Source organism: Tetrahymena thermophila (assembly GCF_000189635.1).
Source record: "Tetrahymena thermophila SB210 genomic scaffold scf_8254371, whole genome shotgun sequence".
Taxonomy (NCBI): domain Eukaryota; phylum Ciliophora; class Oligohymenophorea; order Hymenostomatida; family Tetrahymenidae; genus Tetrahymena; species Tetrahymena thermophila.
Window position 1 is genome coordinate 1 of NW_002476155.1, and position 71,182 is coordinate 71,182.

The 71,182-nt window shown below is 22.4% G+C and overlaps 15 protein-coding genes across 15 annotated transcripts; 7 read left to right on the forward strand and 8 right to left on the reverse strand. All coding sequences in view use genetic code 6, as the record gives it.

Annotated features, from left to right (window-relative positions):
- Window positions 1-407: 407 nt before the first annotated feature.
- Window positions 408-3,713, reverse strand: TTHERM_00464920 (hypothetical protein; the record flags this gene model as incomplete). The annotated part of the gene is made up of 5 exons (XM_001024989.2): window positions 408-2,308; window positions 2,736-2,870; window positions 2,945-3,061; window positions 3,126-3,285; window positions 3,375-3,713. Coding segments are annotated over 5 exons (2,523 nt in total), but the record flags the coding sequence as incomplete, so codon positions are not given.
- Window positions 3,714-4,464: 751 nt separating this feature from the next.
- On the reverse strand, window positions 4,465-5,817 carry TTHERM_00464930 (hypothetical protein; the record flags this gene model as incomplete). Its single annotated transcript, XM_001024990.3, has 3 exons — window positions 4,465-4,693; window positions 5,209-5,357; window positions 5,479-5,817. 3 exons carry the CDS (start codon window positions 5,815-5,817, stop codon window positions 4,465-4,467), a joined length of 717 nt encoding a protein of 238 aa, XP_001024990.3.
- A 643-nt stretch (window positions 5,818-6,460) lies between these two features.
- Window positions 6,461-9,569, forward strand: TTHERM_00464950 (glycoside hydrolase family 31 protein; the record flags this gene model as incomplete). Its single annotated transcript, XM_001024992.2, has 9 exons — window positions 6,461-6,482; window positions 6,528-6,598; window positions 6,652-7,190; window positions 7,250-7,599; window positions 7,687-8,195; window positions 8,253-8,464; window positions 8,526-9,026; window positions 9,143-9,272; window positions 9,333-9,569. 9 exons carry the CDS (start codon window positions 6,461-6,463, stop codon window positions 9,567-9,569), a joined length of 2,571 nt encoding a protein of 856 aa, XP_001024992.2.
- A 342-nt stretch (window positions 9,570-9,911) lies between these two features.
- Window positions 9,912-12,320, forward strand: TTHERM_00464960 (hypothetical protein; the record flags this gene model as incomplete). The annotated part of the gene is made up of 1 exon (XM_001024993.4): window positions 9,912-12,320. Exon 1 carries the CDS (start codon window positions 9,951-9,953, stop codon window positions 12,318-12,320), a length of 2,370 nt encoding a protein of 789 aa, XP_001024993.4. The 5' UTR covers window positions 9,912-9,950.
- Window positions 12,321-13,393: 1,073 nt separating this feature from the next.
- TTHERM_00464970 (hypothetical protein) lies at window positions 13,394-18,264 on the reverse strand (the record flags this gene model as incomplete). The annotated part of the gene is made up of 11 exons (XM_001024994.3): window positions 13,394-13,666; window positions 13,730-14,547; window positions 14,601-14,943; window positions 15,008-15,163; window positions 15,215-15,321; window positions 15,383-15,463; window positions 15,521-15,791; window positions 15,843-16,374; window positions 16,711-17,311; window positions 17,851-18,035; window positions 18,137-18,264. The coding sequence occupies 11 exons, from the start codon at window positions 18,262-18,264 to the stop codon at window positions 13,394-13,396; spliced, it is 3,495 nt and encodes a 1,164-aa protein (XP_001024994.2).
- Window positions 18,265-19,918: 1,654 nt separating this feature from the next.
- On the forward strand, window positions 19,919-23,144 carry TTHERM_00464990 (DNA topoisomerase I; the record flags this gene model as incomplete). The annotated part of the gene is made up of 8 exons (XM_001024996.3): window positions 19,919-20,131; window positions 20,241-20,377; window positions 20,436-20,712; window positions 20,899-21,087; window positions 21,137-21,317; window positions 21,377-21,624; window positions 21,681-22,344; window positions 22,411-23,144. The coding sequence occupies exons 1-8, from the start codon at window positions 19,985-19,987 to the stop codon at window positions 23,142-23,144; spliced, it is 2,577 nt and encodes an 858-aa protein (XP_001024996.2). The 5' UTR covers window positions 19,919-19,984.
- Window positions 23,145-24,852: 1,708 nt separating this feature from the next.
- Window positions 24,853-25,938, reverse strand: TTHERM_00465000 (transmembrane protein, putative; the record flags this gene model as incomplete). The annotated part of the gene is made up of 1 exon (XM_001024997.1): window positions 24,853-25,938. The coding sequence occupies one exon, from the start codon at window positions 25,936-25,938 to the stop codon at window positions 24,853-24,855; it is 1,086 nt and encodes a 361-aa protein (XP_001024997.1).
- A 437-nt stretch (window positions 25,939-26,375) lies between these two features.
- On the reverse strand, window positions 26,376-27,389 carry TTHERM_00465010 (hypothetical protein; the record flags this gene model as incomplete). Its single annotated transcript, XM_001024998.1, has 1 exon — window positions 26,376-27,389. The coding sequence occupies one exon, from the start codon at window positions 27,387-27,389 to the stop codon at window positions 26,376-26,378; it is 1,014 nt and encodes a 337-aa protein (XP_001024998.1).
- Window positions 27,390-30,789: 3,400 nt separating this feature from the next.
- Window positions 30,790-35,562, forward strand: TTHERM_00465030 (DNA topoisomerase I; the record flags this gene model as incomplete). Its single annotated transcript, XM_001025000.2, has 11 exons — window positions 30,790-30,886; window positions 30,964-31,730; window positions 31,792-31,931; window positions 31,984-32,452; window positions 32,515-32,698; window positions 32,752-33,107; window positions 33,159-33,723; window positions 33,785-34,158; window positions 34,248-34,394; window positions 34,476-34,790; window positions 34,867-35,562. The coding sequence occupies 11 exons, from the start codon at window positions 30,790-30,792 to the stop codon at window positions 35,560-35,562; spliced, it is 4,110 nt and encodes a 1,369-aa protein (XP_001025000.2).
- A 1,092-nt stretch (window positions 35,563-36,654) lies between these two features.
- On the forward strand, window positions 36,655-41,733 carry TTHERM_00465040 (chromosome condensation regulator RCC1 repeat protein; the record flags this gene model as incomplete). Its single annotated transcript, XM_001025001.2, has 13 exons — window positions 36,655-36,760; window positions 36,824-36,841; window positions 36,901-37,032; window positions 37,106-37,337; window positions 37,403-37,718; window positions 37,776-37,956; window positions 38,020-38,259; window positions 38,310-39,241; window positions 39,301-39,802; window positions 39,871-40,400; window positions 40,454-41,007; window positions 41,071-41,523; window positions 41,568-41,733. 13 exons carry the CDS (start codon window positions 36,655-36,657, stop codon window positions 41,731-41,733), a joined length of 4,362 nt encoding a protein of 1,453 aa, XP_001025001.2.
- A 915-nt stretch (window positions 41,734-42,648) lies between these two features.
- On the forward strand, window positions 42,649-48,154 carry TTHERM_000465049 (cyclic nucleotide-binding domain protein; the record flags this gene model as incomplete). Its single annotated transcript, XM_012800246.1, has 6 exons — window positions 42,649-44,318; window positions 44,388-44,571; window positions 44,631-44,669; window positions 44,724-45,033; window positions 45,114-45,274; window positions 45,335-48,154. 6 exons carry the CDS (start codon window positions 42,649-42,651, stop codon window positions 48,152-48,154), a joined length of 5,184 nt encoding a protein of 1,727 aa, XP_012655700.1.
- Window positions 48,155-48,926: 772 nt separating this feature from the next.
- TTHERM_00465050 (cyclic nucleotide-binding domain protein) lies at window positions 48,927-53,616 on the forward strand (the record flags this gene model as incomplete). Its single annotated transcript, XM_001025002.2, has 7 exons — window positions 48,927-50,420; window positions 50,535-51,038; window positions 51,234-52,449; window positions 52,545-52,790; window positions 52,851-52,982; window positions 53,032-53,169; window positions 53,225-53,616. Exons 1-7 carry the CDS (start codon window positions 49,032-49,034, stop codon window positions 53,614-53,616), a joined length of 4,017 nt encoding a protein of 1,338 aa, XP_001025002.2. The 5' UTR covers window positions 48,927-49,031.
- A 731-nt stretch (window positions 53,617-54,347) lies between these two features.
- Window positions 54,348-56,722, reverse strand: TTHERM_00465060 (hypothetical protein; the record flags this gene model as incomplete). The annotated part of the gene is made up of 9 exons (XM_001025003.2): window positions 56,557-56,722; window positions 56,350-56,491; window positions 56,194-56,293; window positions 56,035-56,136; window positions 55,884-55,988; window positions 55,739-55,825; window positions 55,402-55,653; window positions 55,228-55,308; window positions 54,348-54,893 (listed from the first exon to the last, which is right to left on the reverse strand). Exons 1-9 carry the CDS (start codon window positions 56,609-56,611, stop codon window positions 54,348-54,350), a joined length of 1,470 nt encoding a protein of 489 aa, XP_001025003.2. The 5' UTR covers window positions 56,612-56,722.
- Window positions 56,723-57,632: 910 nt separating this feature from the next.
- Window positions 57,633-64,065, reverse strand: TTHERM_000465070 (cyclic nucleotide-binding domain protein; the record flags this gene model as incomplete). The annotated part of the gene is made up of 16 exons (XM_012800247.1): window positions 63,986-64,065; window positions 63,879-63,928; window positions 63,526-63,615; window positions 63,190-63,276; window positions 62,830-62,919; window positions 62,519-62,556; window positions 60,667-60,718; window positions 60,339-60,428; window positions 60,011-60,100; window positions 59,635-59,724; window positions 59,297-59,386; window positions 58,928-59,017; window positions 58,593-58,682; window positions 58,227-58,316; window positions 57,992-58,025; window positions 57,633-57,875 (listed from the first exon to the last, which is right to left on the reverse strand). Exons 1-16 carry the CDS (start codon window positions 64,022-64,024, stop codon window positions 57,633-57,635), a joined length of 1,353 nt encoding a protein of 450 aa, XP_012655701.1. The 5' UTR covers window positions 64,025-64,065.
- Window positions 64,066-64,734: 669 nt separating this feature from the next.
- Window positions 64,735-70,319, reverse strand: TTHERM_000465081 (cyclic nucleotide-binding domain protein; the record flags this gene model as incomplete). The annotated part of the gene is made up of 13 exons (XM_012800248.1): window positions 64,735-64,825; window positions 65,024-65,113; window positions 65,389-65,478; window positions 67,387-67,476; window positions 67,760-67,849; window positions 68,117-68,206; window positions 68,411-68,500; window positions 68,762-68,854; window positions 69,129-69,218; window positions 69,518-69,607; window positions 69,834-69,923; window positions 70,175-70,224; window positions 70,281-70,319. 13 exons carry the CDS (start codon window positions 70,317-70,319, stop codon window positions 64,735-64,737), a joined length of 1,083 nt encoding a protein of 360 aa, XP_012655702.1.
- Window positions 70,320-71,182: the final 863 nt, after the last annotated feature.

Sequence of the window (71,182 nt, forward strand, 5' to 3'; positions counted from 1 at the left end):
CAACCCCAACCCCAACCCCAACCCCAACCCCAACCCCAACCCCAACCCCAACCCCAACCCCAACCCCAACCCCAACCCCAAGAAACAAACTGAAAGATTAAAAAATTAATTTTTTTTAAATAAATCTTATCTTCATATACTTTATATTTAATGTCATAGAGTAATTCAAATAATATTTATTATAGATACTAAAAACTTAAATTCTTGAATATTTTCACATAAAATTTGAAATAAAAAAATAGTTAAATATTAAAATTTACTATTTTTCATTTTTTTATTTATTGAAAAGAATTTAAACTAATTTTTATTTATTTTGGAAAATAGTTATATATTTTTTATCAAAAAGACAACAAAATTTTTAATTTATAACAAATAAATCAGATTTATTTAAATTAAGAATTTATACTCTTTGCTTGTAAGTTCAAAAGTGAAATGAATTAGAAAAAAACTAATAAATAAATAAAATAAATTTAACTAAAAAATGTATGTTATTATTTGTTTATATCTTTTTTATATTAAATAGATTTAAATTTAATCAATTTTTATTTTCTTAGTTTTAACTTAAATCGGTCAGTTAAGCGCTTTATTGCTAATTGACCTTAGTTTTGTATTTAGATATAAATTATTCAAACTATTCTTTGGAGATTTGTTTATCTGGAGTAGTGCAACTTTAAATTTCTTTAATGCTGCTCATATCTTATTTAATATTTTAAACCTATTTGATCATGTATTCTTTGAATTCGTTTTTGGACATTGAGTTTTAATTATCATCATTTTCCAAATTTTCGTTATCTTTAATGTCTTTTTATTTTGGAGTATTTTCATTTTTATCTTACTGTTATTCTTATTCTTACTCCAACTATTCAGACTTTTATTAATTATTCTAAGTATTATGATTATTTAAATGTTCATTCTAATTTTCTTACTTTTTAGCTAATAACTTGTTTGGGGTTTGTGATGGCTCTCTTTTTGAAGGAGAAAAGGGAGTAACCCTACCTTTTGTATCTGAATAGTTAATTTAAATACTTTTCTTATTACTAATTTCAAATTAATTGGATTTGTTACTGCTTGCAGATGCAGAGGAGAATGTATTCCCTTTAACTTGATTAATTTCTTAATTTTTAGAATCATTTAGTTTATTATTTTTCTTCGTATTTTATAGAGAAGTTATTTTATTTTGATTAAACTTATTAAATGGTTGCTTAGCTTGAGAGAGAGAGTGGTTTTCTTTTGAATTTGATGATAAAGGAGTAGTTGATTTAAGGCTATTTTTGGTTTATAAATTTTAAATTTATATCATATTTTGATTTAACTTTTAAAGAATCGATTGATTATCAATATAACTATCATTTTAGTTGCTAATTTGATTTTAATGTGAAGCATTAGTGCTTGAATAATTGTTATGATTTGATTCTACACTCTGACATCTTTTTTATTAAAACAGTTGCTTATCATATTAAGTGTAAGTATCATTCACAGCATATACAGCTAGCTTAGGTCTTTTACCATTCTATAGTTTAGTTGGTATGATTGGTGATTTCAGAAGATAGTTGCTTATGCTCTAAGTGTGATTTGTAACACTCGAGTTTTAATAAGAAATATGAGAATTATTTAACATACTTTTAGGAGATTTTTCATTCTAATCATTTATTTTAGTCTAAGAAGCAGACATGAGTAATTTATATTGCTAAATTTATTATTCTTGCTTCTAGATTAGTAAAAGCTTTTACTATTAAAGTTCTTTTTATTTTGCCAGTTTCATTTACACTTCCTAAGCTTACTTTTTAGCTAATTCAAGTTATTATTTCTTAATTAATTACTTTCTTTATACCAGTTACTTTTTTCTCTCATCTAAACTTTTATTATTTTCTATTTATTGGGTTGAACTATTTTGTTTTAAATTTTTATCTTCTTAAAGCATATTTTATCTATCTATTTAATGACTGTTAGCTTAAATACCATCTTAATTTTTATTTATTTAGCTGCTAGTTTAATAAGCAGTTTTATTTTAAATAGGTCTATTTGAAGGTTTAAACTAATCGTTTTCAAAATTTTACTTTTAGTAGTAAGGATCTGGAGTTTTACATTTATTGTATTCATTTTTAACATAATATTATGGAAGTCCATTCTAGCCATTTTATGCACTTTTAACATATGTTCTATTGCTATTAGGTTGAAATCTATCAGATATTACTCCAGAAAGATAAGTTTGCTAGTAAATGCTTTGTTATACTAATTATTTTTAACTTGAATTAAACCTTTTAACCCTTCTTCTATCCCTAGGCGAGTCATAAGATTTTAGTAGATCCTAATAAAAAAATAATTTAAATTGAGTAAATTTGATTTTTTTATATAAACATTGTTAAGATCAACGATCTTTCAATTCCATTGTTATTAGCTTCATTATTGTGAATGAAATAGTAGAAATAAATAAAGAACAGATGATAAAATGCTAAAATAAAATTAACAAAAAAATCTCACAATAATTTTATTAATCAATGAAATTTATTTTATATTTTTACCCAAAATTTCAAAAGTTAAATTCTATCTATCAAGCATTTTGATACTTAAGTAAAAATAGAATAACAATGTAAAGATATAAATAAAAATTTAGTATTCAAAGAGTGGCATGAAAACTGAAAACAGATGGTAGAAGGTCTAAATAAATGTTCAACAGTTTAAATAATATCTGAATGAAAAATATTTGTGTTTAAATTTTATTTATATATTTTTACTTTCTTGATTTCTATGTCATCTTAGAGAGTTTCTATTTTTATATCTTAGTCATTATGATTTGTAAATTAGTAGTTCGAATGTTCATCTTTGTTAGAGTCAAAGAATCTATTTAGTTCATCTTTATACAGCTAATTCTGTAATAGTTAAATTTATAACAATAATTAATTAGAGTAATTTAAGTCAAATATTAAAGATTAGTATGTATTACATCTGATAAATTTAATTTAAAAGGTAGAGCAACGTTGTGAGTTGGATTATGCTGAGATTCTTTGCAGCTATTGAGCTTAACAAAATATTTATCAAGTATTCTGCCTTCCTTATCAACCTTATTAAAACAATATAAGTTTAATTTGTGTTGTTTACATTTTTAAAATGATTTATTTATTTACTAATTGATTTTATTTTATTTGTTTTCTCACATTCTTATTCAAGAAAAAGCCCTTTAAATGATCGTCTGTAAGAGGATTATATGATAATTTATTAGTTTTACCTACATTTGTATCAATAACGAAAGGTCTTTCTGTACCTATATTAATAGGAACCTTATTTCTATTAAATAAAATGATAAATAATTAGGTAAATCTACAAGTTTAATTGAAAAATGTGTTCAATAATTCAAACTAAAAATGTTGAATTACATTTTAAAGTTCTTTTGTTTTTTATTTTCTTTTTTGTTTTGAGGACCTTCTAACTAGCTTATTGAATACTTATTGTTTCCTTGATGATTTCTACCCATTTAGGATGCATATTTTCTTTAGCCATCTTCCTTGCTATTTTCGAGTAATTCAATGTATTACTCCTCATCTTAGTAATAATCTGATTATCCATACTTATCCCCAGCATGCTAATTATAGTTTGTCTCTTAAGTTGTAACAAATTCAGCCTAATTTGTAGGCGAAGTATCCATATTAAACATTTCTATTGCTTAAAAAACTATAATTCTAAGTTAGTTTTATGAATTTTTAAGTATAAGTTATTATTTACATATAAAAAATTAATGTAAAGCAAATTAAATGAAATTTCACTTATTAATTAAATAAATAATATAGTAATTAAATAAATTTATTCAACACTACAAACTATTGGTTTTTATTTGTTTTCATTAGTTTCTAATTTATTTATAATTCGATGGACTATAAATAAAGAATAAACAAGCAAACTATTCATTTAATAGTATTTGCAATCCTAATTTTATCAAAACAATCTTGCTTAATCATAGTAAAAAATTTATACTTTCAATCTGAAAATTAATTTTACAATCAATCAATCAACCATTTATTTATTTATTATTTTTTCATTTAATAATATAACAATTCTTGAAAATAAATAGTAGAATTGATTGATTGATTTTTTTGTTAATAATTAGTTGAGAAATAGATATTTTAAACCCCCTTTGAAATAAATAAAGTAATAAAATAAACAAATATTATTGATTGATTACAAAATAAATAAATGTTTTTTTTGAATTTAGTTTATTTGAAATGAAAGTGTGTTTTTATAGGTAGAATAATTGAGTAAAAAGTCGACAAACATCAAAGAGACATAATTATGCATAAATAACTGATAACCAAAGATTAACTTAATATATTTGTTTATATGAGATTGAAACCTATTAATTATATCAGTTAACTTTGATAAAATACAATAATCTCTTAAGAAAGTGTCAGAATTAAAACTCGTTTTTAGTTAAAATGAGCTACTTACTTATAATTTGCTAAGCTTAAGTAATCACAAATATTTATCACTATGACCTCTGTTTTTAACGAAATCGAACTTCTTAGATTTGAGTTATTCGGCAGTAGATGCTTCGAGGAACTCAGCGAAAGCAGCAGGGTTCTTTTAGCAGGTAACGTATTAATTAATCCATGTTTTACAGTTATACAAATTGCCATCAGACTTGAACATGCATTCACGAGAATCGTTGAAAGAACTCAAACAAATAGGATCCATCTTTTCACTTAATTTAAAATAATTTTATGGAGAGTGCAAACAAAATATTTTATTTAAATGATTTTAAATAATTGAAGTAAATGATCGAGCGAGTGATAAACCCACCCAATTCAAACAAACAAACCAACTATTCAAAGATCAAAAATTTATTAGATTTATTTCAAAGTGTATATATTTATTTATTTATTATGTTTTTGTATGTGTGTGAGATATACACACATTAAAACAGACAATTATATAAAGAGATAGCCTAGATGTATCTTTTGCATTTAAACGCAGTAAATAAAATCAATTAAATCCCCATTCTAAATATTGAAATTAGCACTTTATATTTACTTAAGTATCCTTATACAATATTTGATTTTTATTTTCTAATACATTGTTTTTAAGTTTATCATTCATTCAATCATTCATTCATTTATTATTGAAAATAAAGGCTATTCTTAAAATGTCGCTAACAAAACTAAGCTTAAAATCTAAATTTATTTGAAATTTAAGTTAATTCAGTGATATTTTAATTACGCTTCTTTGTAACATGAAAGGACTTCTTTGGCTTAAGCTTTACAATGAATGGGATCCTTGGGAAGAGGAGTATCAGTTTATCTACAATCCTCGAAATTGTAAACTTGCTCTCTGCAAACATCAAATGCATATTAAGAATGGATCAAAACCTTTTTATTTTTTGTAAAAATTTAACTTAATGCTCACGCAGTCTACTTTTATTGCTAAATAATGCCCATAAGCTTTTTATTTATATTTTAATAATTTAAAACTATTATTAGTATTTATTACTTCGAATGATTTTGTATTCATCTTACTTATCCTCTTTAAAATCTAATTAGCTTTTTTTAATAATCTTTATTTTTTTCTTTATTTATCTATCTATCTATCAAACTAATCTTTTTCCTTTTCTTTCTCCTTTCTAATTGCATTAAAAAATACTGAGACATATTCTTAACACTAAATAAAAATATTGCTTTCATTCATATATACATACAAACATTCATAAATATCATTCTAATAAATAAGCCCCACTTTATTATTGTATTTTAGCTACTTAAAATACTATACAAAGATATATATGTTTATTAGCATATTCAACACATTCTTTATCAAATTAAGTATGCTCATTAAATAATATTCATTTCATAATTGCTATCATTAAACTATTAAATATATATTCATTATTTCTTTAATAAATATTCAATAAAATATAATAAATCTTTGCATGAAATCTTTTCATTTTATTCATTTAAATATTTTTTATTGATTTAAGATAAGATATTCTTAAATAATCAGCAGCCAGTTTTAATTAAATTATTTTTTAATTAAAAAAAATATTATTAAAATTTAGAATCTTTTTTTATAATTTTATATTTTAGATTTATTTTTTATTTTTAAATTTTTAAATTAAATATTTTTTTTTTTTAAGCTTTTTGTTTTTGATTAAAATATTTAAAAAAATGATTTTATTTTTATAAAAACTCTTTATTTTTTTTAATGAGTTAATACTTTTGTTAATTTAGAAGCAAAAATACTTTAAAATTCAACTTGCAAATAAATTAACTTAAACAAAGTTGATGTAAAAAAATAAAAGTTGATTTTGATAATTATCATATTAACTTTTATATTAATTTTAAAACTTCAGATTGGGATCTGATTATTATTAATTAATTAGTTGTTAATAAGTATCTTCCGCTCAAAATATTTTCTGATATTAATTAAATTAAAAAATAAAATCAGATATTTTTTATCAGGTCTAGCAATAAAAAAAATGAGTACTGAAGAATAAGAAAGTAAATTTAATATTTCATTTTCTTTAGGTTAATTTTAAGATTTAGAAGTAATCTAGGAATAGCCTATACTTGCAGAGTAAGCTCCTAAAGAAAAAGTTGACAATTACAAAGTTTTGGTAAAATTTATTTAAATTTGGTAGAATTGAAACATATAAAATGAATGTTAAAGGACTGGGCTGTTGAACCACTCAAAGATCTACGCTAAGGAAAAGAACAAAGAAAATAAAGTGTTAAATAAGTAGAATTTGATAAAGGAAGACAACAAGTCTTAATCACCCTAGAGCAAGATGAAAACCATCCTAATGAGCTTTAGATATAACTTACTATTTTTGAAAATGGAATTCTTTACTTTAAAGCTAAAAATTAAAGTAATACTTGGGATTTCTAATTAGATGATGTTGTAGGTCCCTTACCATTACTAAATGAAAATATTGATAATATCGAATTAGTAGATAATGGATGCCATTATCATCTCCAAGTTTTAAATGCAAACTTAAATCTAAAAATAAATAAATCTCCATTCCAATTGTCATTTTCTTAGAATAACCATAACTTCCTTGAAATGAACTCACTTTTCTGTGATGGAGTAGTATCTTCTCACACTCATTTATTCTCTTCTAATCTCTATGGCATACCTGAGCATCCCGATCACTTTAATTTAGTTGATACTTCCAACGATAAGCCATACCGTCTTTATAATCTTGACAGGTTTTTCACTAAAAATTTATTAAAAGAATTATTCTTTATTATAAAAAATAATTAAAAAGATACTTATGGCCTATCCATTCTAAAGGAAGTTTATATGGAACTGCTCCTATCCTTATTAGTCATAACGAAAATATAACAACAGGATATTTCTGGAGGAACTGTACAGAAACATATGTTGATATTTAAAAGTTGGAGCAAACAAGCAACGTGAATTGGCTTAGTGAAAATGGTGAATTCGAGTTAGTTGTATTTGCAGATTAGTGTATTGAAAAATTCTACAAGAAGCTTGCTGACACTATAGGATATTCTGTTTTTCCTTAGTTATTTGCACTTGGATATTAACACTGCAGATATTCATTTAAGGATTAAAAAGATGTAGATTATGTTGATACAAACTTTGATGAGTTAGGTAATTAATTATGAGCAAAATATTAATAAAATCCAATTTTACTTAATAAGTAATATAAATAAATATATATATATATTTATATAAAAGGTATACCTTACGATGTAATTTATTTAGATATTGATCATTGTTACAAAAAGAGATACTTCTCTTTTGATAAAGAGCTATATCCTGATGTAGATTTGATGGTGAGAAAGTTAGAAGGTAAAGGAAGAAAAATAGTTACAATTGTTGATCCTCATGTCTTAATTGATGAGGAATACTATGTTTATACAGAAAGCAAAGGCTAATAAGACTTTTTTATAAAGAATCCAGATCAAACTGACTTTGTTGGTAAATGCTGGCCAGGTGACTGTAATTGGTTAGACTTTTTGAATGAAGATGTCAGAAAATATTGGGCAAGTTTATACTCATATTCCAAATATAAACACTCAACATCTAACTTTTATACATGGAACGATATGAATGAACCAGCTGTTTTCAAGGGTATTGAAGAAACTATGATTAAAGATAATATTCACACTGTTAAGAACAAAGTTAAAAACTACTAAGTCCCTCACACATTTGGCCATAACCTATATGGACTCACCTAAGCTATGGTAAAAAAGATTTTTTATAAGGAAATAACTTAATTTTAAATTCTTTGAATACAATAGGCTAGTTTCTAGGGTTTGGCGTAGAGAGAAAAAGAAAATGATTAAAAGAGACCATTGGTGCTCACTCGTTCATGGTGGGTTGGCTCTCAAAAATATGCTGCAATTTGGACAGCAGACAGTGAAGCAAAGTGGGAATACTTAACGATCCACACTCCTATGTTATTGACATTCAGCACAGTTGGTTTTCCTTATTGCGGAGCTGATGTAGGAGGGTAAAATATTGTTTTAATTTTTAACAATAAATAATTTTCAATAATAATTTTATTTTAAAAGTTTTGAAGGTAACCCTCCTGAAGATTTGCACATAAGATGGTATTAAGTTGGTGCCTTTTAGCCTTTCTTTAGAGGTCATAGCTCTACTTTTTGTGATAGAAGAGAACCTTGGTTGTATAGTAAGGAAACTTGTTAAAATATAAGAAAAGCCATCAGAACTAGATATGAATTCCTACCTGTTTGGTACAGTGAATTTTTCCGTCATTAAAGAACTGGTCTACCAGTGATGAGAGCTCTTTGGTAAAACTATCCTAGTCGTACAGATTTGTTTAATGAAGAGTAGGTTTATATGATTGGAAAAGATGTTTTAGTTGCTCCTATTGTAAGAAAGGAATAAACTTCAGTTAATTTAAAGGGACTTGAAGGTAGATGGTATGATTACAATAACAACTATGCTATTACTGATACTTCTAAAGATATCGAAAACATCCCTCTTGATATAATCCCTGTTTTCTTCAGAGGAGGTGCCATAGTATTGCTCTATTAGATCCTTCAAAATGAGTAACATTATAGCTTTTAAATATTTGTTCATTTAATTACTTTATAAGTTTTATTAAATTTATTTTCTATTAATAATTAATCAATTAATATTTATTTTTTATATATTAATTATATAGAACAACTTATAGATCTAGCGAAGACATTAGATAAAAATGCCCTCTTTAATTAATCATTTGCTTAAATGAGTAATAAGAGGCTCATGGTAACTTCTATATGGATGATGGTTAAACATTTAAATACTCAAAAGTAACAAAATATTTTTAACTAATTCAAGTTTTTATTTATTTATTTTATTATTTTTTAAAGAGCGGATAATTTTGCGTTAGCAATTTAAGCTACAAGGATAAGTAATTGCATTTAGATGTAGAATCTAAATTATAAGACTAATACTGGATGACTGAAGTCAACTAGGTAGTTTTATGCGGTTTAAATAATCTCAATGAGTTATAACTAAGCGAAAATATGACTATTGAAGGAGACACTTTAAAGATTACAGGATTATCAATTAACCTTAATAAATCCAACAGTTTCCATCTTTTCTGATGATTTATTCTGGTGAATTTTAAAATATATTTCTAGACATGAAAATTAACAGTTATTATTCGATACTTTTATGAAATAAGTTTATTTTTATGTTTTTAAAGTAATCAATTAAATAATAAAGAAATAAATAGATATAAAAATGATTAATCTTTTGGAAAATAATATAATTTTAAGCATACATTTATAAACGAATTTGTATTTTATTTAAATAATAATTCTAGTTGAGAGAATGAAGAGCATTTATTTAGTAAGCTCATAAACTTACTTTTAAATTTGCATTAAAATAATTAATATTTATTTCTATCAAGTATTAATTTAAGATTTATATATTATTATTTTTGTAAACAAAATCAATACATAAGTTAAGCTGCTAATAAATAAATGAGTGGGATATAGGATGATAAGAAAATAGAAGAAGAGGATGATTATGAAGATTAGGAATCAATAAAATTATTATCAAAAGCAAACAAAATACTTAGCGAAAAACAAGTTTCGGATGAGAGCTTCAAGTTTTTCACTTAGATAAGCACTGAAGTTTTGATGAAAATTGCAAATCAGCTATCTAAGGAGAAGGCAGAAAAATTAATGAATTACTTATCAAAGTAAAAAATTTCTAAAAAAGAGGAAAAATTATTAAAAGAATAAAGTAAAAATAATGGGAAATAATCTTTGAATTCTCAGCAAAATGAAAAAACATAATTTTTCAATCCTTCTGCACCTGTTTGGACTGAAGACAAATCATAAAATCAAGATTAAAATGATAACAATCCTATTATACTGAATTAGCTTTTAAGAGAACATGAAGATTAGCAGAATATAAAAAGTGGAAGAAAAGATAAAAAATTTAGGATGGATCCTTCTTAGTATAAATTTGAAGAATTGGCAAAGTATCATGAAAAATCTAACCCCTTTTTCCCTTTTTATAGCATTGTATCAAAGATTATGTATAGTTATGGTGATTTACTTTAGAATGATGAATCAGCTGTGCAAATGATGCACTCCTAAATTGAAGAAATTCTCAAAGCAATATTTGATAAGAAATTAATGCAGAAACTAGTTAAGTATAGCAAATAGAATTCATAAAATTTATATGATTTGGAAGATGAAAGTATTACTTCTAAAGATAAATTTGTATTTCCTAAGGCAACCAAAACTATAAAGCGATGTTTTAATTAGTATTTCTAGACTATTTTTGCTGAATAATTTAAAATTTATCAACGATTTAGAGAGACATATTAAGGAATTAAAGAAGAAGGAGGATTTTACAAAAATAATAAAAAGGGCAGTGGCTAGAATGATTCTGAAAGTAGTGGGGATAGCAGTGGAGACGAAAATGACTAAATGGAATATGAAGAAGATTAAGCTGAGGATCATTAATTAAGAGAAATGAAAGAACATTTCGATAGAGATGACGAAGAAGAAAATAACAATTAATCAAATTAAAATTCTCGTAAATTAGAAGAAAGTTCTTTATCAAGTAGTAAAATCAATAAGAAAACTGAAGTTACTTAGAAAAAAGATATTCTATTATTTGATGACAACTAAGAAGAAGATGATGAAGAGGAAGAAGCATAAGATGGACTTGAAGATAATTAAGAAGATATTTAAGACACTTTAGATACATTAAATTAGATTGAAAAAATTGCTAGCTTAGATGAGGAACATAAAAAAGACGAAGTTATTTTACCATAAAATAAGCCTTAAAATGTAGGTTAAACAGCTACAACAAGCAATTCTTTAAATAATAATGGCATTTTGAAAGAGTAAAATGGCGAAAATTCATTTTCTCACTTCGGAGATAAGTTATAAATAAATGAAGAAGATAGGATTAGATTTAATAAAGAAAGAACTGATGAGATGAGTAATGAGGAATGGAATTATTTTATGAATGTTAGATGTACAACATTTACTTCTAATGGAAACAGAAAGCTCTTTGTGGATTTTCTGAATATAAATAAATATAACAATTAGTTTTCTGAGTGCTTAAATGTTTTTGTCCCATTTTTGAGTTATTGTTTATGCAAAATTATTGGCTTAGTGGTTGAGTAAATTTTGAGATCAAGAGAGAATGGTTATTTAAAATAAGCAACTCATTTTGTCACTGAAAGAGAAGTTTAAGTCTTTGGTAATTCAATCATAGAAAGATACATAAATAGAGCTAAGAGATATATTTTGAGCAAAGAAAAATTGATCAAAGCAGCCTTTTAACAATTTACTGAGGAGTTTTTGAAATTTGGATATGACAAAATTCTCTGTTAAGAAAAACCAGTTGCTCCAAAAAATCAAAAGAAAGGTTCAGTTTAGAAAATTGAAGGCTCAAAAACAAATGAAAAGGAGGAGAAATAAATTTAGTAAGATGAACAAAATATCAGAGAGTAATGGAAAGGAATGAAAAATGCATACAAAAAGATGTGGGTTGAGAGAGTAATATCTGAAAAGCAAATAAAAAAAGTTATTGAAGAAAAGACATAAAACAAAGAGCAAAGATAAGCCTTACAAGATTTGCTAAGAATGGACTCATAATAAATTTAATTCATAAATAAATATGCTAGCTACTTATATGAAAGAGTGCTAGAGGATATGCAGAAGAATTGGCTGCAAATAAATTATGCATAACATTTTAAAAATTGGTTTTTAAACAATGATTGTCAACGCACAGGCCAAATTAAAAAGGCTGTAATTAACAACCTTCAGAATCAAACTAAAGACCAAAAAAGAAAAATGATGAAATTCGAAAGTATTTTGGATTGAAAAGCTTAAACTATGTTTTACCTAAATAAATGCGGTTCTTTTTTTTAAATTATTTCATATAAAATCTTAACATATTTATTAATTTATCTACTATTTTAACACAATTAAAATATCAAAAATAAATAAATTCTTAAAAATTTGAAATTTAATTAATTTTTATATTTATTTTAAAGAATTTAAATTTATATAATTAATATGTTTAATTGTTGTACTAATTAATTGTATTAACAATCAAATTTTGTGACTTAGAAAGAGAAATAAATGCATAAATTTAGATTTAGAATATAATAATTGAGTGAAATTTGAACTCTAAAATGATTAAATTACAATATTTTAAAAATAAAAGTAAACAATCTATCAATTTAATTTAATTTTTAGATGATATTTACTAAAAATCTTTTAGATGATGTATGGCTTTCATAGAGAAAATAATTAAATAGATATTTGAGAGGTAGAAATTCTATGAATTAGTTTGTTATTAATTAATTTGGTTATTTATATAAAGCTAAACTATAAAAATTAAATAAATCATTAAAAATTGAATAATTTACTTTAGTTGTTATTTTAAATATAGAATTAAAACCTAAAAAATTTATAAAACTCTTTAGAATTTAATTGTTTAATTGTTTTAATTATAAATAAAATTGATGAATTAAAAAGTGAGCCTAATATAGGCTTAAAAATAAAATAATTGAAATATGAACTCTAAAATTATTAAACTACAATATTTTAAAAATAAATATAAACACTCTATCTATCTATCTTTTTAATTATTTTTTTAGATAATATTTATTTATTTAAAGTGCATTTATATGCTTGCTGTTAATAGTTAAAATAATTAATTAATTAATTATGGATTATAAGTTTGAGGGTAAGAATTTAATTAATTTAGAATAACTCACTCAATTAATTGGTTTTTTGATTGGTTACTCTGGAAATATTAATTAATTATCTTATACTTTTATTATTAATTAGTTCTTATATTTTATAAATTTACTTGTTAGCTATTTATTTAACAAAGCTCTTTTTAGATGTAATTAATTGTTCTTCACAAAATATGTTTATTTTCATTTTCAAATTTTTTATTTCTTTTTAGGTGTTTATTCGAACTTAGAAATATTTTATTTAGTATTATTGCTATTATTTTTATTTTTATTATTAACTCCGTTAGTGATGTTATTATGATTATGTTAATTTGTTTCTATAGGATTTGTAGCTGACCTTAAGGCCTTCTCCCTCTTTGAAGATAATTATAAAATAGAAGGATCTTAGTTTCTCATTAAATTTTTTATTTCTTTACTAAATAATGAACTTAAGCCTCTTTTAGATTTCTTTGATTTAGGATCCTATTCATTTTTTAATATTGTTTATTCAATAAATTATTTAATAAATATAAAATATTCTTTTACCTTTTTATTGCTTTTCTTATCTTTTTCTGCTTTTATGTGCTCTTTTTTCTTTGTTGAGACCTACTTAATTTTCTTTTAATCTTTTTCTTTACTTTTAGATTTTTATTAAGCTTTAGTTTATGCTACTTTTCCATTCTTCGTAGGCTTTTATTTACTAGTTTTTTATTTATTTCTTTGGTTTTCTTCTATTGTACTTTCATCTGATTAAATAATTGATTCTACTTCTTCATTTTCACTTTCTTCATCATCAGCATCTTCAGTCTAATCTTCGTCATTTTCTTCTTCTTCTACATCTTTATCTCCTGATTCTTAATCTTAGCTATCTTGTTCCTCTTCTTAGCTTTCCTATTCATTCTCTTCTTAATTCTCCTCTTCTTCATCTTCACTTTCTTCTTCTTAGCTTTATTGTTACTCTTCTTCATTAGAATCGTCTGTAACTGCATTTTCAGATTCTTCTTACTCTATAACTGAGGAATCTGTTTGATCTACTTCATCTTCATCTTCGATTATTTATGATTTACTTGACTATTCTTGATCATTTTCATTTTCATCTTCTTCCTCTTCTTCTTGCCCACTAGATTCCTATTGTGAGCTGTTTTCTACATCACTTGTGACTTCTTCACTGTCCTGTTCAACGTCTGATTAGTTGCTTTATTCAATTTCAGAGGAATCACCTTACAAAGAAGAATTTTCTGATTCTTCTTAAATGTCTTCCGTTTCTTAATCTGAGTTTTTAGAGTTTCTATTTTTGCCCTTTGCGGATTTTTTGGGTGTTTCTTCTTTCTTTTTTTCATTCTTTTTTGTTGCTCCATTTTTAGCTATTTTGATTATGAAATATTTTAAAATAAAAATAATTTTAAATAAAAAATACCTTTTTCAGCTTTTTTCTTTTTTTCTTAATTTTAGGCTATTTCTTTATCTTGCTGCTTCTTCAATTTAGTTGAGGCTTTTTCAAGCTATATTTATATTTTTTGCTCCTTTTTTTTAAATGTTTCTTATTCTTCTAGTATTTAAAAGTGCTTAAGTTTTTCTCTTCTGCAAACTTAAGATATAACTAATCTTACTCGTTCCATATCTAATCTAACGTAGGTAAGATCGTCTAACTTAGTTTGTAGAGTTTTTTCTTCTTCCACTTCCTTTTCATAAGTCTGCTTTTAAACTTAAAATACTATCATGCTGCTATTCGTTGCCCTATTGTAAATATCGTCTCTTTCCTAATAAAATATTTTATTTTAATTTTTATTCCTAAATTTTAATGCTGATAAATAATATAAATACTTTTCTCTTTCTGTCTTCTTCTGAAAGAGGACGCAAGTACTTATTAAGCATAGATTCCTACTCCAAATATTATATATCGCCACCATATAGTAAATATATACCTTTAAGCTTGTTTATTTACTCATTTCTAAGACATCTTATGCAGTGGCAATAATTCTATTTTAAAAAGAAAAATTTTATTTTTGATTCAACATTAAATTTATTTACTTGGCAAAATGGACAGACCCAATCTGTCTTGCTTTGATCATGCTTGAAATCATAATTTTACTTTAAGCAGTGAATGCAAAATTTTCTCTTACAAACTAACTCACCATCTTTATTTAAAATAAATGAAAAAATAAAGCTTAGATTTTAAATAAAATTGAAATATTTTACTGCTTTTCTTAATATAAGAATTGTAATTGTTTCTCTTTCTATTTAAGAATGGTCTTCTTTGATTGCTATCATAATCAACAACTATTTTTTTAATTGAAATTATTTACTATTTGAGTCAAATTTTATTATAAAAGCTACTTTATGAAATAAATATTTGATCGTTAGTTGATTGGCTAGACTATGGCATTCCCATGACTGAGCTTCTATAATTGCACTTAACTAGATACCCTAATTCAAAAATTTATCTACAATGATGGCATATGTCAAAGTTTCTAGTCATATTAATGATTTTATGGTGGGTTTGGTCATGATGCTAGTTAGAATTTCTTTTAATAGTATCTAAGATATCTTGATCTTTATAAGGATTTGGTTTATTTCTGTTTGTGACATATTGTGTGAGTTGAACATACTATTTAAATTTAATTTTTTTAAAACATTTCTACTTTTTTAATTATTTTACATTGTGAGAAGTAGAGGAAAAGAGAGTTTTAATAGGTAAATTGTATTTCCTCAACATTGAATGTTCTCTGTATTCGTTGAATCTAAGTAAAGTTTTCTCATCTATGTAGATAGGTTGAGAGTTTAGAGCATCTTCAAACATTACTTCATAGTGAAACTCTTTTTTAGATTCTTTTTTACAGTTTGTTATCTTAGAAATGGAGTCAGCAACTTATTTTTCTTCTAAAGTAAATATCAACTGCTATAAATAGTTTAAGTGCAAATCGCTAATTTCTTTTTCAGACATCTTAGGACGAGGGTCCTTTCCTAGTTCTTTTTAAAATCCTCCAAATTTAGGTAGAGTATCTACAACTCCTGCATCTGTGTGGTCTGAGGAATACTCATTGTTCTTCTTGCTTTTTTTCTTTTGCTTGGTTTGCTGCTGTTTGCCTTGCGAGTGCTTATCGTGAACTACTAAACTGCTATTGTCATTTTGATTTTCAAAAAAGATCTATTTTCCTTCTTTAAGTTCAGCTTGTACTTTTTAATTTAGCCTATTTAAAAAAAAAAAATTAAATAAAAATTTTTAGAAAATTAGAAAAATTTGATTTCTTTAATGATTAATAAGTCATCAGAAATAATCAAATCTTATCAGGAATGCCTTAATTATATTGATACTGAATAATTTTTAAGAGTTATGCAATTTCTCCTAAAAATTTCATATTAATTTTACAAAAATAATGATTTTTGATAAGATCTAGTTGAAACTTTCTTGGTTAATTTTGAAATTTAATCAAATTTTGATAAGAACAAGATAGATTTAATTTCTCAATTTTTTTTATCGTTCAGAATTTAAAATTTTGTTTTAAAAATTAAGTTGAAATATTTACTTTTTTAGGTTTAATTTATTGATAGCATTGATTTCCTCTAATTGCCTGACTAGTCTTTCCTATTCAAAATCTAATTTTCTTGAACTATGCTTTGCATAATAACTTATTTCATCATTTGAAGCAGTAGATATGTTATCGTGATTGTTGCTATTATCATTATCTTCCTAATCTATTTCACTATTGTTGCTATCTTCATCAGAATAATTCTAAGCTTTTTTTTAATGTCCATTTTTCTTTTTGCTATGCTTTGAATCTTAATCTGAATTTTATTCTATTTGCTTTAAGAGCTTTTCTTCTATGGCTTTCAATTTTTATAATTCATTTTGCAAGTCGTTAATGCTTTTCTTTTTTGTACTCTTTTTAGGAGTAATTTAGTCTCTTTCTTTAATAATTTAATCTAAGAATTTCAAATTTGCTTTATCCTTAAAGTGACATTCATAAATCAAAGCCTAAATGTTGCAATTAACCTTAACTATTTTGAAAAGAATTTTTTGCACTTCTGGAGATTACTATTGATCACCCAAAAATTTTTCTTTATCTATAACATTTTAAATAGCAGTGTAAACCATGTGATTTGCATACTTCTGCCTTTGAAGAGAAGCTATTTGATTAAATAAATGTTTGTAAATACATTTGCAATTTGCATGAATTTTTTTGTGTTGGGAACAAAATCAAATTTAATTAAGCCCTGATGACTAAATGAAATTTTTTGATTATTTTTCTAAAAATTTGAAAAATAAAATTTTTAGAGTAATTAATTAGATAGAGAGACAGAAGGATTAATATTTTTTATATTTCTTATTGCCAATATTAATCAAAAAGGAAATATTATATTCATAAATGAATAGAAAAAAAATTTATGTAGAAAGAATCAGTTGGGCAATCAATATTCTATTGAAATGAATGCAGAATTGACAAACTGATATCAAAAATGAAGATTTAATCAATATAATAATATTAATTAAAAGAACACTAATTAAAACTTCTTTCTTTATTAGGCAATAAAAGAGCCTCTCTTGCTTTTTGTTAGTAAGGATATAAGAAAATAGAAAAAAGTGAAAGGCTTGCAGTGGGATGTGATATGAAGAAATCAATAAATGGAATGGAGGAAATCAAAGGAATAGTTTAATGCTAACATACTATCTTATTTTAAGGAGAATAATTGATCAAGATAGGACAATCTTTCCATTTCATTTGTATCTAATTTCCTAAAGTAGTATCTATTAATGTGACGCCAGAAACACCTCAAGGTATTTTCAGGTTGATTCTAGCCCAAAATGGAGCTTGATGTGCTGGAATTGATGTTGCGGACTTTTACTTTGGTACTTTATCATAAAAGAAATATCATAAATTATGTGCGATACCCCCAATTACATTTGTAAATTTGTAAGAAAAGTCTTTAAAAAAAAGTAGAGTTTTGAAGTACTTAAATAAAGTGTCATTGATTTCAAAATTTGCGTGCTTTTTGTCAATTTTGATGAGTTTCTCAACTCCATTCTTAATTTCACTTTATTATTGTTTTTTATCATCATCTTTATCACCTTTATCGCCCATGATTTTTGATTATGAAATATCCCCTAGCTTAAATAACGTGAACGAGTATTAAATATGAATATTCCCCCTTCTTACGTTGTCTATGATTATCTTTATATTTGTAATTAAATATATGCAAATAAATATACAAATTTTGTATACAAACTACTTTTTTTTGATTTACAAGTCCTTATTTATTTATCAATTAATTTATTTATTTATTTTTCTTTTCTTCTTTTCTTTTAATCAATTTTTTGTTTGATTGTTTCTTTGTTTTTTTACTTGATATTTAAATGCAATTCACATAATTATTACTTAATTAATTAATTAACTAACTAACTAAATGAAATATTACTTGATATTTATACAGTTTTGAGATTAATAAATTGAATTAGTTTAATTATGGATGAATGAATGTGCCAAGTATATCTATCTCTATTTATCAATTTATCTATTTATTTATTGATTTATTAAATGAGTAAAATATAATCAATGTATTCATTTAATCATATATCAATATAGCTAATATACTAATATATAGGCTCAAATTCACTTAACTTAATATCAATTTTAAAATTTTTCACTCATGAACCTTTTGTTAAATGCTAAGACATCATCCTAACTTATTATAAGAAGGTAGGTCTCTTCTTAGAGATGCACAAAATAAATCTAACATACCAATAATCTTTATTTTCTCTAAATATTTTCTTGTATGCATTTTTCAATCTATTTTTCCTCTTTTTCAAAATTTTATTTCTCCTCATCACAATTAATTTTTTTTTTCCTCTAAATTTTAAGGATTGCAAAATTTATTAGTTTTGATTTATTTCACATTTTTATTTTGAATAATAAATAAATAAATTAGTTGATGAGAAGATAGATTTTCATTTCTATATGTTAAAAGATTAATTTTTTAAATATCTTTAATCCTTTATCCAAATCATTTTTAATTTTTATTCATTTACAAAAATTAAAATTATATTATATAATTTTTCCAAAAATCAGTCCAAATTCTTTGAGCTTTATCATTCAACCTATCAACTAAAATATAATAAATAAGTATATATTTTTAAACACAATAAAATAATAACATTTTTTTAAATTTAATATTTTTGAAATTATTTTGCATTGAAATAAAAAAATCGGACTTCCAAAATAATTAAATAATTTTTCAGATTTTTTTATGAGAGTTACACAATACTTAAAATAAAAAAAATTTATAAAATATTTTAATTTATTTTAAAATTGTTAATTAAATTATTCATCAATAAACCTTAATTATCTAAACAATATAGAACACTCTAAATAAAATAATTAAAACTTGTTTAGGAAATAGAATGCCTTAAATTTATCTTATAATAGTCAATATTTAAACTAAATAACTTAAGAAATGAGGTTATCTGAATGAATTAGATGTTTTCTTTGTTGATCCGAATTAAATAAATCTTATAAAATAAATCAACTAGTAAAATGAAGGAGATAGTAATCTATTAAGATAAGAGATATCTTAATGCAGATATTAATTACCTTGGAATTCAATCTTAATTATATAAAATTTAATTTATTGTATGCATGTAGATTGATAAACAAATGATTGATTGATTGATAAGATAAGGCAAAGAATTGCATAGTAAATGCAAAAAGATATTATTTGACATAATAATAAACTTAATAATCAATAAAAATTTCATAAACATTCAGTATCTTAAAAAAATATAATTCCAATTAAGCCTTTGAAATAATGAGTTTTCCTCCAGTATAGGTTTTGATGGTTGCTGAAAAGCCATCTATAGCTAGAACAATAGCATAAGCTCTATCTCAATAAGTTCATACTTAAAGAAGAAATAACCATGAAGTTCATTTTTTCCCTTCTTACTTCTTTTAAATGGTAGCATTAAATTACGATTTTATCTATTTGAAAATTTGCAACATTATTATTGACACAATAATATCCATTTTATAGACATATTCATATTAATATTATAAACTATCTATAGCCTTGCCTGATTAAAGTTACTTCTGTAGTTGGTCATATATTTAGCACAGATTTTTCTCCAGAATACAATGGAAATGATGTAGATCCTATAAAATTGTTTGATGCTCCAACTATCAAAAAATTCTCAAGCCCATCATCGTAATCTAATTATTAACTTAGACTTAAAAAAACCATAATAATGTTTTGTTAAAATCAGCACTATCATTTAGCACTTAAAAAATGAAGCTTAAGGATGCAATTTCCTCGTTTTATGGCTCGATAACGATAGAGAAGGAGAAAATATTTGTTTTGAAGTAATATAAGTATGCGATAGTTTTTTGAACGTGTTTGATAGGAATTCAAAATACATTTTCAGAGCTAAATTCTCTTCAATTACTCAAGTAGATATAATAAAAGCATATGAGTAGCTCATCGCTGAGCCTGATTTAAATTAATCTCTTGCAGTAGATGCCAGATAAATTCTTGATCTTAAGGTATTTTCCTATAGAAAAACTCTTCTTATTTTTAAATATTTAAAGAAAAATTTATTTAATTGTAAAATTTTAATGTTAGAATTTTATTGCAATTTATTGCATTGTTTTCTTTAAAATTATTTATTTTCATCTTTTTCAAAAAATATCTTAAACAAATAAAAATAATTTTTTTTTTACAATTTAAAGCTAGGTCTTTCTTTTAGTAAATTTTAAACAAGATATCTTCAAAATAAGTACAATATTTAGGGCAAGAAAAAGATTTCTTACGGTCCTTGCCAAACACCAACATTAGCTTTCTGTGTTGAAAGACATGACGAAATTGAAAATTTTAAGCCATAAACATACTACACAGTTGAGGTTAATCTAAGTGAATATGTAAATCATCTGAATGTTGTCATTCATTTAAAAAATTTAATAATTTTAGGCAACAGCAAAATGGTCAAAAGAACAAACTTTTGATCAAGAAGAAGCCAAAAAAGTTCTTAGCGAAGTCCAATAGAGCAATTAATTAATGGTCAAAAGCATTTCAACTGTATAAGCAATAAAATCAAGACCTGTTGGTTTGAATACTGTAAATATGCTTAGAATAGCATCAAAAAAATATGGTAATTTTTATTTTTAAATTTAAATCTAAATTTTAAGCACTTTTATTTTTCGTTTAAAGAAATTGGACCTCACGATGCAATTCATATCGCTGAAAGTTTGTACTTACTTGGTTTTATAACTTACCCAAGAACTGAAACCACTAAATACCCAGGCGAATTTGATTTTAAATCAGTTCTCCATGCTATCTCTAATTCTAAATTTAATAATATGGCTAATTATGCAAAAGGTTTGCTTAGTGAACCACTCAATAAACCTTACAAGGGTGTAGATTCAGGTGATCACCCACCTATTACTCCTACTTAAAATGTAAAATCTAAATAAAAAATGAATAATATTAAAATTTTATTTTTTCTATTAAATAGGCTCCACAATCCTTAAATCCATAATAAATGAAGATTTATGAATTAGTTTGTAAAAATTTCTTGGGATCACTCTCGTAAGATGCTCAAATCGAAAATACAACTTATATATTGTCTTCAGGATAAAATGAATTTGAAATGAAAAAATCTATATTACTTCATTCTGGTTACTTAGATATAGTACCATGGGAGTCAGTGTGCTTAAGTAATCCTAAAATTGAAAAAATTGAGGAAGGAGTTGCTATCAAGTATGAATAAGCTGAAGTCTTAACGTTACTAACTTAACCTCCCAGCTATTTGTCAGAATCTGATTTAATAGGACTTATGGAATAAAATGGCATAGGAACAGATGCTTCAATGCCTTAGCATATAAACAATATTATTCTCAGAAATTACGTTTATGTAAATATTAAAGAAAGATAGCTTATTCCCACTTAACTCGGTATTGCTCTCATTCATGCATATAAGGATATTGATAATTAATTAGTTGCTCCTGAGCTAAGAAGAAATATGGAAGAGTAAATTTCTCAAATAGCTAAAGGTTAGATGACAAAAGATGAGCTTGTCGAAACTTAAATAAAAATTTTTAAATAAAAGTATGAAAATTTTGTTTCTCAATCAAATAGATTGGACTTCCATTTTGATTTGATTAAATCATTCCTCCAAGGTAAGCAATTTAATCTTTTAAAGAATATTTATTTAAATACTTAAAAATTTTATTTCAAAAAATTAGACTCATCAAACGAAGAAGAAAATGAGGAAGAAAGTCAAAATCATAGAAATTGGAGTGATAAAAGAGGAAATCAACATTAGCACCAAAATTATAAGCATAACCATTACCAATAAAATTAGCATAGAAACCAATATAAATAGAATAATATTTAGAAGTAAAAATATCAAAACTACTAAAATAATAACGATCATGATAATAATAATAGCAACTCTTATTAGGGATAACAAAAATATTAAAGAAAAGATGCTGCTTACAATAGATAAAATAACCAATATAAAAATTAAAATAAATACAACAATAATTAAAATTACAGCAATAATTAATAGTTATAAGAATAACAATTCCCTAGTATTCTTGATTAATTAAATCCTGCTAAGTTAGTTGAATAAAACGTAAGTGATATCTAATAAGTAGATGAGCAAACCAATTAAAATTAAAACAGCTCTTAATAAAAATAGGGTAATTCAAATACTTAACAGCAATAATAATAATAATTAGGAAATACATAAAAAAAGAAAACACAACATAAAAAAGATTAATATGTTTAAAAAGATAAAAGATAGCAAAATAGAGAATAAACTTAAAATCCTGATTAGTAATCGTACTTGCTTGCCAGTGATTGCATAGAATAGTAGCTAACAGACATGCTAAATCTTAAATAAACAAAAAAGAAATCAAAAAAGACTCTAAAAAACGAAGAGAATGAATAAAATCATAATAAGGAATCCTTATGATATGATTTTTTCATTTTGATTTAATCTAATAGAATAAAAATATTTACGTTTTTTATATACACATAGTTTAAGCTTTGAAAAAATTATTGCAACCAAGTTTTAAAAAAATTATTTTAAAATATTTTTATTAAATCCACATAATTTATTTTCTTTCTTCTTTCTTTTAAAATAGTTTCAATTTTAATTTTATTTAATTAAAAAAGTTTTTGAGAGCAAAAATAGAATCAAAATTTACTATTAATTTTGTTTTTTATATTTTTCAAAAAATAATAAATCACATTATTTTAGAGATAAAAAATGTAAAATTAATTAATTAACTATCTATTGTTTAGAAGGAATTAAATTTTCTTAATAGTTATTAAATAATATTTGAGATAAAGTTGAATCTATTTTATATTTTTAGAATTCATTTTTTTAATTATTTTTAAATAATATTTAAGATTTTATAATACTAATTTTATATTTTAAAAAGCCATTATATATCAATTTTATTGATAATTAATGAGATTTAACAATAATAAAATTATAGGCATTAAGATAGTTCAAATTTTTTTAAGATTTTATATTAGCAGCAATTAGTTTTATTTATTTTTTCTAGTATTTATCTTATTATCTAGCTATAATTTAAAGAATAAATTAGTTTTTTATTTTTAAATTATTAACTAAAAATGAACCTATTTAAAAAAGTAAAAAATTATAATATAAAATTATTTATGATAAAATATTCAATAGTTTAATAAAGACTTTAAGTTTTTTTTTGCCATTTATTTATTAATTAAAAAACTCGTAACTAAACTCTGTATTTATAAAAAAATTATGAGATATTTTAAGATAATAACCCTAATTAAAAAATATTTACTTGTTAAAAAATCTATATTGTTAATGTTTTTTTAATTAATTTAGTTAATATTTGATTTTGCTATATTAAAAATTTGTTTCATATTTTTTTATTTTTATTAATTATCATGCTAAAAACTTCGTTTTATCCTATTAAAAAATATTATTTTTAAACAAATTAATTAGTATTATTTAAATTATTAACTAATTATACTAATTTAGAAGACTATGAACTTTTTGTGCTAAAGAACTCATTTTTCTTTTATATTTAATCTATAATTAAATTATCTATGAAATATAATATGTGATAATTAATTAGGTTTATCAAAAATATTTGATTCCATACTTTTTAGGGTAGTGATTTTCAATTATAATTTATTAACTATTTTTGTTATTCTTATATACATTGTAAATTTCTATTCACTATAAATAATAATTTATTTATATCATTTCAAAAATTCTTTGTAAGATATTTAAAATTAGATATTTTAAAGTACTTTTTTAAAAGAAAAATATACAAAAATATTTTTGAAAAAATTCAAGATGGATAAAAAAGAAATTGTTTTCTGTCAATTATTGATTTAAAGTATGAATTAATTTATATTATTTTTATCGTATTTGGCATTCATCCATTTTACAAATAATTAAAAAAATTATTTCAATCATTTAAATTAAGCAGCTTAAAGATTTATTCTTATTTTATTAAAAAAGATAAAACTATCTCTAAATTTTATATTAAATAAAATTTGAATTTTTTATTTAGAAAATAATCAAAAATAATTTGTTAGAAATAATAATTTTTATTTTTAAGCTATAAAAAATAATTATTTATACTATAATTAATAAATGCATTCTATTTTATATAAATTTTTCATTAGACAATGTAAGAGCCTCTAAAGCTTGATGATTTTTGTTTTTGAGCTTTTTCTACTATTTGAACTGATTCATTCTAAAAATCAAAACCAATGTAATAAGTGTCAAAAACAGTACTACCGAATTAGATATAGTTAAGATGGCCTAATTGTTATTAAATTAATAACTAGTATTCACCACTGGGTAATTATCTATAAAGCTAGTAGGGTTATAGTGTAACAGTGTAAATTTTTCCATATCTGTTTTTGAGGTAAATGTATAAAGGCTCTATTTAATCAACAGATGGTAAAAAGATGTCAGCAGGCTTTGAAATGATAATTTATTCAGTTCTGTATTTAATATTCTTTTAGTCAAATACTTTAAGGATTTGATTTACAGAATCACTAGGTAGTTAAGTGAAGGGAGAGTCTAAATTAAAATGAGCATAAACATATACTCCTAGTGGTTAGTCAGAGTATAAAGCACCTTAGCAGTAAGCGCTGTAATATAGACTATCAGGAATGGAGTAGACTGCTAATTCAATGAAAGAGGCACCTTATTTAATCAAAGATGCATCTGGTTCTCCAATATCAATAGTTCCAACAACTGCATCTCCAACGTTCTACAAAGTAGTACTGTTCAAGTTAACGTAAGTTATTTGATTCTAAATAACTTTATTTTCAAATAATTCAACAATTAAATTGTCTTATTTAAACCTCTAGAAAGAAAAGCAGAGTTATCTTTTTCCGACTTAGTCATAATAGTTTGAGGTAACGAATTTAAGATTTGTCTTAATATTTCCTAAATCGAATTCAGTAGAGTAATTAGGATTTTTAGAGAAACTATCATCTCCGATATATTTAGCTCCACAAACGTCAGTCTAGTGTGAGGGATTAGAAATAATGTTATAGCAATCTTCGCTGAATACAGGGAAGATATCCATTTCGCATTTTTAAGGCCCATACTTTACTTAAAAGTAAATAGCACCATCTTCATACTACTTCAAAGGTAGAGTAACTTTAGAAGCAAAGGCTTAACTGCATCCAAGCAATATTATCATGGATGCAATTACAAGATTCAAAGCGTTTTTTTTTTAATTGATCATTTTTCTTCTTTTTTTATTTTAAATTATTATTTCAGGATTAATTAATTAATTTTTTTCTTCTTAAATTTAATAACAAGAAACAACCCAATCAATAATCAATCATATAAATAAAAAAATATTTCTCCTTGAATAAATATTCAATATTAATAAAAGTATAATTGATATATTTGTGAAGAACACAATTAATTTTGTTCTCTGATGAAATCTAATTAACTCCACCCAATAGAGTCAGTCTTACTTATTACACTAAAATTCTTTCACAAAAAAATAAAGCAAAAAAATTTAAAACATACACAACATATTTTTCTTAACTCAGAAGTATTTTTTGAATCTAGCTTATATTTAAAATAATTTTATAATATATAAAATAAATTTTACAAAGTTATTTATTTATTTATTTGTTTGTTAAGTTTTTCATAATATATAATATTATTTTTTCAAACTTAATTATTGTTTATTTAAGCAATAGAAATTGATTAGCTTTATAAATCAAAACCAATGTAGTAAGATTGTAAAGCAGTGTAGCCTAAGTAGAAAGATTGCTACTATGAGAACACAGGGTAAATTAACACTTAGAATTTACCATCAGCTGTTTTTCTAGTATACTCAGTTGGTTTAAGAGTGAGTAAAAATGTCTTGCTGTCTGATTAAACCAATTAAATTGTTATGTCCTAAAGTTACTCAATCGATTTAACATATAAAGTGTTTAGTTGACTATCAAGCTCATAACTGATACCTTGTTACATCAAAATATTTAAAAGTAACTAGAAAGAGTTGTTTGGAATTCCTGAAAAAGGCGAATCTAAATTGAAATAAACAGAAGTTTGAGTATAAATTTTAGCACTACCATAGGTAAAGTAATCTCTAGATAGAGCATCAAAGGATATGATATTGAACACATTTTTTATATTAACAAACTAGCTAGTAGTGATTGAAGTATCAGGAGCACCAAAATCAATTTATCCAATAACTTGTCCTGTTTAAGAGTTAGCGAGGTTATTCAAAGTTATGAAGAATTTTTAGTCAGAAATTTATTTTGTTTAATAAAGCTACAAAAGAGTATTCAGTTCAAAATCGAAACGTTGGAATCCTAAACACAAAACACTCTCACCATAGAACTAGGATTTACTGCCATTAGGAGCAGTAAAATTCAAGACCTTTTATTAACTGCCTAATTGGATTTTAGATTGATAATTTAAACCCTTAAAATATGGATTTAAACCAACAAATTCTACTCCACATTATTCAAGTTCTTTAGCAGATTTTTGTATAGAGCTGTTGCAAGTGTTAATTGATAATAAGAAATCAACTTAGCACTAGGCAGAGCTACCTACATTAGCAGTAAGATAGAGTTAATTATTATTGTTGAGCTTTAAAGGTACAGATATTCTTTCAGACAAAGCACAACTTAAAAGAGCAATAGTTATGAGCAAAATTTTTCCAGTATTCATTTTTATTAATTTCAGATATTATTGTAATTTCTAATTAATTTTTATTTACTTTGAAAAAGTTATGAGGATATAAACCTTTTTTTCATTTTATTTTTATTTAAAATACGAAAAAAAGTATTAAATCCATGAATGAACAATAAAATAGTTACATGAAATAATTTTATTAAAAAATATTTTAGTAATATATGCAATTTATTTACAATAAAATATTTCATATTTTGTAAAATATCATAAATAAATAAATCCATCTTCATCTTGAAATGATAATATTTTGATTTTTTACATATTTTATATCAAAAATGCATAAAAATAAAATCGTGAATTTTTCTATTTATGAAAGAAAGTAAAGGGAATCTAAACATTAAATCAAAAGAAAAAATTACAATATTTGTAAGTGATTAAATTTGATCAAGCATTATAAAAGATTTAAGTTGTAAAAAATAAAATTGAAAGAAATAAAATCAAAAAAATATCTCTATTACTTAGAAAAATCTTTTATAAAACAAAATTAAGAAAAAAATTTCAGAATTTATTAGTCAAAAATTTTTGTTATTTATTTCTGATAATTCACTAACTGGATTAAGGGCATATTCAACTTTTTAAAAATAATTATTGATATTATTTAATTATTTGAAAATTATTTTCTAATTTTTATTATGAAAAATAAATTGATAAATAAATATTTATAAAAATCTTTTATTTAATCACTTGATTTACATTTTCCTTCTTTTATAATTCCAAAATTTACTTTAAATTTTTTAATTCATTTTTATAATAAAATTTTTTTAATTATTTTTGATAATTTAATTGATCAGAATATTTAACTGTAAGATTCTTGGATATGATTAAATTTCATTATTAATGGATTTGCTAAATATAATTCATCAGAATTTATTCCAAAATTCACTCTAAAGTAAATTAAACAATAAACTATTAAGAAATCTTTTATAAAATATTTTCATCAAAGCTAAAATTAAATAATTTGATACTTAAAAACTAACTAAAAGGTCAATCTAAAAATAAAATTAATTGTTAAGATTTTTATACTTTATTGAATATTTTTTATGAAGAGATTAGTTAAATGATTTTATTTTTTTGCCTTAATTAATTTTAAAAATAAAAATAGAAGAAAAAAAAAACTATTACTTCTTTTTTTATATTTAATTTAAAAAGCTATTTTTATTTTTTAGTTTATTTTACAAAATATTAGTTTTAAATTTATAAAAAATTAAAAAAAGTAAGCTAAGCGAAACTGCTCTTCTTAAATTAATTAAAAAAAATTTTTGAATTAAATAAATTAAAATTTTCTCATTTTAATAATAACAAAACAATGCTAAAATCTAATTTTAAATAGTCCATCATTAATATTCTAAGTTTTATTAAAACTTACAAGCATAAATAAATATATAAAATATATATAGTATTATATCAATATTTAGAATAAATTATATGGAATTTTTATGTATTATTATCAGTGATGGAATTAGTAATTATAAAAAAGATTTTATATTAAATTAAAAAGGTTATGCATTGTTTCGTCTTATATATATAAAAATTATTTATATTAAAATCTATTGAATTGAAAGTCAAAACAAAAATATTCATTGTATAAATCATAAATTAATTTCACTTGAATACTAAAACAAAATATAATAAATTATAATGTTGTAAAATATAAATATTATTTACAATAATTAAAGAATCTTAAAAACTTAAATATTATTTTTGATTTGATAATTTGGAATTAAAAAAAGTATTATTTTTTATTATTAATTAAATGTGTTTTTACTAAATATTCCAATAATAACTTTGAAAAAAATTATAAAAACTAAAATAAAACAATTGTTATTAAACATAGTTGGCTAAATGTATATTTATTTTATTACAAATTATAAAAGTTATTTTTCATTTTATATTTTTAACAAATATTTAAATTAAAAGTTAATTGAAATGAAAGTCAAAAAAGTAAATTATTTAGGTGTAATGAAATAAGTATAAGTTATTTTAAAAATTAATTCTAAGAAATTTAATATTAATTTAATTTTAAATAATTCATACTATTGATAAATAATTAAAGAAACTCAAAAAATTAAGATATTCTTTTTCATATTTTATTTTGGAGTTAAAAAAATTATTTTTTTTTTATCAAATAAATGCTTTTTATTTTGCTAAATACATCAATAATAACTTAATTAATAATAAGCCACAAAATTATTTAATTATTTAATTTAATTAAATATCCAAGTAAGAAAGGATTTCTTTGAAAAAAGTTAACATTTTAATTGATTGTATAAGTATAATATCTATTTATCATTTATCATAATTTTTTTTTAATTATAAATAATTAAAAAAATGTTAATTTAAATTTAGAAAGATAAAGTCAGTCAGACAACTTGAAAAAATTTAATAAAAATGAAATGGAATATTATCAAATATAGTTTGCTCAATATTTATTTAATTTTACCAATTTGGAAATTAAAAATCAATATAAAATTATAAAAATGGTAAAATTGTTAAAATATAATGAGTATATTTTATTTAAAAATTTCTTAACAGATAATTAAAGTTCTTTTTAAAAATCTTAATAGATATTTAAATTAAAAAACACTCCATTTAATCAAATAATTATTTGCCGACTTATTAATTAGAACAATTTAAATATTTTTATTTTTTTCATATTTTTTTAAATTAATAAATAAATCATTTTATGCTTGTTAAGATATTGTAGTATTTGATTTAAATGGAATTTATTATATTTAATTTATTTTTTAAAGTGTTTTTTTTATTTTTTTATTATAACTCAGGGTTTGAAGAGTATTTTTAGTCAAGAATGAAGACTTAAAGCTATTTATTATATCACATTATATTCCTTATATTGTTAATATTAAATTCAAATTTGAAATTAAATTTTAGAAAATTTGCGGGGATCCTTAAATACAAAATTTAAAAATCGTCAGAAATAATTAACTAAAAAGGTTAATTAATCTTGGTTTATTATGAGTTAATTAATATTTTTCACATATTTGTAATTCCTAGCAATTTATTTATTTGTATTGCAATATTCGTATCTAAAATTTAACATTGATTATTTATTACAAAAGAGCTTGTTTTTAGTTTAGTATAATTAATTAATAGTAACTTAAGCTGAAAGAAAACAATAGAAGAAGAGAGATAGATAGATAATAAATAAATAATATTATTTCTGATTTAAACTAGGTTCTAAAAAAAGCACAGACAAAGAATAAATTCTGAAAATGTATTATTTTAAATTATTTATATTGGCGCGTTTAAGATTTAAATGATTTATTATTAAAAATCTACCTAGATTTTAAAATAGCCAACTTTGAATATATAAGTAAATAACTGAAGCTCTGATTCAATTAAAATAGAAAAAGCAAAAATGGAATAAGACTTCTAAGGAAAATTTAATAGGTCTTTCAATATGTAGTAGGATTAGTTTAAAGCTTAGCATAGCTTCATCTAGGATAAGCAAAATTGTAATATTTATTAACAAAAAGATTTAGAAATATTTATTTTTTATTATTTTGTATTATTAAATTCTTTTTTTTAATAGAAGGTTAAAAAAGCACATTTTAATACACTTAAAATGCTCAGCAAAAATTCTAACATAATCCCAGATTTAATAAATTTGATCATGAAGCTGATTAAAGCTCATACTCACTTAAATAGTTTGATAGAGCTTAATCTTATGGCAAGAATTATGGAAAAGATAGGAATATGCACATTGAAAAGGATGGATCTGATTTATAAGAATAATCAACTGGAGCAGCACCCTTGAGAAAAGGCAGCTTAAATTAATATCAAAAAGATCAGAGTTCATTCTAAGGCAAATTTAATTAAAGAAAAGACTCAAATAATGAGCAATTCTAGTCATTAAGAGGCCTCTCTCAAGACGATAGCAAAGTGCCTGCTAAAACAGGTTATTTGGGTAAAAATTTTGATCCTAACTACAAGAATAGATTAGCAAAACAAAGAGAAGGATCATTAGAGAATTAAGAAGATGGTGAAATAAAGGCAAATAGTAATCCTCTTCGTTAACCCAGAAATAATTCATCTAGCTTTTAAGGATCATCAGGTTCAGTTCATTAGCCACCTAGATAACAAAATCAACCATACTTCAGCAATGTCCATGCTAAAGGACTTCTTCCTTACTCTGTTGATGAAGGTTTTGATAGCTTCGTTACAGTATTGATGGTTGCTGAAAAACCTTCTATAGCACGTAGTATTGCTGAAGCTCTTGGTGGAGCAGGATTTACTACTCGTAAAGGAATATGCAAATTTTCTAATGTCTTTACCTTCTATGGCCATATTTTTGGAAAGGTAGTTTTTTAAAACCATTCAAAATATAAATAAAATAATATGTATTTTTTGTATTTAATAGAAAGCATTGATTAAAGTTACATCTGTTATTGGACACATTTATACTTCAGATTTTACTTAAGAATATCAAGATTGGAGAAGAGTTGATCCTTATAAGCTATTTAATGCCACAACTTTAAAAAAAGAAACAAATCCAAATAGGTAATTTAAAAATGAAAAGAAGTTATATTTTTATTTTTATTTAACAAAAAAGTTAAATCATACAGCATCTATAAAAAGAAGCTATGGGAGCTAGTTATCTTATTCTTTGGTTAGATAATGATAGAGAAGGTGAAAATATATGCTTTGAAGTACTAACTATTTGCAAACCTGAATTGATTAAAGAAGATTTCCAATAAATTTTCAGAGCTAAGTTTTCATCAATTACTCCAATTGATATTCGCAAGGCTTTTGATGAGCTTTCAATAGGTCCTAATTTCAATGAATCTCAAGCTGTAGATGCCCGTTAAATTATTGATTTAAAAGTTGGTGTTGCTTTCTCACGTTTCTAAACTAGATATTTAGTTAGAAAATACGAAGATTTAAATAATAAAAAAATTACATTTGGCCCTTGTTAAACTCCTACTTTATCTTTCTGTGTTCAAAGAGATGACGAAATAAAAGATTTTATTTCTAAACCTTTTTACAGAATTATTCCTAAAATCAGCTTAGTCCCAAATGAAGTAATATATATTTTTATTATTATTATTGATTATTATATTTCTTTTTTTTCAAATAAATTTAGTTGATAAACTTAGAATGGACTAAAGAAAGAACTTACGACCAATAAGAAGCTTTAGATGTAAAATAAGAGTTAGAAAGCATTGGATAAACTTCTGTTGTAAAAGTTGATAATAAAGAAACCTAAAAAATAAAACCAGTTGCATTGAACACTGTAAATTTCTTGAAAATGGCTTCAAAGCAATATGGTATTCATATTAATTATGAGTTTAAACTTTAATTAATTATTATGTATAAATAGGTCTCGGTCCTCAAAATGCTATGCAAGTAGCTGAAAAATTATATTTAGGAGGTTTTATCACATATCCCAGAACTGAAAGTACTAAATATCCTGATAAATTTGATTTTAATTCAGTATTACATGCTGTATGTTAATACCATTAAAATTAGAATATTAGCATTTATGCTTAAAAACTCTAGTAAAATGGTATTCACAAATCTAGATTAGGAAAAGATGTTGGTGATCATCCTCCTATTACTCCTACCAATAAAATTATGAGATAATAACTATCTAGAGACGAACAAAACATTTACGAACTTGTATGCAGACATTTCTTAGCCACTGTCTCTTCTGATTGCCGTCTCTATAAGAAAAAAGTAAATTTCTATTGTAAAATATATTTTTATTAAACTAAAAAAAATAACAAGGTTCTTTTCTAAACTGGTAACCAAACTTTTTCATTGATTGGCACTGCTGTCATAGATAAGGGATACCTTGAAGCTTTACCTTGGTAAAAGATTTATGAAAATGAAATACCTAACTTTTCAGAAGGAGATCAAATTTATCTTCACAGTGTAGATATTCATTCTGGAAAGACTCAACCACCTGACCATTTAACAGAGTCTGACTTAATTAGTTTGATGGAGCAAAATGGAATAGGTACTGATGCTTCTATGGCTCAACATATTTAAAATATATGCGACAGAGAGTATGTTCAAGTTGTTGGATAAGCTAGAAGATTAGTACCAACAGAACTCGGTTCATCATTGATTCATGCTTATGCTGAAATTGATCCTGAATTGGTAGCTCCAAATTTGAGAAGCTCTATAGAAAGATCAGTTGATCTTATTTCCTAAGGTGAATTAGACAAAGACTAAGTACTCTAAAGTGTGATAGAATTATTCAAGAATAAGTATTTGTATTTCGTAAGTAAAGTCGGTGTCCTCGATAAATATTTTGATCCAATTTACTAATCTATTGAAACAACCATAAGTAATTTAGCATTATTAATTTTTCAACAATATTTTTAAATATAATTTTTTTAATCTAATAGGCCAAGCTTAGTATTTTACTAAATGTGGAAGATGTAAATGCAATATGAAAATATTAGATAAAATTGGAAAAATCTTTTGTGAAAGATGCAAATTTATGTACGGATTACCTAGAGACTCAAAGTATTCCATAGCAGGAGAATGCTTTTGCCCTATTGATGGATTCTAACTGGTGCTAATTGAATCAACAGTTAAAGGTAATACCAAACGTTTTACCATCTGTCCTCTGTGCTTCTAAAAAACGCCTGAGTTAGAAAACTACAGTAGCGAAGAAAAGTATTAAAGGACATCTTGCAATTTATGCTCAAATCGAAGCTGTTAATTCTCTATGGTTAATAATGAAATAGGTCCTTGTCCCCACTGTAAATATGAGAAAGTAATATTTTAGCTAATTTATGTTATTTTTAAATAAATTCTCAAAATAATAAAATAATAATAATTAAATGTATTTTTTTTATTAATTAGGGTGGCAGACTTGTCCTTGACTGGCCTGACAATAATAATTATACGATGACTTGCAATGCATGCATGTATCAATATTTGATAGTAAAGAATGGTAAATTAATTAGATCATAAATGAAGTGTGCTAACTGTAACTGCTTCTAAGTTAAAGTAATCATTCTATTTAATTTTTTATTTTAAATCATTAAGTTGTTAGAATTTTGGTAATTTATAAATTTACATAAAAATTAGATTGAAACTAGTGACGGTTTTTCTGCATTAGGCTGTTTGTTCTGTGATATTTAAACAAAGAATAGGATGGAAGAAAGACCTCCAACTGAACCTTAAGGTGAGAGTAGCTTGAGAAACTAGCGTTATTTTAATGAAGATCTTGACAAATCAATTGAGGATTAACCTTTGAAACTTAAGCAACCATAAGCATTATAGATAAATAATAACCAAAAAGTGATAGGATTAAAGAACAATATTATGGAAATAGAAAACTAAATTACTGAAGCAGATCAGCCAATTAAAAAGAGAAGAGGAAGACCACCCAAAGCTGCTACAGTAAGTTTTATTTATTAAATTATTTTAACTTTAGTGACTTACTTTTAATAGTCTTCTAAAGAGTTTTTTTATTTAGGAATTTAACTTTTAGGAAAAGGAAAATATTTAGGATGAAGCAAACACTAAACCATAAACAAGAAAACCTAGAGCAACCAAGGCAATTAAGAAACTTTCTCAAGAAGAAGGAGAAGCTGATGAGGATGAGGAATAATTTAGTAAACCAACTCACCCAACTGTAGATTTTGTTAAAAAGGGTATTCAAAAGGCTCCTAAGAGTTATGGAAATACATTCAATTAATTCAAAGCTCAATAATAACAAAAAATTGATAATTAATTCCAAAACTCTAATTTTGAAGATATTTTAGAAGATTCACACAAATAAGATTTAGAGTTTTTCTCAAAGTTCCCTAGAAATAACATAATAAAAGAAAATCAAGAAACATACGAAATCTTGAAAGAATCTACTATGTTATTATCTGAAATCGATGGACATTCCACCTTTAAAAATTATAGTAGCCTTGAAAATTCATTCTAACAAAACAATAGAAAGCCAAGATAAATGAATAATTTCAAATAGAACCAGTTTAATAATTAATAATTCTAAGGCAACTCTTTTAAACAAAACATATCTACAAATTCATCAATATAATAAAACAATTTTTAATAACAACGCAAACCAAACTATGAAAAAGAAATGAATAACTCATTCCAAAATAAGAATAATAGCGCACTAGACTCATCATCAATATTGCTTAAACAACTTGACTTCTGATTAAATATTAAAACTTTTTAATTAAGTAAATTTAAAATTAATAAATTAATAATTTAATTAAAAATAATACAATCAATAAATATTTTTATGAAACAAACATAATTAATTTACTACTAACTTTCAAAATATATATTTAACTAATTAAAATAATATCTTTCTTTTAATTTGTATTTTCATTTTATATATTAATTTATTGTATCCTATTTCAATATTACTATAATGAAATACTTTATTTTAAAAATCTTCTAAAAAACTTACTCAATTCGTTTATTTCAATATTTAACTCAATCTATTTTCAAATAAAATAAGTAATTTTTCTTTAAAAAATACTTTTTATATAAAGTTTTTCTATACTTTATAATTCAATTTTACAAGTATGAAACTTTAAATTTTTTAAATACTTAACTCATATCTCATGTATTTTTATTGAATTAATTTCAAATTCTATCTTATCAATCAATAAAACATATATTTAAAAATATAAATATTATTACTTTTCACTTATCAATAAAAAAAATTTTTTTAATCTTTCTAATTAAATTATGCTTAAACTAAACATTTACTTTTATTTGATTATATTTTAAAATTAATGCTATTCAATAAGTTAACTTATATACTATATATTTCTTAATATTAATATAATTTTAATATTTATACTTCAAACTTTTTTTAAAAAACAACATAAATAAATAATAAATCTTCATTATTATTAAATGGAATATTAAAATATTATGAAAAAAGTAGAATGATTTATAAAAATAGAATTAGAAAATTAATTAGTAAAAATGAATAAATAAAAAAATATCCTATTTATCTTAATTGGATGGATGTTTTGATTTATTCTAAATTTTATATTAACTGATTAATTAATGTGAGTATTCAAAAATTAGGGTATTTTGTTTTTGTTATTTTTTTTTTAAGTTTAAAATCAATCAAGAATCATTTTTACCGACTAATTTATCTCTTAATTTTGAAATAATTAAATAACTAAAAATTCAAGAAGGCTTAATAAACATTATTTGCAAAGCACACAAATTTAGATAAGATAATAAGGATTTATTGTAGGTTTTCAAATTGCCAAATTTTAAGTGAATGATTAAATAAGAAGGCTACAGGAGTAATAGTTATAATGCGTTAGAAGAGCGCTAACGATCAAATTCGCAATAGGCTATATCAAAATCTAACAATACATATACCGGTAAGTTTATATTAACATTTAAATTCATATTTATAATACTTAGATTGCATTTTTTAAAAATAGAAATTTATGTTTGGGGAAGTAAATAAATTGAAAGACTATTATCATATTTAAAGTTTATAAAATTGCTAATTATTTAGATGATAAATATGGATAGTTAGGATTAGGTCATAAATATACTGGAAAGAATTATTTAGTTCCAAAAATATGTTCATATAATTTAGTTATTAAGCAAATATCATGTGGAGAAGAGCATACTGCATTTGTTACAAGTAAATACAAATATTAAACATAATGTTTGATTTTTATGTAGGCGAATGAGCTTCAATTCGATTTATATAAAAGTTAGGGGTCATATTTATACTATAGGCAGTAATTTAAAAGGTAGATTAGGTATTGATAATAAGCAAATAACTTAAAGCTCTTCTCCTTGTCTAGTAGAAGATTTATAAAAACTAGTTTGTTGTAAAATTGCATGTGGCTCTAACCACACTGTAGCTGTTATGGAAAATGGTGAAGCTTATTCATGGGGTAATGGTGATTTGGGTGTTTTAGGAATCGGTTCTTAAGAACATACGTAAGATATTATAAAAAGATATATATAGATTTATCTTAGTTAATAAAATATTAAATTTTTAATAGCTGGGCACCAGTTAAGGTTTTAGGATAAAAACAAAAATATATTGATGTAAGTTGTGGTGCTAGACATACGATGTTATTGAATTAATATGGAGAAGTATTTGCATGTGGTTCAAACGAAGAAGGCTAATTATGTTTGCCTAACTCATCAGGTGAGCTCTATCCTTCTAAGGTTAGAATTGAAAAAGCAATTGAAGCTGTTTGTGGACATTATTTTACTTTGATTTTAACCTAACTAGGAGAAATTTATTCTTGTGGAGCAAACAATTTTGGGTAGTTAGGAATAGGGCATAAAACTTCTACAAAGGAGCTCTAAAAAGTAATTAATTTATTGTTTTGTAAAAATATTTTTTGTTTAAATAATCTTTTTTTATAGGTGTAAAATTTAGAAGATTAAACTATAATTAAAGTTGCTGCAGGTCATCATTCTGCAGCTTTAAACAGAAGAGGAGAGCTATTTATTTGGGGTACAGGTGTATTTGGAGATTATCCTTTTCCAACTAAGTTTTGTAAGATAGATTCACCTTTTAATGACATATCCGTGGGTGGTTTCTCAGGTAAGGAAAAAAAAATAATAATTTTTTTTATGATTGAATTGATTTATGTCTAAATATAAATAGGAAGTTCTGTAGATGCAAACGGAGTAGTTTGGACATGGGGATCTAATTAGAATGGAGAATTGGGAGTTGGCGACCAAGAACCAAGATTAAACCCATTTCCTGTTGCTGCTTTAAAAGGAAGAAAAGTAATTAAAGTAGCTTGTGGAATAAATTACATGGTAGCACTGAGTGCTCCAAAATCAAAAGATTTACAAAAACAAAAGCACCAAAGTAGCGCACATCATTCCTCATAGGGCTTAGGTAAAAAATTATTTGTTTGAAAGCAATTAAATTCTAAATTATTTTTGTAGGGGAAGATGGAAAGAGAAAGGAGACTTTAGGTTTACATGTTGAAAGCACATTCATTGAAAATCCAGTTTCTAATCAATTGCAACAATAATAACCTATGAAGCAAAGTAGAGTAGAAGAAAGAATTTAAAGATAAAATCTCTCTCTAGATTATGAAAATAATTCCAGGTCTCCACTAAATCTGAGTAGATATGAGAAAAATATAGATAAAAATGAAGATAAACAATATTTCACAAATTCAAGGAACTAAATTATAAGCCCAGTGCCTGCATAACAGCACTAATAATCACATAATTCAAGTTAATACAATACAATTAACTAAAGTTAGATGAATAATAATCATCAAAGATCACATTCTGATTACGCTCCAATAGATAATGAAAAGAGATCACTCTCTCCTATTTCTACTACATCAAAACATATCAAAAGTGTCAATAATAATGATTAGCTTCGAGATATTATAAAAGGTGAACACTCATCTATCACAGAAAGCTACAAAGTAAATGATAATTTTAAATCTATTAATGAAAACTATAAATCTATAAATAATGATAACTACAATGATAATAACAGATCAATAAGTGATAAATATAAATCAATTAATGATAACTATAAACAATCAAATAATGATAATTATAAATAACCTTTAAATGATAATTATAAATCTTAGTAACCAAACAATTAATCTTATTATGCATCCAGTTAATATTCTACAATAAATCCTTCCTACTCAAGAATGTCAAAAGAAAATGAAAATAAAAATAACAGCTATATCAACTACAATAAACATGCTTCCAGTTAAGCTAATTTAAGCAGCCTAGATAATAATGTATAGTCAGGCCCATTAAAACTTTCAATGCCTCCTATTTCTAAATCACCTTCTCTTTCAGCTGATACTTTTAATTATGAATCTTAAAAGAGAGTATCAACAGAAGTAATTAATTAATTATAAACATATTTTTTATTTTGATTAACATTTATTTTATAAATAAGAATTATGGTTCCAGAAAAACGCCAACATATAATCACCCAAATAATTTTTCAAACAGGTAAAGCAAAATACCTCCTTTACCAGGATCATAGAATAATTATAATCCTGAAAAGTAATTGCATGATATTGAAAATAATATTTTGCAAAGTAAATATAATTATTTGGAAGAAACTCTAAGAAATGAAAGAAAAGAAAAGCTTAATTTAGAGTAAAATTTGATAGAGCTAAGAAGACAATTAAAAGAAATTTAGTATGGAAAAGGGGGATTAAATGATTTGTCAATTCTCTTAAATGAGGAAATGCTTAAATTTGACTAATTAAAAAAAAATCATGATGAGCTTTATAAAAGAAATATTGAAAATGAGTAGAAAATAATCGAGTTAAATAGCTAATTGGAATACTTTAACCAAATTAAAGAGAGCCAAGATAAAAATGTATAAATGGCTAAAGAAGATGTTAAGGAAAAAGTTAACTAACTGCAAATGTTTACTTCCTAAATTCAAAGTAAATAAATTTATGAATTTTATTTTTTTTATTATTTTCTTTAAAAAAATAATTTAATTTTTTTATAGAACTTGAAAAAATGATTACAGAAAAGCAAGATATTATTGATAAATTGCAAATTAATTTAGAGACTTAAAATGAGAAATTTAAGTTAGAATAAAAAAGAACAAATGAAGTTGTAAATTAGTTGAACTAGTAGTGCTAGGAGTTCAGAGACAATTACCAATTCTTAGAAGATCGCCTAACAAGTTATTAAGAGAACTTAAAAATATTAGAAGATGTGAAGTTTGATTTGGAAAAGAAGAATTAAATAAATCAGTAAGAAATAAAAGAAAAAGATAATTAATTGATATAAGAGATCTAACAAAAATAGAAATTTGAATAGTTTTACTATGCTGAGCTAAAATAAAATGAAGAAATAAATTTGGAAAACAAATCACTGAGAGAATAGTTGCAAAGTTACAAGATTAAACTTCAGTAATCTTAAGATAATGAACAAAGATTTATGAACTAGATCTAAGATTTATAAGAAGATAACAAATAATTGAAGGAAGAAATACCTAAAATAGATGAGCTCCATAGAGAAGTCAGAAATAAGGTAAAGAATTGTAAATAGAAAATGAAAAATAATTATTAACTAATTCATTTTAGGATGAGTATATAGAAGAATTGGAAAGTAAAAGCAATGCCTTGAAAGCTTAAGTGAAAGAATTAGAAGAAAAGAATATTAAGCTAGGAGAGTTACTGAATGCAGAGGTTGATAGATAGGCTGAATAGTATAAATAGAGGACCTTAAAAAATTTATATCACAATGCAGAATAACTTTATGAGTTATTCAATTAGAATAATTACAATGATGAAAATTACAATAATAACGTTTCAAATATAAATATCAAACATAATTAAGAAGAAGAAGATTTTGATAATAATCACATTATTCACAATCAAACTTTTGATTCTGTTGAAAATCCTACTGATAAAAAACCTTTAAATAAACCTTCCTTGAATACATCAGGATACCATCAAAAGCCAGCCAGAGTTTTATAAAATAATGCATAAGATAGTCTAGCTTAGAGCACAAATAGAAACATAGCCTTAACCCCAAATGAGTCTCCTAAAAGATTTAAATAAAATATTTCAGATAATTAATCCTTTACTTTAAATAATAAATCTGACATAGTAAGAAGTAAATTGAAATCGAAAATGTAATATTTTATAAATTTTTAATAAATATAATTTAATAAATAAAATTTATTTATTAATAATAGAGAAGAGTAAAAAAGAAAAATAAGCTCTTCTGCTAAGAAGTTGCTCGATATATTGGATAATTCTCATGACAACAATAGCAATATCTATAACAGCAATTTAGCAAATTCTTAAATTAATTAAAATAATGAAATAAAATAATAAGACGAATTATTAAAATAATATTACAACCAAAGGAGAGCACATGAAGAAGAAATTGATCAGCCATTAAAAAGAAGTGCTTATGGTTTCAATTCTAATATATAATAATAATAATAAAAATTAGATTAAGATAAATTAAATTTTAGTTAAAATAACAATAAATAATAACAAAAATAGTAAGAAAATAAAAATACACCAAACTAATCAAATAATGTTTCTTTAACATATTCTCCAGTGAGATCAAAAGTAAAACCAAATTTAGATAATAGTAGTATGTATTTATCTAACTTATAAAACCAACAAATCCAAGAAAAGTAAAATTTATATTATAAAAAGTAGTTATTTTAATTTTTTTTAGAAATAAATTAGAAAAAAGTAGAGTAGAATAAGATTAAAAAATGAAAGATTTAGCTGATGTTAAAGAAAGATTGGCTTACATGAAAAGAGCAAAGGATTAATTAGAATCTAAGCTAAACGAAGTGGATAATAAACTTAATAAATATTAAGATTATAATAAAAAGTGATCAAAATAAATAAATTAATTTTCATTTTTATTCAAATGTTTCTATTTATTTTAAAATAGATTATTAAAACATTTAAAAAACTTAAATTTTATTAATCAACAACAATAAATTATTTAAAATCGTTAATAAATCAAATAAAAATATTTATATTTGCTATTTAAATTATCTCTAAAAAAGTAATTTCTTAATATCAATTTAAAATTTAAAAATATAAAATTTTTTGATGAAAAGAATTTTAAGTTTAAAAATTAATTCATATTTGATTTAAATAAAATAAAATTATTTTATTATACTCATTAACTTAATATTAAATAAAAGACTTTTTATTAGAATTTTAATAGCTTAATAATGTCAATTTTTCAAATATTTTTTCAAGTTTTTAAATTAATTAATAGAAATTTAATGATGATAAGAATTTTTAGAATTGAAAAGGGATGCTTTTAGAATTATTTGAACTATTTTCTAATTGTTAAAAATTAAATTTAGAAAAGTAAGTTAAAATAATTGTTTATAATAATTTAAATTAAAATTTGTTTAACATTTTTAACAATCAAGAAATAGAATGTACTAAATTATCAAATTACTTAAATATCTTCTATATTTCTTATAATAAAAGTGACAAGGTTGGAATTTTTAGATTTTTTTTATAATTAATTAGTGTAAATATTTTCATACGATATAATTTAAGAATTTTTGTTACTTATTTTATAGTGATAAACCGACGGTAAGAAAATTTAGATTAATATAGATTATTTAAAAAATGATTATGTTATTTGTGGATGATTTTGATTATCTTGCTTGCATGTAGTTAGTTATCCTATACTTTAAAATTAACTATATTGGTAAAAAATTAACTTAATACTAATAACAATATCTATATAGAAAGAATAGATTGTATTAATTTATTATTTTAAAATGATCATAAATTCTTAGGATTTAGATATTGTTACGTCTGGGAATTCCCTCAGATAAAATCAAAATCGTATGAATAAACTGTTTGATGATGAAGACCATAAAAACTTGAAGAAATTTCATTTGAAAAATTAGATGGATAATGATATTCTAGTTAAAGATGAGCAAGATGATATGTTTGATATAACAAATATTATGAGTGATTAATAAAGATTATAAAGGTTAGGATATAACTAGAACGCATTACAGGTTCTTAAAAATTAAAATAATACAAATACAGGAATTGATGAATTTACTGCTAATTGGAAAAATCCTTCTGAAGTTAAGCAAGACGCTCAAAAGAGCATAACAATTTTAAATTTATAAAGCATGGACGAAACATCTAAAAACATGCTTCAGCAAAAAGATAATAATAATTTCTAAAAACTATTAATGTAAATGCAATCACCAATATCCTTCGATAATAAGTAAAGTTTAATGAATGCTATGAATGGAATAAATTCAAATAATGGTCGTATTCATACTGAATAATCATAGAAATAAGCACAAAAAACAACTTTTCAGTATAATGTCTACTAAACTGCCAATAGACTACGTCAAAAATTAATTAGTAAACTTGAAAGAGTGAAGCTTTTGAATTTAACTAATTTTCATTTAAGATTGATAGATGATTGGTCTAGTTTAATGAACAATAGGCAATTTTCGTGTTAAAATTTAGAATGCTAAATAAACTAAGATTTAGGGAATATCAAAAAAAGTAGTTGCTGCTTTCAAAGTACTTCTAAAAATATTTCAAATGTAAATAATAAAGATTAAAATAGTCTATTTATCAAGGAGACTTCTAAGTAGCTAGAATAAATATCAATAGGAAGCAATAGCAATTTTACATCAAAAAAGAAAATGATTAATTTATTTTAATCTGCTAGGAGCTTTAAAGATTAGCCTTTGCAAAGTACTGAAACAAGTTAGAAGCCAAAAACAGAGAGAAAGTCAATTATTCAGATTTATTCTAGCATTCTACTTTGGGTTACTTGCATAAAAACAGCGATTAATCCTACTGACCTAAAAAGATTAATTATTGATTTACTTCAAGTTTTGTTTTTGATAATTTTCTATTTTTTTATTACTCTCAGAGCAGTATTCGAAAATGAAATAGATAGGCTTTTGATAAGCAACGATACAGACATTAATTAAAATACAATAATTTTCTATTTTGCATGTGTTGGATTCCCTTTATAATTAATAGATTTATTTATGAGCTATATTACTGGATTTTATAACAAAGGAATTTTAATTACTGATGCAAATATAGCATCACTGAGGTACTTTAAAAGGTTTTTTATATTTGATCTTGTCAGCATTTTGTGTCTTCTATTTTTTATTATTGGTAGCTAAGATCCACCGATTGTTATAAAAGTGCTATATTTTTTAAAGATTCAATCTAGTTTTTAAAGCCTAAAAAGATTAAAATTAAAAGCTTCTATTAATTAGTTCCGAAAATTAGTGTTTAAAATTTTATATAATGGAGCTATTTTTGGTCTTGTTTTGCATTCCTTTACAGTTATTTGGATAGCCATAGGGAAAAATGAAAGCCGCTCTAATACGTAAAAAGCTATGATAAATACTTCTTGGATAGATTATAATTAACTGACTAATTAAAACTGGCACTATCTGTAAATATTTTAATTAATAAATATATATTTTTTTAATATTTAACATCTATATTGCTTGTTAAATAAAAGGTACACAGCATCTCTTTAATTTATGTGCAGTAGTTTGATATTCTAAGGAATGTAGACTAAGACTCAGTCGGAGCAATTATTCTTAGTTTTTACTTAAATCTTCTCAGTATTTTTTATATACAGATTTGTCTGTTCTTTTATCAAGATGGCTAAATTATACTCTTTCTCCGCTAGCTATTCTGATGTATAATTTCAAAATTTTTACTAAAAAAAGAATTTAAATAATTTAATAAATATAATTAGAAAGCTGTTTTTATCAGTAATTTCCTCCCCAAAAGAAATGTAAGAATATTAAACAAAGTATTTATTGCTAAATTGATTTTTTTTTTAATAAAGGTTCCTGAATAGATAATAGTTGATGCTAAATAAAATTTAAAGTACACACTTACAAAAAAATATAAATAAAATAGAGAGCACCAGTCAAAAAATTAACTTAAATTGTTAAATTCTTCTTTAAAAGATAAAATAATAGAGTCAATAAATAAAAAAATAATTGACAAAATGGAAATTATGAAAATTTTCACTGAAAAATTTAAAACTTAGATTTCAAAGCATCTTGATGAGATATAATTTGAAAAAGGTTAGATAGTCTATTACTAAGGAGAAGAGACTGATTGTAATTTGTATTTCGTTGCTCAGGGATAAGGTATTTTAAAGTTTAATTATTAATTCTTATGAAATTTTATAGCTTTTATGTTTTTTAAATTTAAAAAAATAATAAAAAAGTTGAATTATTCTATGTTACAGAAAAGAGATGCAAAGATGAAGAAAACTATCTTGTTTTTCAAACAATTTAAACTGGCCAGCATTTTGGCTAACTCAGTTTCTTTACTGGAATGCCAAGAGAATCATATGCTCGCTGCTCTGAGGAGTCAATTGTTTTTAAGGTATGTATTTTTTAAAGACTTAATTTTATTTTAAAAAATGTATTTATTTAATAAATTCAGGTTAATAGAGATTAATTTAGAAATATTATTTAAGAGAACTAAAAAGACTTAGAGATTTTTTGTGAAATAAAAGATGATTTGCTATTTTAAAATGAGCATAATTTGGTTTTCCAAGTATGCTCTGCTTGTAAAAAAGAAAAGCATTAAGTGATTGATTGCCCAGAGGTCCATTTTGTTGCAGATAAAGAGAAAATAATTCTTAGTTAAAATTGTCCTAAAGTATAATTAAGAAGTCCTGGATTTGCTAAAAGAAAAAAAAAAGATTTTAATGCACTCTCTGATTAAAACGGGATTAATCAAGCAGCTTAGAAAGTAGAATAAAATTCTTCTTTATATAATAAATGCATGTTTGATGCGATGAATACAAGTTGTGGATTTTATGATCAAAGATTAAATTAATCAAATTTGGAACTTGACTAATTCAATGACAATTTAAGTAAAGAGTCTGATGATGGTTTTAACAATGAAAATAATTAAAATACTAAGCATCAGCAAAGCTTAGAAGGCCTTCCTTCTAAAAATAATTTGGTTTATACTGACATAGACTAAGAGTAGTCAAATAGGAGAAAATCAGAACATCATCTCTAGAATTTAAACACTTTAAACACTACAAATAAGTAGAGATCTTTTACCAAGGAGGATGAATTTTTTTTTGAGCAAAAGTCAGGGTAATCTTTCTTGTATCCTATCAGAAAGGATACTTCTCATGCAATTACCAATGTGATTAATAATGGTGCAAGCAGCTAGGGTAATATTTTGATTCCTACCTAATAAGAACTAGCAGTTAGTCCAATTCCTTCACTCAACCAAGAATAGAGCTTTTTTTCAAACCAAATCAAATCGAAACCTTATTTATCAAAGAATAACAGCAACAACATTTAGTAAGATGAATCTATAAATAACTCATCACAATTTCTTAACTTTTAACACAACTAAAACAGTGAGTTTCCTTAAAGAAATCTCACTCCAGAAGATGTGTTTGATTAAAAAGTAAATCATGCTAAAGAAATGATTCACTCAGCTTCTCCAAATGTGCACAGGAACAAAAAGAAAAATCTTACTTGGAATATAGTTGATGAAGTCTAACAAATGCAAACAATTTGCAATACCCCGCAAAACTAAACTGCAAAAACAAGTAACCAAAGTAACATAAATGTTAATAATTAGAATGTTCATAGTAGCTTTGCAAATAGTAACTAAAATGCTTTAAACCATATTTCTAACAACTGCAATATAAATAATACAGTAACTACTCCACTTTCATATTCCTCCTCAAATATCATAAACACTGTGAACTAAATTCCTAACTAAAATATAAACAACAGTATCAATAACATAAATAACAACAATGAACAAAACTATCAGGGCTCACCTTCAATGACTCATCAGACAAGAAGAATATCTCAAACACCTAAAACTTTGTATTAAATACACAAAGAAGAGTTAGGTATACTATAAGGATACGATGAAGTAATTGGAAAACATGTTTAAAGATAGAAATCAATAATTTAGCATTAACTAGACAATAATATAAATCAAACACCAAAGTAAACAGATTCTAACTACTCCGAACAAGTTCAATACAACTAATCTCCACATATTGATATATAAAATGGGTATAGCTCTACAAAAGTTTTGGGTTCTTAGCCTTATATAAATAACAATCATGGAATTGCTATAAATTATAACAGCGGAACGAATATCAATAACATTATTCTTAACTCTAATTCTTTAGGAAATAATTATAATGATGCAATAACTGAATAATCAAAAGTTTAAAAGTAGACTTCAACTCGTAAGAGAACTTCTAGTAAATTTAATGATTCTTAATACAAAGCAGACTCAGACTCTTAAAACTCTGCTTCATAATTTAAAAAAGTAGCTAACAATAAAAAGAAGAAAATATTAACTATCATTTAAGAGTAGTCTCCACTAGTTAGAAGTGGTAACTAAATGAAAAAGCCTTCTTTAATAAATCCTCTCTAAGCATCATAAGTAATGATGCCATTTTCTATTTAATTCGATGAAAGTAATTCTAGCTAGCTAATACCAATGGCTACATCGATGTAATTCACAAATAACTACTTGGACTCCAAAAAGCAGTCGATTGTCAAAGGGAAATCTCAATTTAATAACTCCTAATTGCTTAGTAGCATAGATTTTTTATCTACACAACAGCAGTAACATCTTCAATAATTAAGCTAAATAAACTAATAACTAGGTATTTTGGGTGAATTCTTCCCTGATAAAGTGGAATAATCAATGTTATATTCAGTTTATAACGATAAATCTAAGCATTCAATTAAATCTAAGATTAATCTGCCAAAACTTAGCTAAGTAATACCTTAGCTGTAAACCAATTTACAAAGCTATAATAATCCAAATTAATAATTTTAGAATCAATAATCTATAAGTAAATTTTTTTAGAATATGAATGGAAGATTGCGCAAAAGCATAGCTTTAAAAAAAATATAAAATTACTAAGAATAATTATAAGATTAATTAAACTATTCTTAATACGGCGATAGCTTCTATTAAAACTTTGGAATGGATAGAAACTTGAGAAATAATGAAATAGATATAGGTTACTTTAACAAAAATTATAATGCTTAGTATGTACCATACATTCCTAAGCTTGATGAAAATTTAGAATCCATTAAAGAATTTTAGTTTTATAAGCCACACTATAATATCAAGGTAATTCTGAAGTAGCTTGAAAGTTCATTAAAAAATAAAAAACTAAAAACCAAATCTTTCCGATAACAAGGAAACTCTTTTTATGTATATAGCTTAAAAATTAAAAATAAAAACCAAAAATGACCAATTTTATTATTATTTTTTATTAAATTAATTGAGTATTTTATAAAATTTAGTTATTTATACTATAATTGTATGTTAATTTCTCTAATTAAAATAGATGTTTCCTCAGCTTTCCTTTAAATTTAACATAAATATAATTAATTAGCAATAATTTGACTATTTATAAGATTGAAAATTTAAATTTAGTTATAATAATAAGTGAAAAATAATTATTTTATCATTATATTTCATAAGAAAAACAAGATTCAAAAAAAATAAATTTAATAAAACTAAAAAATAAAACCTAATTTTTTAATTGAATAAAATTAATTAATTGTTAAGACATTTCATTTAAATAATAAGTTTTTTAGAGAAAATTCTTAAGAATTTATTTTTAATTTGTCATTTAATTGTGAAGTTGTTAAGATTTAAAGATTTATAAATTAATTTTTTTTAACAGAAAAGAAGTAATTTTTTATTAAATAAAAATGAATTTATTAATTTATCATTTGAATAAATAATTCCAGTTTATTAAAATTAAGAATTACTTTCCTATTTTTATAAATATTTTTGCTTTTTACTTTAATTAAATAAATATTTTTGTTAAAATTGTAAAATTGAAATTAGAATTTAACAATCTTTTACGGAATATTGAGTAAATATAATTGAAAGCAAATATTTGTAAAGGTATTGATTGAGTGATCGAAAAAATAGAGCTTACTAGGTGATTCAATTATTAAAGAATTATATTCGTTGAAAAATTATCAAAAAAGAAATATTTTGATATTTAAATGTTATTATTAAAATTATTGATCTAAGAGCTGATTAACAAATTAATTATTTAATAACAAAAAACATAGAAAAGATTTTACTATTTTTCTTGCAAACATTTTAATTAATGGGTCAAGTAAATTGCTTATAAAATAATGATAAGAATAAGAATTAAAAACAAAATCAATAACTGTCGCCTTAGGATTTTCAAGAAGAAAGTGATTTAAAAAATGCAAAATTAGTTTTTGAAATATATAAAAAATTATGCCTGGATCTATTGAAGCCATTAGAAAAGTTATTATATAAGTTATAGTACTACTTGTTTAATAATGAAATGTTTTAGAACAATCAATCAAATATTTAGATATAGAATAATAATCCAATAGATTAGTCTCTAATCTTTAACCTCAAAAAGTAAGAAGAAGAATGGTATTCAGAGGTATTGGCTCATAAAGTAATTAAGGAAAGCTAATCGAAGCAAAATATGTTAGATAACTAGAATATATCAAATGAATAATTTTTTAAGTTGGCAATTGCAGATATGATCAGTTAGATTATTTAGATAATAAATATAGAAGGTCAATCAGATTACTAACGCAGATAAAAGCTAAATCAAATAACAAAAGTAGAAGATTAGTCAGATATCATATCTAGATAAAAGATTAATCAGATTAAAAATGTAGAAGATTAGTTAGATAATGAATGCAAATAAAAATAATTAAATATTTGGTAGATTCGTAGTTTAGTAAAAGATATGGAAGATGTTTTGCAGTAATTTTTGTAGATTCAACATAAACCAAAAAGTGATCATGTCTACAGAAACTGTAATGAAGATGAGGATGAAACAAGTTAAAATTATAGTTAAAATATGCTAAATCACTAAGAAAGTTTAGATGAAACGTGTGATGAAAGTTAAGAAACAAAATATAAATAAAGATAAATTGATAAAAAATTTTTGTCAAAATATTTAAGTCATGAAGATTAATAAGAATGGTTTATTATTACCCAAAAAATAGAAAATATTCTGCCAAACAAGAAGAATGTAGACCTAAAATTAAAATAAGTAAATTCTTAGGTAAAAAAGGAATCATTTATTTTGAAATCAGAGGCTTAGCAAAGTATGTTTTCTAATGCAAGTAGGAAGCTTATGATTATAAATGCTATTACAAAATAAGAAAAAAAAGTAGAAATAGAGATATAAAATTTCCCCTATTCTCATAATGAAATTATTAATGTGCATCAAAATAGGAAACAAATTTTATTTTATAACAAAGATAAAAAGACAGAAAAAGATAATTTGCTTTTTTATATAAATTACAAAAAAATCAAAGGTGATACTAATCTTCGAGAAAAAATCAGACAGTTTAAGTTACATTTAAAGTTGCTGCATCCACATGAGTTAAACAGCTAGAATAATTTAAATCATTAAAATTCAGCTGATCAAAGCTTATAACCAACTTTTGTTTTTAATCTTTATGAACCATTGTACGTTATTAAGATAAAAAACCATTAACATGTAAGTATAAATTATTTTTAATTTAAAAAAAATTATTTCATTTGGAAGTTTGTTTTTAAATATTTCTGAAATTTATATTTTTTTAATTTAAAAAAAATTATTTATTTATGACAGGAAAAAAATGATAAGCAAGAGTATTTTTTGGCTTATAAATCAGATGTTTCCTACTTTACAATGTAGTAATTTATTGGAGAAAGCTCAAAGTTGAAATTGTCTGAATTAGAATTTTTAATTGTAATAAAAGATATGATAAAAATTTTAAAGCAGTTAGAAAAGAATAAAATAGGACATAGGAATATTTCCACAGAGACCCTGTTATATTATTTTAAAAATGAATAAAAATAATGGGTGCTTAAGGATTTGTTTAAATCACAAATTATTGAAGACATTTATAAAAAATAAGAAATAACAACAATTTATGGAAAGATTGAATACGTTAGTCCAGAAATATCTAAAGAAATTTAGGCAAATACTAGTTATTTTTCAAAATTTTCTCTCAAAGCATAAGATGTTTATGCTATGGGTATTGTTCTTGCAAAATTAAAACTCTGCCTTAATTAGCCTATTTCTGGTGAACAAATAGATTAGTTTTTGATAAACGACAAAGTTCTAAGAAATGTAATTCTAAATATATTCTTATTACTTTAATCAATTAAATAAATTAATATATTTCTTATAAAAATATTATTAAATTACTATTAATTAGTCATACAAAATTGTTTGGAGAAATATCAATTTATAGTTTTTAAATTTCAATAATAAATGATACTATTCAATTAATTATTCAAAAAATTATATTATATTATATTATAGAAGGATCTCAAGGTTTCGGATTACATAATAGGCCTTATGCTCTCCCCAAAAGAGAAAGATAGAATGGATTTTAATTATGATGATATTATTACTTTGATAGAAGAAGAATTTTTTTCTCTTTATAAAGTTTATAAAATAGAAACTGAGCAAAATCCTTAAAAAGCAGAAAACAAAAACATTCTTTAAAATCATGATAAAATCATAAACTTTTTATAGAATGAAGTGACTGATAATTAATTAAAGTAATACAATGACTTTTGGGAGGTTTAGAACCTACCAAACTATGAAGAAATAGAAAGCTAGTAAAAATAAGCCAACGATATGGAAAGCTCTCAAATTACAGATATTTATTAAAAGTATTAATATGATAAAAGTTTCCAATCAAATAAAGAAAACGAAGCGTAAGAAAAAGAGAGAATTGAAAGAGAGAGAAAAGAAAAAATCGAAAATGAAAAGAAAGAGTAAAAAATTGAATAAAAAAGGGAAAATAGATTAAAGAAATTATTAGAATTTTTAAAATTTATCAAGAATTTTAAAAATAGAGACTAGTATTAAAAGCTAGCTGAAGAAATTCTGTTATTTATTTAAAATAAAATGAAACCCAGCTAATAAAACTTACATGAAGAATTTGATATAATTTAGTAACTTATTCAGTTACATGATGAAAGTTTGGAATAAATTGAGAATAATTCTATAATTGAAGATTAGCAAAAAATAGGAGAGGCTATGTTAAAGAAATAAAAACCAAAGCTCAAGATAACTTAGTTCAGATACTAAACTGTAGATGAAGATGAATACAATTTAGAATAATAGTAAAATGAAGAGATAAAAGCTAAAAATTTAGTGAATTTGAGAGAAAAAGAGTGCAAATTAATAGCAAAACTAAGATTTAACATTATTGAACGTACGTTTAAGTACTAAAATTTTTTCTAAAAATTAAAATAAAAACAAAAAGACAATGATTAAGATGAAAACCATTATAATAAACATGAAAAATTATTCAAAAAAATTATTAATAATGACTAAATAGCTGAAGATTAAGACCAAAACATTAATGTTAAAGAAAATAAAGTTAGGAAAGTATTAAATTATGAATTCAAATTTAAAGATTTTGAGTAAAATAAAAGTCAAAAAGATGCTAAAGATAAAAAACTCTTAAGTTCTGAGTATAGAGAGAGTAAAATCGATATTTTTGATCATTTACCTCTTAATTAGAGTAATTTTTAAATAGAATTAATAAAAATTTATTTTAAGTTGTTTATTTAATGAAGTAGAATTAACATTTTATAATTTATTTTTTTTATTTGAAAGATATACAACTATTGATAAAATGCTATGACAATCTTGTAATACATAGAATTTCTATGGAAGATTTTTTAGATGATATTATAAAATTGAAGGAGTTGCTCAAATAAAATGAAAGATAAATTGATAATTTAGATTAAATAAATACCCAAATTTAAGGATACATGTGCAAATGCTATTATGAATTGAATGAAAAATAAAAATCTAAAGAGATATTTTATTAGATTGAAAATAAAATTGAAAAATAATTTTGTAATTTTTTAACATTTTAAGCGAATTTTATTTAACAAATTTATAATTAATTAATTAAAGGTCGCATTTTGAGAAGTTAGTATATCGAAGATATAAGGTACCATGAGTTTGATCCGTCTCAATGGGATTAAGAAACTGCAATAGATGTTTTAAAATAGATATAAAAAAGAGATAAAAAAAATTTACAATAATGTAAAATTTAGATTTTATAAATATCCATTGACTATAAATTATTAATTAGATGTAGAAATAGAAATAAGAATTGCTGAAATGTATTTAGAGCTAAATCCTCCAAACTACCTTGAAGCTGCCTATAAATACTAAAATGCTCTTGCTCTATTCTAATAATTTTCATAAGAGATTGAAATTAAATAATTAGGTAAAACCAAATATATATTTTTATAATTTAGATATTAATAATATTTTTTTTAAAGATATATTAGAAAATGTTTCTGATATTTACCAAATTTTGCTTGAAGAAAAAAAGGATAAAATTGATCGTTATAGAGATTTAAAAGATAAATAACTTGAGTCAGCAAATGAAATTAAGAATTAGGATTTAAAAAATGAAAATAAATTCTCAAAAAAAGTAGACATTTTTAAAAAGTAAGAAAAAAACATAGATTATGTAAGTAAAATTAAATAAGAATTATATTTTACAGATCAATATGATAAAGAGAGAGAGAAATATATGAAATTGGCAATTGAAAGAGCTAAAGAATAAAATCTAAATTAAAAAGATATTAATTATTTAAAGAATAAGCTAAAAACTGGAAAACCAAATTTAATTAAAAAATAGTTAAAAAAAAATATTAAAAATGAATGAAATTAATTAATTAGTAAATAAATAATAAATTTATTTGTTAAATTTTATTAAAATATATTTTTACTTTTTTATTCTTTTCTCAATTATCTCATTATAAAAATATTTATTTTCAAAAAAATTATATTGTTATAAATATTTTAAATCAGATATGTTTTGAGTAGTCTGTTGTGCAAATGTAAGATTATAATTTTCAGAACATTTTTTTTTCATAAGTCGAGTTTAGGTCGGAGCAGGACAAAAAAAAATATTGGAATAATAAATTGTTTTAATGCAAGTTCTAAGCTTAGATTGAAACATAAATTTAAATAATAATACTATTTGTTTATTTATAACGAGATAATAGATAGATTATTTTATATCTAAATATTTCAAAAGCTAATTAAAAAAAAATTTCTTTCATCAAATGATATTTTTAAAAAATCATAGAATATGGTAAAATTTGCCTATGAAATTTAAAAAGGTTTGGCCTATTATTATAGTTAATTTATTTAAAATCAAGCAAAGCTTTAAAATAAAAATAATTAGTATTGAACAAAGAATTTTTTTTGATATAACTCCAAAAATAGTATCGACTTAATTATAATTTCTCCATGACAAACATAAATATATTTATTTATTTATAATTTTATATATGATTTATTGTATTTGATAATAATCTTTATATTAAATTAATTTAACTAATTAATAAAGAAAAATTTTATTTTTTATTATAATTTTTTCAAAAATATTTTTCAATCGTTGAATACATGGCCAGAGATGATGTTATAACCATGATTAGAATGAATTCCAAAAGAGTCCTTGATAAAATTAGATTCTTATTGAATATTTTTATGCAGCAATTAAGCCCCATAAAAATTAACTTATGGATTTTGTAAAGATTTAGGATTGACTGTTCTAATTTAATTAAAATTATCAACATGATTTTAAATTTTATTTATGTATGACTAATTTAAGTGCACTTAAGACATTTAAGATTAGTTTTAAATAGGTTGATTATTAATTTAATCCATGCTTTATTCATTTGGAGACTACAGTCTATTAATAAGCTAAGATCCATTTCTGACTAAAGTTGACGATGGCTGACCATTATTGACTTGAGCAAGATTAACCTAACTTAAATTATTCATAGTTGGAATCCTACTTAAGTTAGGATTTGAATTAGGTGTTATTTATCTATTTAATGCTCTATCTACTTAGTTTAGTTATTTCTATCTTTCATATGAGTTATATTCTAAAGAGTAAATAGGATTGAGTTCAATACCGTTTTTATCTCTTGTCTATATATAATTTATTTCATTAAAATTTGTTATAAATAGATACCAAAATTAGCAATTAAATACAATGTTAATTAAGCAAATATAATTTTTCCTTGAATATAATTTTATTTAATAAAGAGTAGTTCATTAAAATTATTGAAGTTAGGTCTAACAAAATTAATAAAAATGTAATTTTTTCTTTTCTTGTATCTATGAATTCGAAAAATAATTTATTTTTATGTTATAAAAATTAAATTTCTTTTAACTTTTCTATTCAAATTTTATGCTAAACAATCTAATTAATTTACACAAAGAATTTATTTCAAGTCATAAAATATGTAAAACTATTTTTTACCTTTGACCTTTTAGAATTAATTGCAGTTTCTCTTGCATTCATTAAATTCTCTCTTATTTGAAGTTGTTTCTAAAATTAGCTCTTTTTATTTAAAATATATTTAGAAAATAAATTTAAAAAGAAGTAATTAATTAATTAATTAATAAACAAAATTCTTTATTAGAAATATTTTACCTAAACATTATTATCAGTGCAATATTACTAATAATACTATTTTTTTTATTCTTTCATTTACTTTTCTTGATCTTGCAAGAATTTAGCTTGCATTTCAACCAACTCTCTTTCCCTAAGTTTTTACTCTCTTTCCATAGCTTTTTAAGCTTCTTTTTACTTAATTTACTCGTATACTACATCATCGCACTTATCATGAAGATATTTTCTTTCTACATTTAATATATTATGGGATCCTCTTATTATATTTTAGTGCTATTTATTTTTATGGGTAGTAAGTAATTCAATTAATTTCTGTTATAAAAATCTATTCAAATTAATAAATAATTAAATTTTTTACTGGAAACAAAGGAGTTATTTTTTGAGGTTCAATTAGTTGCAAATTTTGCTAGTTCATTTGCTATATTTTTTAGTACTCTTTTTCCATCTTTTAGAAATTAAAAATTTAAGTTAAATTCACCTTTAATAAATTGCTTGTTTATTACCTTTTTTTAGTTATTTTAGTAAATCTATGCTTCCTTTAATCTAAATTAATTCATTCTTTCTTCCATAGTCTAGTATTATGGGTAGCTTTTAACCTAATCATATATCTAAAAAACCATTAATAATTCAAGTTAATAAAAAATAAATATCTACTTAATCTTATCTCTGTTGTGCCAGTATTAAATTTTCTTCGCAAAGCTTTTAATGATAAAGTTTTTAGGCATTTTTTTATTTATTAAGCATATCACTGATAACCTTTTTTAAAAAAATAAAACTTTTAACTTCATATAAATATTTTTAGCAAATATATACTTATTCATTATCATTCCAATACTTTTAATTATTAATATCTTCCTATTTTTCTATTGCCTTTTAATTTTGTTTGGCCTATACATCTTAATCTAATAGTTCCCTAATTTAAGATATCATTTTTAATATTGCACTACTAAATATAAAAATAATATAAACCTATATTTTTATTTTCTCATTTATTCATATTATTTTCTTTATTGATAGTTCTCCAACTACTTCTACTCTTACTGCTAAAAAAACTAACCCCATTCACCTGCATGTCCATTTGCTTATTGCTACGATGGAGGATACATTGGTTCTTTAAAGTTGGTAAATATAATAATAAGTAAGACAAGATAGTCAATAGTTAATACTTTAAATTACAGATTTAAAAAGGAGTTGAAGAAACTTAAATTTAAGGTTGAGAATAAGATCTCATTCTAAACGATCTTTGAATTTTATATTTGCTATTTACTAGTTAGAATGTAGCCTTCTTTATAATTTATTGGATATAATCAATTAAACAAAATTGATATTTGACAAGATTTGCTTTTGCTTAAAAATTAATTATTAATAATTTTAGAAGTCTATAAGTCAGAAGAAGAAGAAAATACAATATCACTCATTTAAAATTAATTGAGATTGGATTAAAAGAGATTGGCTGATATAATTTTATTATTAATTTCAATGATAATTCCAGTAAAAATCTGAATCTAAAATTTAAGGATTGAATAAAATTAAGTTATTAAAACAACTAAAATTTATATTGCTGATTTCAATTAATTCTTTTCTTATTTTTCAGATGGCAGAATCTTGCTATTAGAATTTGTAAATATATTGATTGTTTATTAATATTTGAAAAAATAAATTTATAAATTTATTTATATTGAAGTTATCTGTTATTTATCAATTTTTATAAATAAATATCACTCAAGTAGGTGTTAGAAAATAATTTGAACTAGATTTAAAACTGTTTATCTAAATATTTCTTCTAAATTTATTTCAAAATTTACATAAAAATTTGAATAAAATCCTCTTTTTATCATCAATTAATATCTTCAGTGATTCTTTTGTTAATTTATTGATTGAAATTGTTTCATTACTTTTAGATAACAAAGAAAAGATATCGATATAACGTATAAAGATAAGATTTATAAATAAAATATTTTATAAATTGGTAATACTATATTACTTAATATATAATCAATAATCATTTTTTTAACTCTACACCCATAAATATTTTGCTTGTTACTTAGTAAAAAATTCATTTTTAGTTTCTTCTGCTTAGTTTTCATAATCAATCTTATCCTTAATATAATTATTACAAATAATAATTAATTTCTTCAACATTTTACTTTTTAAGTTATTTTTTAACTATTTATAACTTATTTTTCTTGTTTTAATTATTTAATAATAAGAATTATATCTTTTTTAAATCATAACATAAATAATATTTTAATTCATATTTTAATTTTTTATTTAATTAAATCTATGTCTTCAATCTAAAAATTTTACTACATAAAAATCATTAATATTGTTGAATATAATCTATAAAATATATCTAAATATATAATAAAGTTTTTTTTGTTTTACTATTATTTTTAGGATTTAAAAAAATATGGGTTAAAATTTTCTTAGCCAAAAATTTTCTAAAATAGCCTTAATTAAAGGTTGCCTTAATTAATGAGTAATTACGGTATATTCTATAATTTAAATAAATACTTTTAAATTTATTTATATTATTTTCATCATATATTTATTATCAAAAATATATTTTTAAGGAAACTAATCTTTTTGATTTAAGACAATTACTGCTTACTTTAAATTCTTCTGATTCATTGATTTCGTTAAAACTTTTAATGTAAATTATTGTAAATTATTAATAAAAATTAACTTGACATATTGTTTAAATTCAAAATAATATTTTAAATCAATAAATAAAAAAACATTAGCAGAATAATAAATAAATAAAAAGCTAATATATAAATTTAAAGAGTCATTTTGTTTTTAATCATTTACATATTCGCAAACCAAAATAAATAAACTATTTTTACCTAAGAGTAAGGGTCAACTTAGAGAGTTTAGTGCATTTTGCTAAAGCAGAACCTAAGTCTTATGAACCTTTATCACCAATTTAATTTTCACTTTTTAAATATTGAAGAAAAAATATAAAATAATTTGTTAGTTAAAAGGAAAAAAGAAGAAAAAATATCAGAAAATTATAAATGAATTAATTATTATTGAAAGTAAAAAATGAAAATTAATAAATGAGTTAATTTAACAAAAAAATAAAAAAAACAGAAATAGAATAAAAATAAAAATAAATCAAATAAAAAGCTAATAAATAAATAAATTAAATGAGTCGTTTTTTTATTAATTAATTTTCATATTCACAAACCAATATAAAAAACTGTTTTTACCTAAGATTAAGTGTCAAATTATAGAGTTTAGTGCACTTTGATAAAGCAGGGCCTAAATCTGATGCTGCTTTATCACCAATTTAATTGCAGCTTTTTAAATATTAAAGAAAAAAATATTTTATTAACTAGTAAATAGGAAAAAGTGAAGATAAAATATGAAATGTATGAATTAATGATAAAATCAAAATATGAAAATTAAAAATTAAAGAGTTAAACAAATACAAAAAGAAAAGCATAAGCAAAATAAAAAATAAAAATAAATCTAATAAAAAGCTAATAAATAAATTAAAAGAGTTTTTAAATATGACAATCAAATACGAATACACTGTTTTTACCTAAGATTAAGTGTTAAATTTGATAAATTAGAGCAGTTTGATAAAGCAGAACCTAAGTCTGATATACATTTTTCACCAATTTAATTTCTACTTTTTGAATATTGAAGAAAAAAAATATAATTTACAAGTGAGTAAAAAGAAAAAATGATGAAAAAATATGAATGAAATGATGAGAAAATATGATTGAAATGAATTCATTAATAATGAAAGCAAAAGATGAAAATGAAAAATTTGAATGAGTTAAATTAACAAAGAAAGAAAGCAAAACATAAGTAAAATAAAAAGAAAACAAATCATATAAAAAGCTGATAAATAATAATAAGATTTTTTAATTTTTATATCACAATCTAACAAATAAACTATTTTTACCTAAGATCGAGTGTAAAATTTGAGAGATTAGTGCACTTTGCTAAAGCAAAACCTAAGCCTGATAGATCAATTACATCGATGAAATTTCCACTTTTAAAATATTGAAGAAAAAAATGAATAAAAAATATGAAAAAATAAGAATTAATAATCAAATTATAACTTAAAAATTAAAAAATGATTTAAATTAGCATCGAAAAAAAAAAACAGAAGCAGAGTAAAAAAGAAAAATAAATCAATAAATAAAAAGCAAATAAAAGATTAAGAGTTAGCTATATTATTTTAAATTCATTTTTATACTAAAAAATATCATAATCCTTAAAAAAAAAAACTATTTTTACCAAAGATCAAGTGTCAAATTTAAGATATTACAGCAATTTGATAAAGCAAAACCTAAGCCTGATACATTAATTGCACCAATTTTATTTCCACTTTTTTAATTTCGAAGAAAAAATATTAATTAATTTGTTAGTTAGTTAGAAGGAAAAAATGAAAACCAAATAAAATAATAAGAAATTAATTCATAATGAAAGCAAAGATTGAAGATGAAATAATGAGCTAAATTAAGCAAAGAAAGAAATAAAAAATACACAATTAGAATAATAAAAGAAAAATAAATCAAAAAAAAGCAAATATTTGAATTAAAACAGTTGATTTGTTTTAAATTCATTTTTGTATTAAAAATATCATAACCCAAAATAAATAAATTGATTTTACAGAAGATAAAGTGTCAAATTTTAGATATTAGAGCAGTTTAATAAAGCAGTACCTAAACTTGATATACCTTCACTACCAATTTCATTGTCACTTTTTAAATATTGAAGAAAAATATATGAAGAGAACATATGAAAATAATTAAAATAAAAGTAAAAATAATTAAAAAATAAGTTAATTTTACAAAGAAATAAAATAAACACTATTTAAATACATAAAAAAAGAAGAAAAAACAAATAAAAAGCTATTAAAAAAATTAAAAGAGTAGTTCTGTTTTTGAATTCATTTTATATTAAAAAATACTGCAATCCAAAACAAATAAATTTTTTACTTAAGATCAAGTTTCAAATTTGAGAGATTAGTGCACGTTGCTAAAGCAGAACCTAATCCAGATGCACCAACTGCACCAATTTAATTTCCACTTTTCAATTATTGAAAAAAAAATATTTCATTAATTAGTTAGCTGGAATTAAAAAATGAAGAAAAAATATGTAATAATTAGAAATAAATCAATTACTAATGAAAGCAAAATTTGAAATATAAAAATGAGGTATTTTTGCAAAGAAAAAAAAAAATAAATAAATTAAAAGAATTGGTTTGTGTTAAATTCATTTTTATATTAAAAAATATGATAATCTAAAACAAATAAAATATTTTACCAAAGATTAAGAGCTAAATTTTAGATATTAGTGCAGTTTGCTAAAGCAGAACCTAAGCCTGATGCACTTTAATCATCAATTTAATTTTAACTTTTTCAATATTGAATAAAATAATAATAATTATTAATTAATTAGTTAGTTAGAATTAAATAGGAAGAAAAAATATGAAAATATTAGAAATTAATTAATAACGAAAGTAAAAGATTTAAAAAAAAAATGAGCGAGTTTAATTAAAAAAGAAAAATAGAAAAACAGAAGCAGAGTTTAAAAGAAAAAAAAGAAATCAAATAAAAAGCTAACAAATAAAAAGAGTTATAATGTTAAATTCATTTTTTTAAAAAAAAATTATCATGATCCAAAACAAATAAACTGCTTTTACCTAAGATCAAGTATCAAATTTGAAAGATGAGTATAGTTTACTAACGCAGAACCAAAGCCTTATGTACCAATAGCACCAATCTTATTTCCACTTTTAAGACATTGAAGAAATATATACAATTAGTTAGTTAGTTAAAAGGAAAAAATATCACAATCCAAAACAAAAAACTTTTTTACCAAAGAATAAGTGTAAAATTAGAGAGATAAGTGCTGTTTGCTAAAGCAGAACCTAAGTTAGATATACCTTCATCCCCAATTTAATTGTAACTTTTTAAATATTGAAGAAAAAATAAAAAATAAATTAGTTAGAGAGTAAGTAAGTGAGTGAGTGAGTAAGAAGGAAAAAATATGAAATAATAAGATATAAGTTAACTGATAATGATGGCTAAAGTTGAAATTTAAAAAATTATTTAAATTAATAAACAAAGAATAAAAATAGAAGCAGAATAAATTAGAAAAATTAAAATAAATTAAATTAGTTATATTGTTTAAAATTTATTTTAACACTAAAAAATATCACAAAAAACCAAAAAACAAATAAACTGTTTTTACGTAATATTCAGTGTCAAATTTGAGATATTAGGGCAGTTTGCTAAAGCATTACCTAAGTCTGATGCACCAATTGCACAAATTGAATTTCCACTTTTTAAATTCATTAGTTAGTTAGAAGAAAAAATGAAGAAAAAATAAGTAATGATTAGAAATAAATTAGTTAATAATGAAAGCAAAAGTAGGAAAGGAAAAAATGAATTAGCTTAATTAACAAACAAATAAAACTAAACAGAAGCAGAATAAAAAAGAAAAATAATCAAATAACATAAGATTAAGTATCAAATTTGAGAGATTAGTGTATTTTACAAGAGCTAAACCTAAGCCTGATACGCTTTTATCACCAATCGAATTGTAACTTTTTAAATATTGAAGAAAAAATAAATAAATTAATTAGTTAGTTAAGGAAAAAATGAATAAAATATGAAATAAGAAGAAATCAGTATTGTTTAAAATAAATTCATTTTAGTGTTAAAAATATCGCAATCCAAAGCAAATAAACTGTTTTTACCTTAGATCAAGTGTCAAATTCGAGAGATTAGTGCAGTTTGCTTAAGCAAAACCTAAACCTGGTGCACCTACATCATCAATATAATTGTAACTTTTTAAATATTTAAGAAAAAATATATCATAAATAAATAATTTAGAAGAAAAAAATGAAATAATAAGAAGAAAGCAATAAATAAATAATGAAAGTAACAGTTATAATTTAATAATTTAAATTAAAAAAGAAAAAAAAAAAAACTGGAGTTGAATTAAAAAAAAAAATAATTCAAATAAAAAGAAAATAAATAAATTAAAAGAGCTTTTTTGTTTTAATTTAATTTTTATGTTAAAAAATATGACAATCCAAAATAAATACACTGTTTTTACCTAAGATCAAGTATTAAATATGAGATATTAGTGCAGTTTGCTAAAGCAGAACATAAACCTGATGCACCACTTGCTCCAATATAATTTCCACTATTTAAATATTGAAGAAAAATTATAATATTATTAATTAGTTTGTAGGAAAAGATGAAAAAAATATGAATTAATTAATTAACAACGATCAAAAGTTGAAAATGAAAAAGTGAATTAGTTCATTTAATAAAGAAAAAAAGCAAACAGAAGCAGAATTAAAAAGAAAAGAAATCAAAAAAAAAGCTAATAAATAAATTAAAAAAGAGTTGTTTTGTTTTAAATTCATTTTTTATTAAAAAATATCACAATCAAAAACAAATCAACTGTTTTTACCGAAGATTAAGCATTAAATATGAAAGATTTGTACAGTTTTTTAAAGCAGAACCTAAGCCTTATGCAGCAATTGCATGAATTTAATTGTAGCTTTTTAATTATTAAAGAAAAAATATTTAATTAATTATCTATATAGAAGAAAAAAATGAATGAAAATTTAAGAAATGATTATAAATAAATTAATTTATAATTAAATACAAAGTTAAATTAAAGAAAAAAATAAATAAAAACAAGCTGAATAAAAATGAAAAATGAATCAAATAAAAAGCTAATAAATAAATATATTAAAAGAATCATATTGTTTTAAATTCATTTTTATATTAAAAATATTTTAATCCAAAAAAAATAAACTATTTTTACCTAAGATCAAGTGTCAGATTTGAGAGATTATTGCACTTTGCTAAAGCATAACCTAAGTCTGGTGCACTATCATCAATTTAATTTACACTTTTCAAATATAGTTAATTATAAGGAAAAAATATGAAATCAATAATAATAAAGTAAAAATTCAAAATTAAGAAATTAGTTATTTAACAAATTGATAAAAGAAAACAGAGGCAGAATAAAAAAGAAAAAATAAATTCAAATCAAATAAAAAACTAATAAATAAATTAAAAGAATTAGTTAGTTATATTATTTTAAATTCATTTTTATATTAAAAAATTTCACTAACCAAAAAAAAAACCCTATTTTTACCAAAGATCAAGTCTCAATTTTGAGAGATTAGTGCACTTTGCTAAAGCAGAACATAAGCCTGATGCAAATTTATCTCCAATTAATTTGTAACTTTTTAAATATTGAAGAAAAAATATATTATTAATTAATTAGTTAGAAGGAAAAAATGAAGAAAAAATATCAAATAAAAAATTATTAATTAATTAAAATTCAAAATAAAAATAAAAATTTAAAATGAAAAATAAGTTAAAAAAAATATTTGAGAAAATAAAAATGAACGAAAGAATAAAGATGATAAATTATATAAGAAAAATAATTTTGCTAATAACTTTAAAATTAAATTTATAAAAAAATTAATAATAATATAAATATACTTCTGAAAAATATGGAGAATCTAGTGAGATTATAGCGAAGAGTTTAAAAACTTTTTTTATTAAAAAATATAAATTTAAAGAATATTCCTAAATAAATAAATAATTACTTCTTCTAGATCTTAAAAATATTTTTTCGATTATATCATTAATTTATTTTTTCAAAAATATTGAATATAATCAGTTAACGGATATTTAATTAATAAAAAATATATTAAAAAATAATTTAGTTTAATTTCAAATTAATATCGATAAAAAGATCAAGTAAATTATAATATGTATTAAATATGAATTTATAAAGTTTTAGTCTTACTTAGGAAGAGATTTGGCAGGTAAAAAAGTTAGATAGCAATCATTATTAAATCTAAGCATTTCTAAAATGGATAGCTAGTTAATAATATGTTGAAAAAATTGCAGTAAAAATACAGTGCAACTTGTCTATATTGGGCACCTCGGGACCAATTAAATTTGCCCAATATATAGAGGTGCCCAATATGATTTTTTTGATACAAAAATACCAAAATATATCTAAATATTTAAAATATTTTATATATTGTAATTTTTATTTAACCTTTACTTATGTTTATAAAATATTAATTTCCATTATTAATACATCTAATTTATATGTATGATATAAAAACTTTTCATATATGTAATAAGATAATAGCAATTATTAAAAGCTTTAATTAATTTTGGCGAAAACTAATGACTAACTTTAGAGGAATTAATTTATTTAAGCTAATTCAATTTTAAAATAAAAATTGTGATATTTATAAATGTAAAAATAATTATAAATAGATTCATATTTTTTTTTGGGTTAAATTATTCTATTTCAAAATATTTTCTTGATTTATTTTTATCAAAAATATAATTTAAAGGCAACTAATCTTTTTGATTTAAGATAATGGCTGTTTCCTTTCAATGCTTCTGGTTCAATTAATTCATTAAAACTTTTAATATAAATTAGTGTAAATTATTAATCAAAATTATCTTGAATAAATTATTTAAATAAATAAAAAAATATAATCAGAATAAATAAGAAAAATAAATCAAATAAAAAAATAAGTTAATTATAAGTAAAATATTGTTTTAAAATTCTCTTTTATATTAAAAAATATCACTATCTAAAACAAATAAACTGTTTTTACCTAAGATCAAGTGCCAAATTTTAGAGGATAGTGCATTTAGAAAAAGCAAAACCTAAGACAGATTCACCAATTGTACTAATTTAATTTCCACTTTTCAAGTATTGAAGAAAAAATATAAAATTAATAAGCTAGTTAGAAGCAAAAAATGAAGAAATAATAAGAGATGAATTATTTAATAATAAATTCAAAAGTTAAAAATAAAATTGTAGAGTTAAATTAACAAAAAAATAAAGAAAAACACAAGTAGAATAATAAAAAAAATAACTAAAATAAAAAGCTAATAAATAAATTAAAAGAGTTTTATTGTTTTAAATTCCCTTTTATATTAAAAATACTACAATCCAAAACAAATTAACTGTTTTTACCTAAGATCAAGTGTCAAATTTGAGAGATAAGGATAGTTTACTAAAGCAGAAGCTAAGCCTTATGCAGCTTCGTCACCAATTTAATTTTCACTTTTTAAATATTGAAGAAAAATAAAAAATAAATTAATTTGAAGGAAAAAAAAAAATAATAATAAATGAATTCAATATTAATGAAAGAAAAACTGAAAAATAAAAAAATGTGTTAAATTAATAAATAAAAAAACTCAAGCAGAATAAAAAAGAAAAAAAAAACAAATAAAAAGCAAATAAATAAATTAAAGGAATTATTTTTTTAATGATATTTATATTAAAAAATATCACAATCAAAAACAAACAAACTGTTTTACCTAAGATTAAGTGTCAAATTTGAGAGATTAGTGCAATTTGTCAAAGCAAAACCTAATTCTGATGCACCAATTTAACCAATTTAATTTCTACTGTATAAATATTAAAGAAAAAATATGTAATTATTTAATTAGTTAGTTAGAAACAAAAAATGAAGAAAAAATATCTGATAATAAAAATGAGCTTAAATAAAAATAAAATTGAAAATGAAAAAATGAATGAGTTAAATTAACAAACAATTAAAAAAATGCACAAGCAAATAAAAAGAAAAAGAAAGATGAACTAAATAAAAATTAGTAAATAAATAAAATAGTTTATTGGCTTTGAATTCATTTTTATATTATAAAATATTGCAATCAAAATAAATAAACCATTTTTACTAAAGATTAAGTGCCAGATTTGAGAGATTAGTGCACTTTCCTAAACCATGACCTAAAGCAGATGCACCGATTGAGCCAATTTAATTGTAACTTTTTAAATATTGAAGAAAAGATAAACAATATATTAGTTAAAAAAAAAGCAAAAAATGAAGAAAAATATGAAATTAAAATAATTCTAATTAATTATGAAAGTAAAACTTAAAATAAAATAATGAGTTTAATTAACAAACAAAGAAGAAGAAAAAATTTTAGCACAACAAAAAACGAAAATCAAAATAAATCTAATTAAATAGTAATACATAAATTAAAATAGCCACGTAGTTTTAAATTCTTTTTATATTAAAAAAATACCAAAAACAAATAAACTGTTTTTACCTAAGATTAAGTACCAAATTTGAGAGATTAGGGTAATTTGCTAAAACAGAACCTAAGAATTATGCACCAATTGCGCCAATTTAATTGTGACTTTTTAAATATTGAATAAGAAATAAAGAGTTACTTAGTTAGTTAGTTAGTTAGAAATAAAAATATGAAATTAAAGAAATTAATTTATAATGAAATGCAAAATCGAATTTAAATTAACAAAAAAAAAAACATACAAGTAAAAGAAAAAGAAAGTTATATTGTTCTATATTAATTTTTATGTTAAAAAATATTATAATCGAAAACAAATTAACTGTTTTTACCAAAGATTAATTGTCAAATTTGAGAGATTCCTGCATTTTGCTAAAGCAGAACCTAAGCCTGATGTACCTTCATCACCAATTTATTATTCACTTTTTAAATATTGAAGAAATAATGAAATAATAAGCTATGAATTAATTAATATTTAAGTGAAAATGAAAAAACACAAGTATAATAAAAAATAGAAAAGCTAAATAAATCAAATAAAAAGCAAATAAATATTATATGAGTTATTTTGCTTTAAATTCATTTTTATTTTAAAAAATATCACAATTCAAAACATATTAAACTGTTTTCACCTAAGATGAAGTGTCAAATTTGAGATTTTAGTGCACTTTGCTAAAGAAGAACCTAAGCCTAACACACCAATTACACCAATTTAATTTCCACTTTTTTAAATATTGAAGAAAAAATATGAAATAATAAGGAATGTATGAATTAATTATGAAAGTAAAAGTTGAAAATGAAAAAATGAATGAGAAGAATTAAATAGAAAAATAAATCAAATATTATATTATAAGAGTTATTATTTTGCTTAAAATTTGTTTTTTTTAAATATCACAATCTAAAACAAACAACCTATTTTTACCTAAGATCAAGTGTCAAATTTGAGAGATTAGTGAAATTTACTAAAGCAGAAGCTAAGTTTGATGCACCAATTGCGTCAATTTAATTTCCACTTTTTAAATATTGAAGAAAAAATATATTATTATTTAGTTAGTTATAAGAAAAAATATGAAATAGTAAGAAATGAATTAATTAATAATGAAAACGAACTTAAATATGAAAAAAAGAATTTTAACAAACAAACAAAAAAACAAAAAAAGCAAAAGCATAATAAAAGAAAAAAAATAAAAATAAATAAAATAAATAGCTAAAAAATAAATTAAAAAAGTTACATTAACTTAACTCTTTTTTATACTAAAAAATATCATAATCGAAAATAAACAAACTGCTTTTACTTAAGATGAAGAATCAAATTTGAGAGATTAATACAGTTAGCTAAAGCAGAACCTAAGGCTGAAGCTCCGATTGCACCAATTTTATTTACACTTTTTAAATATAGATCAAAAAATATACAAATAATTTTGTAGCAAGAAGTAAAAAAAATCAAGAAAAAATATGAAATAATAAGAAATTAATTAATAATATAAACAAAAATTAAAAATAAAAAAAATAAATAAGTTAAATTAACAAAAAAAAAAACACATAATCTAATAAAAGTCTGATCAATAAATTAAAAGAGTTTTTTTTAACGATTTAAATTCATTTTTATATTAAAAAAATATCACAATCCATAAAAAATAAACAGTTTTTACCAAAGATTAAGTTTCAAATTGGAGAGATTAGTACAGTTTGCAATAGCAGAGCCTAAACATGATGTGTATTTATCACCAATTTAATTTCCACTTTTTAAATATTGAAGAAAAAATATAGAATTATTTAGTTGGTTATAAAAAACAAAAGTTGAATAAGAAAAATTGAGTAAAATTAACAAAAAAAAATAATAATAAAGGCAAGCAGGATAAAAAAATAAAGAAATAAAATCAAATAAAATATTTTATAAAAATATTAAAAAATATCAATATCCAAAATAAATAAACTATTTTTACCCAAACTCAAGTGTCAAACTAAAGATATTAGTACATTTTGCTAAAGCAGAACTTAAATCTGAAGTATCTTCATCACCAACTTAATTATAACTTTTAAATATTCATGAATAAAATTTAATTAATAAGTTATTTAGTTATTTAGAAGCAAAAATGAAATATAAAAAATGAATTAGCAAAATTTAAAAATAAAATATGAGTTAAATTTACAATCAAATAAAAAAACACTAACGGCTTAAAAAAGAAAAAAAAAATAAATCAAATAGAAAGCTAATAAATTAAAAAAAAATAATTATTTTAAATTAATTTTTAAATTAAAATATTACAATCCAAAACAAAAAAACTGCTTTTTACCTAAGTTGAAGAGTCAAATTTGAGAGATTAATACAATTTGCTAAAATAGAACCTACTAATCCTGATGTACCAATTCCACTAATTTAATTTCCACTTTTTAAATATTGAAGAAAAAATTTATTAGTTACAGAAGGAAAAAATGAAGAAAAAATTAAAGAAATTAATCCATTATTAATTAAATCAAAAGTTGAAAATGAAAAAGCGAATTAGTTAATTTAACAAAGAAAGCAAACGCAAGTAGAATAAAAAAGAAAAATAAAAATAAATCAAATTAATATCTTATAAATAAATTAAAAGAGTTTTTCTGTTTTAAATTCCTTTTAATATTAAAAAATATCAAAACCAAAAACAAATAAACTAATTTTACCCAAAATTAACAGTTAAATTTGAGAGATTAGCGCATTTAGCTAAAGCAGAGCCTAAGCCTAATACTCCTTGATCACTTATTTAATTGTAACTTTTTAAATATTTAAGAAAAAATTAATAATTAATTTGTTAGCTTGTAAGAATAAATGTAGAAAAAATATGAAAAAATAAAAAATGAATTAATTTATTATGATAAAAGCAAAAGTTGAAAATCAAAAAATGAATGAGTTAAACTTAAGAAGAAAGAAAAAAAGCAATCAGAATAAAAAAGAAAAAAACAAATCAAATAAAAATCTAATAAATAAATATATTTAATAAGCTAAATTGTTTTAAATTCATTTTTATTTTAAAAATATCGAAATCCAAAATAAATCAATAAATTGTTTTTACCTAAGATGGAGTGTCAAATTTGAGAGATTAATACAGTTTGCTAAAGCAGAACTTAAGCCTAATAAACCTTCATCAGTAATTTAATTTACACTTATTAAATAAAAAATAAGAAACCAATTAATTATGAAAACAAAAATTGAAAACGAAAAATTGAGAGTTAAGTTAACAAATAAGGAAAACTAAGTCAGAGTAAAAAAAAAAAACAAATCAATAAAATGCTAATAAATAAATAAATTAATTAAAAAGTTATTTATTTTTTTAAAATTCGTTTTTATATTAAAAATATTACAGTCAAAAACAAATAAACTGTTCTTACCAAAGGTTAAGAGTCAAATTTGAGAGATTAGTGCACTTTGCTAAAGCAGAACTTAATCCTAATGCCCCTATTGTACCAATTTAATTGTAACTTTTAAAATATTGATGAAAATATGTATAGTTAATTAATTAGTTAGATGAAAAAAACATATCAAATAATAAAATTAAATAATTAATAATCAAAATAAAAAATGAAAAATAAGTTAAAATAATTAAAAAAATATATTTATAAATAAAAATGAATGAATATAGAAGAAAGTTTTTATAAGAAACATAATATTCTAAACAACTTGAAAATTAAAAAAAAACATAATAACAATTATGTAAATAAATTTAATTTACTATTGATTAATATAGAGAACCTAATGAGATTAAAGTGAAGAGTTTAAAAACTTTTTTATAAATAAAAATAAATTTAAAGATTATTCATACAAAAATAAATAAATACTTATTATAGGTCGTCGAAATATTTATTGTTTTAAGTCATTTATTTTTTTTTCCGTAAAATATTGAATAGATATTAATAGAAATTTAATTAATTTTGAAATTATTAAAAAATTAATTTAATTTTATTCAAAAAAGATATGACAAAAAAGTTATTGTAACATTGATTATAAAATCTTAATATATTTATTTAAAATATATCCTTAAAAATATATAGGATTTAGAGATGAGTATTCAATCATATATTAAAAAACTTAGAGTAAATACAGTATTTAAATAAGAAGAATAAATCTTAAATAATAAAAATATATTTTTGTTGGAGATATTTCATTATAGAATATAATATATTTATTAGTACAGATAAAATTTCTAATTATCTAACTTTAAAATTGATCAAAATTTTTTGTTAAGGAAAGAAAGTTTATTTATATCCATTCAATAATGAATGAAGCTTCAAAATCTACATATATAAAATAGATAGCTTTGAACATGATTAAAAATTAATAATATAATGTGGTCATTTTAATAGAGTTAGCATTAATACAAATTGAAACAAATATTGAAACATAAATGCCAAAATAGAGAAATTAAATTTTTTGTTGTAATTTAATAAAATTATTCAAATTATGAAAAATTCAAATATAATATGAATGTATATATATATGTACATAAATGGTTTAACATTTGTTATACTTATTATTAATTAAATAATTTGCTTTAAGTTTTAAGAGAGTAATTATATGAAAATTAAAGTAAAGTCAGCATATATTATTAACATTTATTAATTGTTAATATGACTGACTGATAAATGTAGGTTTAAAATCCTGGAACATTTACTATTTAATTGAAATTAATTTTAAAGAATCATATTTACAAATTGAAAATTTAAATAATTCTAATTATCTC